A 72,089-nucleotide genomic window follows, 5' to 3' on the forward strand; every position below is an offset into this window, starting at 1 on the left:
TTATTAAACTGTCTTTACCTCAACCCACAAGTTTTCTCACTTTTACTCTACCAACTTTCCCACCCATCCTGCTACGGCAGGAGTGAGTGAGCGGCTGTGTGGTGCTTAGTTGCCAGATGGGGTTAAACCATGACAGATGGTTATGTGTTCCAGACTGTTCTTGACAGAGGCATTGCAGGCCAACCAACTCACCTATAATGGATGGAAGTACAGGTTCTATGTGGCACATCACCTAGCCAACCAAGCAGAAGGACCTGTTTTTTGAGGCAGAAGTGATACCACTCACATCCATAACAGTATCAAATGAAATTCACTGAAAGCCTGCTCTTTTCCAGTCTTCCCTTTCCTTAACTGTTAATCATAGTGGGCTGTAATATTGGTAAGGAAACTTGAAGTTCAGGTGTGGTTAGAATTTCAGAGTGAGTGAGAATATTGAAAGCTCCCTAGGCATGCATAGTTTTGACTCTAGATAGGCAAAAGGCCATTGTTGACGGAGCTTCACTTTATGTCTTGGTTTGAACATGAAACTCAATTTGTAAAAGCTCTGAACAAAAACTTCTCCATCCTCCTGTAAAGCATAGCGTGTGGAGTGAATATGGAGTTTTCCAGTCTTATCTGCTAAAACCATGACACACACAACTAGTGGTAGAAGTCTATCTTCTGACATCGGCTATGATAGGTATGATGACATACAATGACTGCAACGGCCATTATGTTGTGTCACAGGAGGATACTATATGAACTGATATCGGTAGATAAAGATACATGTTTTCAATATAGAACTCCAGTGCTTAAAAAATATAAGCTGAAACAAATGTAATTACCATTAAAAGATACATTCCAATTTATAAATCAAACAAAATGGCAAACAAAACAAAATGACAATCAAACAAAACAATGCAAAGCAGCAACTTTGCAATAGATGCTGTGTGCCCCAACACCAAGCTTCTTTGGCTTTCTCATAGTGTGAATGTTGTAGCTTCCAAAAGCCACTCTCTTCTGTTTGAGTTGAGAAGTGAGTCACATTCAATGCCAAAATGCCACTCCATATTTCTGCTTATTTTTGTTGAAATCGCTAACAACTAGCTTTGAGCCTTTCTCTACTTCCAGATCCATGAGGTACAAATCTTAGAGGTACAAAGCTTTGGGATGCCCCTCAGAATGTGAGGAGTGCCTCAAGCAGATGTGAAGGGGAAAGAATATAAAAGCTTTTTGTGGTGTGTTCAGTCTGCCAACAATGTTTTAAAAAAACTGAAAACACAGCTGGGATTTTAATAGTTATAATCTCACTGTTTTTACCAGGGAGTAGAGCTCATGTGGAGTATTATCTAAAACCTCTTGGACTATTCACTTTTTACCTTGCTTGGGTCTACTGTGCTGACCATAACTTTGTATTCTTTGTGTTTCTAAGCAATGGACACCACTGAATTCTCTCATCCTCTGTGTGCCAGTTTTGCGAAAGCCTGTGATCTGTCTGTTTCAGTGTGATGTACCTCTTGGATCATTAAAATAAGCAACCAGTAAATCTGAGCTAGAAGAATCCTTACCATTAGATTTCAATGCTGGTTACGTGTTTGATTTGTCCAACAGAAGTAGCTGTTCATGACTTCTGTATGCTTTGTGTATCAACAAAGGTGATAAAGGATGGCACTCCCACCACCATTGATTTAATGAACTATTAGCTGATTAGCTATTGCATGGGCATACCACAAAGACAGTTCTATCTGATTTTACTATTGCAGCATCTTATTTGCTACCCTATGGTTCGGTCATCTGCACTATCTTTTTAAATCTCTTCAAATCCATACTTAGAAAATAATTTTTCTTTAACTCCATTAAATATTTAGTTCCATTACACTATAAATAAATTTAGAAGAACTTATTTTTTCACCCCATGCCTCCTATCTATTGTAGAATGCAATGTCAGGAACGGAAACATCCTAACACCAGGATGACAGTAGAAATGGTATTTTTCACTGGGATCACAGAGATTTCAGGGAAAATTGATTCATCCAATACGAGATAGCTTAGATAAATTTCCTTGGTTTCTGTGTAGAAAATCATGCTGACTGGTATTAGTGATTACCAAATCTTCAAAAAGTATTGCACAGTAAAACAAAACCCCAAAAGACTGAATCTTTACATCGAAAGAATTATATTATAATGAGATTATATATATCATCAAATATGTAAAGTTTAAATTATAGTGTCATTATAATGATGACAACGCTACATATCTTGACAAAACATGAAGCCACCTGTTCTAAGGATGGAAATATTGGCTTATAAAGTCAGTGGGAATTCTGTCATTGCAGTGTGACGAGAATTATACAAAAAGTGTTATAGTTGTCAGAGAGAGAGTCAGGAAATCTACAACGTCTGTTGCTGCTTTTAGTGATTTGCGTTTTATGAATGATGTGAATTATCAGCACTGCACTATTGTCTTTTTAAACTTTGATTTGGGAGCAGGAATACAAACTTCTCAGAAGTCTTGTATGGAAAGTCTTCTCTAAATGTACTAAATAAATGATGCTCTAAATCACTTGCCAAAACAGTGTGATTCCACCAAAGTGATACAATTTATTGCCAAACTTCTCATTATGATATACTATTAAAACATTTCTATAAAGACACATTAGCAGAACAACTTGACTTGTTTAAAAATATATGCGGTATGTTGACACCTTTTGGAAAGTACACACAAAAATCTCCAAACAACAGCACTCCAAAGAGTGACAATTTAAGGCACAGGATTATTTTGTAACCTTTGTTACATGAATCTCTGGTTAGACCATATATTTGTAAAACATAATTTCATATATTTCAGTAACTAGCTTCACAGCTCAGAGAGACAGAATTCATCTGAATGCTTCTTTTTTTTAACATTGCTAGGTCATAGTGCAGCATAATAAACATTGTTAACAAGAATGTTATCCATGGAGCAAAATATATAGAAGAGACTTTCAATATTTCTGCATTTCATCTTTTTACAACAAGGTAGGCCATAGTTACTTGTTCAATAAATAACGACTGTGGAATTCCCAACTTGCCTTTCTTTGACAGATCATGCCACATAAAAAATTTAGAGACAAAGTTTTCAGCCAGGGAAGCAAGAACTGAACTGGCCTCACCAGAGGTGAACTGATTTACCAACTGATCATTCCAATTTATTCACACGGTAAAAAAGAAGCTGATACATACAGCCTGATCGTCAGCAGCTCTAAATCTATGTTGCTGTGATGGAACTTAGTGGTGCTTGACTGATAAAAGTGTGCTGAAGAAGCAACCAAACACTTGCACTCACAGGACACGTACTGAAATGTGAAAGTACATAGAAAGGGAGGGAGAGAGCGAGACAGATGATAAATTCTTATAACCTGCTTTTTGTATATACCATGATAGATATTGGCAGCAATTGCCTCGGAAAAAAATAAGGAATTATAATCCACTATATTCTAGCTAAAACTATGTTCTTAATATAGAAATTGGGGACATGAAGCTTTTTTTCATCACATTTCAAATTGAGGAACTATGCCAAACAAAACCTTGCTGTAGAGGCAATTATACTAGAAAACATCTTCCAGAGGCATAAGAGCTTCAGAAATTATGCAAGCTATTTCAGGGAAAGATCGTTTCACTATCAGAATTGTCCAATTTATCCTTCATCTGTTCAACTATGGTGACACAACAAATAGACAATGTTTAAGACCTTTGAAAGTAAATGGAGAGTTAAGCCCTCTGTATATAGTGTCTTTCCACTTCTTCTGTTGTTAAAAATGGCATAATGTTCCTCTCTGTTTTGCAAAAACTCCTACAGCCCACAGCCCTCTCAAAAGCATGCAGGATCCTGCTGACTTTCACAGACTGCTGTATTTGTAAACACTATGGTGTCTATTGATCCTCTCTTGTTTAGCATAAAAGCATACAAGAACATCAATATCTTATATCCTGTGATTTTCAAAATTGCATACTGTTGTGTGTGCAACACTTAACTGATGAAAACTCCCATCTGCTCATGATGATTTACAAATGTTTTCTTGAGGTAGCCCGTACACAAGTAGATTAGGAATGCTCTAACAAGCATGCAAAAAAAAAGTCCATAGTGTGGTTCTTCTTCTGACTGCAACACAGCGATGACCTCTGTACAACAGCAACAAGAAATAAAAGATTATTTCAAAGCCAGCACCTGACAAGCATCTTGCCAACTTTGCTGTTGGTACTTTAGCATTATACTATCAGACTGGAGGTTAGATTTTGGCACGTTGCACTTTACCTGTCCTAATATTTGGGATCAGTCATGGTTCTGTTATATATCTATGCCAGTGGCTAAAATACTTGTTGCAATTATAATATCTGGAACAGCATTAATATGCTCTACTTCATCAAAATAGTGTGTTCATACGTACTCAGTTCACAAAAATTTGTATTTACATTATTGAATTATAAAATTAGCATCCCTGCTGGTGACAGCATTAAGTCTCATGACCCTCATTAACAAGACTAGCTCTGGGTGATGAAGCTTTCCAATTAGGGACACTGATTTGAATCAGGGCCCAAGATGACTGCAGATAGGCAGCTGCTTGTGGGTTGATGTCAAAAGAACCAGTACTCTGAATCTGGTCTCTAAAGGCATATGTTAAGTACCTATCTAGGTTTGTATATGACATTTGCTATCATATCACTGCAATTTGCACTAGCCTAACAGGCAGTTTTAGCAAAGATGACAAAGATAGGAAAAAGATGTGGGCACAAATTTTTGCACATTGTTCCACTCTTTTTGGGTGTTTGGGTAAATCTCAAATTTGACATCTGACACAGGATCACCTAGAATCCATTCAAAATCTGAGTAGGTAGAGTGAAAGAAACACTAATTCCCATAGACAAAGTAAAATTTATGAAATAAAGCCTCCATTGGATCCAGTCTTAAGCAATTCAGGTACCTCCCTGAAGGTGATTTAGCTCATTTACAAATGGTTTATGCTGATAGCAAATAGAAATAAGGTACACATTAGGATCATAGAAGTGGCTAAGCACTCATTGATGTCACAGATGTCACAGAACCTTTGCAACTTATACCACTGAAGATTTCAAGCCAAAATTTCAGGACTGGAATCATCCAAGGCAAAATAGAGATAGGCCAGAAGACTATACACCAGCATGTAGCATTATACATCCATGAGAGGTCTCAGAGTTTTCACTTTTTAGTCTTCATCTGAGTTGGCTTTCAGGATGTCTCCAGATGTCTTCAAGGTGATGTAGATCAGATTCATACACAATAGGCATCTAGTGCAATTAACTACTATCCTTTAACAGAAAACTGGGGACAAAAAGATAAATGAAGTTCCTGACACAAACAGGTATATACAAACACAGTAGACAAACTACCTCAATACTTTAAACCATCATCATCCTGAGTCATTGTGGCACTTAAACCATGTGGCAAAACACAGGATAGCATCTGAGAGACCATTATCCTGATCAGCTACTGGAAGTGACACATAAATTAACAGGGTAATCTAACAGAGTATTTGGAAGGTGTCTTCCAAAGCAGCATTAAAATTGACAAATAATTTACACTTCTGTCTAAGTGAGGCTATTTAAAATAGAGCAGCTTAATGAAGAATGTGAAAGGAGTTGCTTGTGACCACACAAACTAAAATTCTGAGCTAATTCTGGATGTTCTTTCATTCCAGTGCTACTGAGTAGAGGAAATGAAGGTGAAGGAAGAAAGGGGCCTTCCTGGCATTCTTGATTAAATTTCAAGGTGCCAGGACTTTCCTCTCCCAGGAAAGTTTTCCAACAGAGTCAATATCCCACAATTACTCAGTGACATAAATATTCAAAAGCAGGAAAATATTTTTCTTTAACTTTCACTTATAAAAGGCACTGATCCATTTCAATCAGAGTACACTTAACTTGCAAGAGGCTAACCATTGGCTTCTCCTATATTAATTTCATACATCATAAACATTGAATTTCATTACTGAAGCAGCAAATGCAGCCTATTTCTTTAAATGTATTTATGGCATAATGGTATAATAAAACATTTCTATGTAAAAAAAAAAAAACAACAGGGATTTACCATTTGAAAAGATTCTTGGTTTAACCCTCCAAAAATAATGTTGATTTTTTGTAACAGTCTGCATGAAAAAATAACAAGGAGGCATATTTCCCCTTCACTATGCACCCTTTCATTATGAATGAGAACTTAAAAATCTAAGTACAGCAGAAAAGCTCCAGTGTTTCTGATATCATGGGACCCTACTCCCTTTACATCTGAAACCATTCTAGAGCAGATCCCATGAACCAATAGGTTGCTCTCTATTTTTACAGAAGCCCTTTGTTCAAGTTAATCTCTCTCATCTTCTCTTTTCAAGTAAGTCCTGGCTCACAACTGTGTTTCTTCTTGTTCCAGAGAATGTGGAGGGACATGGCAAGATGCTGGAAGAGACGCTAGCTTCTGAAGCTTAGGGTGTTGCAGAGGCTTTGGCCTGTGAAAAGAACGTCGACTTTGTACACGTCTGGCTGCAGCAGATCTGTAATTTCCTTGTATATCAAGCAACATTTTCTTCTCTTGGGGCTCCGTCATATAAGAATCTTCCAGCCCTTCAAACATAAGTAGAGAATTCTCTTCTTGTGAATTTCCTGACTTGTAGCTAGCTTCAGAACAATAACCTGAGTTCACTGTCTCTTTGTTATTCGTATCTGTACCTGCTTCCCAGAAGAGATCAGGTACATCTGGGTCACAAGAAGCTATATACTCAGAGACAGAAGAAAGAGATATATTTCCTCTGTTTTCCAATGAAGAATAGTTTTGTGTCCAAGGCATTTGAAGACAAGATGGAAAGAAGTGGAGAGGAGTCACTGAAACACTTTGGTTTTGATTCAGTTGGTCATCTGAAGAAGAGTATTCTGTCATTTCAACATCTTGGTCCATATCACCTAGAGAGCACAATTAAATAGAAACATTTGTAATACACATTTTCTATACTAGTATGCTGGCTATTGGGCTTTGCTTTTGGCTATTTTTATGAAAGTTTTATGAAAGTGTGAGGTTTAACATGGCTTTTTTGCTGGGGAACTGTACCCTCTCCCAATTTCTATCTTGGACAACCTGAAGTGAGTTTATTAAATTTCTTATCCTTGCTGAGTATTAGGCAAAACTTAATTCAGTGTTTGTGATGAACAACTGCCTGTTTAAGATATTTAGGAGATGGAGCCATCATCTGGTCATTAATGTGTACCTTTATCTTGAAATATTTAGTCTTGATGCTCAGCAAGGAAATCTTTTGAAAGAAATTGTGCTCTTTCAATCAAGTAGCAGAGAGTATCACCAGGGAGTCAATTTCTTATTGACTGGAGCCTATGATCAGTTTTCTGTATACTTTAGACTACGTAGAGAAACTTCACATTTCCACCCTTGGTTTCCAGTTTACGTGTTTTTTTAAAACCTTTTAATTGAAATTTCAGTATCATTCTCCTATTAGCAGAATTTTATTAAGGAGATAATTCAGAGGACTCTCTCAGAGAGTAATCAAGGTCAAAGCTTATTAGTGTGGAAAATCTAACTTCCCAAAACACTTCTTAAGAAACACAGCAGTCAAAACCCAGTGATTTTGATATATCAAAGATTTCTGCACAAGAACTTATACATACCAGTTCCTAATAATAAATTCAATTATAAATAAGGCAATAGAATGGAGGAAAAGAACAAAGGTTAGCAAGAAAATAGTCAGCAAGTCATATGCCAATATTTTATGACAACATTCTCAGTGGGAAAAAAAAAGTGAAGATGAACTTCAGTGTGGATAAGTGTCAAGGAGAAGTTTTCCTTCTGGAATGCAGTTCATTATTCAAGTATTTAATCAGGATATTAGAATTTAATTCACAGTTCTTTAATTAGTCCAATGTTCATTTTAAAACACCATTTATAAAATAATCAAATATGCATTAATAAGGAATTGAGTACTAGAGTGAAACACAGATCTATAGGCCACTCCAGTAAAGAAAATTATGTGCTTCCTGTAATTACACTTGAACTAACACATCTTCTGCAGAGACAGAAGCCGGAACAGAAGAAAAATGGAACTTCCTTTTCCATTTCTTTTCAGAAGGTCATGAAGTTCTTTTCAAATCAAATTACCAGCATTCAGTCTTATCCTGATGTCTTTGTCTGACCAAAATTTCATCAGCTAACTACAGAAGTACTTTTAACTTACTACATTCCTTTATTTGTTGATGCACAGAATACACTAGGTCATACATTTGTGATCGTGGATTCCACAAAAGGAAATTCATGATGAAACTGATTATTGCATTTCATTGCATAATCCCCACAGTGCCCTATGTTCTATTCAATTATGATGTCTGAACTGTGACCTGACCCACCTCATTTACAGCACTGACTGTGTTGATTATAGAAATGAAGGCTGCTTTTTATGGTGTGGAAATTCCACAAAGTGAGAATTAAAGGCCAACTAGGGTATTCATTTAAACCCGGAGTCAATTTAATTTTAAGACTCTAACACATTAGAAGCAACAAGTTATTTTCTGCATCAGAAAGCTAAGGATTTTTCTGGTTTCACAATAAGGCATGGATTAAGATAAATTCACAGTTTGAGGATAAAGCTCTAACCAAAACCGGAATTCTGCTTCTCCGCAGTCTGGCTGTTGTGCAATTATCTCTACCTGTGCAAGGGAACTCTGATGCATTCTAGTAAACATGCTTCATTTTTAAACTCTTTCTTATGTAATTTGAAGATGACATCAGCAGTGTCATTGAGTACTTGTATTGTAGCAGTGGGACCATTTTCCCTTCCCGGGCACTAGACAAATGTTCAGAAATGACTCAAGGCTTCTTAGGAACAGAGTCAAAAATCATATTCTAATCATGCTAAGAATGAGAGATTTAGTCCAGCTTATTTTTGGTCTAGCCCTGTTGTTCTTATTGTACATCCGAATGCAATAGAGTCCAATTGGTTAAGTGACTCATCTGACCTCTTATGAGCAAACCATATCCTGTGGCATCAGCAACTGGATTGTCTTTCTGGGGCTTCAGATTACTTTGCTTACATCTGCAGACAGCAGTGATAATGTTACACCAAAAGACCTATCACTTTTTAAGGGGGTTGAATCAGAATTACCTGATTCCTGTTAGGGAATTCAGGTACAAATTTTATCGTCTGGAACTGACTAATCAAGAAACCTGAAGCCTCTTGAAAATGGGTGCAAAATATTCTGGTATTTGGAATAATATTTTCTTGGCCTTTAAAGTACTCAAGCCAAAACAAAGAGCAGGACCTTTATCTGCTGTAAAAATAGCAAGGCATTGGACCCCAAATAGTTGGATAACTCTTCTGCAGAAGGAAAATAGGAAGATGTTTTGTTATTCAAGCTGGAGAAAAATAGAAGATGTTCAGTTGTACAAAGAAATCAGGAAGGAAAGAGATGCTCTGGGAGAAGAAAAATCAGAAAAGTAAGTTTACTTGTCAGTAGTCAGGGTTGATAGGAAGGCTGATTAAAAATAAAGGTGATAATATCTTTTAAAATATTACATATGTGTCGATTCTGGGAGAAAAGATCTGGGTTGGTCCTCTGGGCCATCTGCTAGCAGGAAGGAATCTATTGATTTATTGCTGAGCCGGAATGGAGTGAGTCGTCTGAAGTTGTTTGGAGAATATGGGATCTGCACTCGGGCCCTTTGTGATGGTACCACAGTATCTTCACTAGATAACCATGGTGAGAACTTCATGTAGATGCTTTGATCATCATCAGTTGAAAATACTGGGTTATCAATTCCTAAAAAAAGTTCATGAGTGACAAATACAATTATTCAAAGTAATTTCTTGGGAATACAGCAAGGTTCTTTGTAAAAGGAGAATGGCTATAGTGGAAAAAACAGGCTGATACACACCAGTATAGGTGTGACTAGGCCAATACACAGACCATTACACACACATAAGTTGCTTTTTCTACCTTGGTTATTGCTATTGGATTTCTATTAAAGAGAAAAATTGGATATTATATCTAATATCCAGTTATGTTTGGGATGTCTGGAGGCAAAAAATAAAATCAATAAAAGAAGAAATCAGTTGGCAAATTTTAAGCAAAATAAAGCACACTATAAAATAGTTGCAGAAAATTCAAATCCAACCCATAAAAAAGAAACAAAAGATGGAAAAAAAAAATGCAAAAGCATAAACTGCAAAACTCCATAAAGGAATGATATGTGTGTGAGGGAACTACAGCAGGCCACAGAACAGTCAAAAGTAAGTTACAGGAGCCTTTTAATATAGATGTGAAGTTTGTAGTGTTTGAACATAAAAAGAAATTTTAAAAATTAGTCTAAGTCTCATCTTGCCACCTGCTTATTTCTGGATCAATTTCTGGATGACTTTATACATTCTCAAACATGGAATTTGTCACGGAACAGTGAAAAGGCTGTATCTGCATGTCTACCAAAAAAGCACAGACACAAGTATTTTTCTTTACTGTATGCAGCATGTTACCTGTGAAGCATACAGTGGCACGCTGAAAATTCAAACACAACAGTGCTAAAGAGAAATACTAAATTTTAAAACTTTTTAAATTATATCATATAATTTCTGTTATATATAGTGATACACTTGTAATCTGGTATTTTGGATCCTTTCAGGCTGGAAATCAAATCCAATGAATGCTCTAGGAATGCTGCAAATCTGCCCATTTCAGTGACTTTTATAAACCTGTAAGGATCCGAAGGAGTTGTGAATTTAAGAGGACAAATCCATCCTGAAAGAAGCAGCATGAAATTTATTACAACAAAGTGCTTCAAATGCAAGTAGCAGACAGTTCCAAAGGACTAGTATTGACTGGTCTTGTGAGGTAGGACAACTCTAAAATAACATTTTCTGTTGCTAGAAATAATTAGTGGGTTTAGATCTGGTTTAGGCAATCATGTTCACAGCTTCTATCTGTAGCAAATGTGATGCTCTCCGTACCTCCAGATATCCAAAACTTGTTATCTATTAACATTAATATTAAGCAAATATATTTTCTAATAGAACACATCAAATCAAAACAAAACAAAAAATACAGGCTAAATCAGCAGCATTTATAGTTTTTTTTAACATTTGAGAAAACAACAACTCTGTAGGTAATTAATATTTTTACCAGTAGGAGTATCTGTGAAATTTTGCTTCGTCACATTAGCCAGGAAATCAACTCCTTTGCCTAGATGCAAAGTTTCATAATCATTATTTTCTTCTGATTCCGAAAACTCCAAATCTGGAAAAAATGTAAAGTCCAATTTGATTAGGGATTTGTATCAGTTCTGATACAAAATGCTATTTCATGCTGGTTTGATGCTGGGAGAGTTATCAAAGATACATCTTTAACAAACATCTAGATACGGGCAAAATTTAATCAACAGGCGTAGCACAAAATGCAAATGTGAATGTATATAGAATTTGCAGCTTAGATACCAATTACATCAAGAAATTCAGCACAGGTTTCCAGCTTGCATTGTTATCTGGTGCTATGATAGAGAGAGATTTCATTCTGGCTAAGCTTTTGGCTAACAGGATAGTTTGCTCTCCTGGGACTGAAACAAAACAACCTATGACATGGCCCCACTGCTGCTGCTGTGTTTTGTGTCTTAAATGCTCACGTGTTGACAAATGTCCTATTACAATGACCAGTCATTTAATCATTTGACAGACGTCAGCATTAGTATCCTAACTGATTTCAAACATAGTGAGGTCACTGCTACTTCTATTGCAGCTTTATGACAGCTACTAAACCACTTGTTAAGACTGTCATCGAATGAAGCTTTTTTTTAAGTAGAAGATGACATCTATACACAGTGTACTTTAACTGCATTGAATGACCTCCTTATAGGTATTTGGAAACCTCTTACCATGCAAAAAGGTTATCAAATATGACACTTATTCAGCCAGTCTGTATTGCCTCTGTCAGTCAAAGGAAAACAATGCTTAGAAAATTATTCAAAGAATATATGTAAATAAAAATATCTTTGCTTGGAGCTATTGAGAAAAGATGAATCCCTCTCTACTTCAATTCAATTCTCTTTAAGATCAAGGGGTTGCATGCATAAACAGAGGAAAGAACACAGAATAGTTAGCTCCATGGTTTTTAAGCCACATTTCAGTTTTTAATTGATATGTATTATTTTATAATTACATAAAAAACATATTAGCATCCATCACATCTTGCTATGATTGATGTCAATGCCAAAAGATGGCTAAAACATGATGAAAGAATTTGGGGCTTTACATGCAAAACCAACTTGTGGTAGGAACGTTCCGTAGGCCGGTCAGCTTCAGATTACACTTTCAAGACTAACCTGTGTGTTAGATTTGTGCATAAAGGGTGAATCATTGATGAAACTGGCCTGTGACTATGTGTTCCTTTCAAAGCTACACTCCCCTTGAGTTCTAATGTGCTTGCTTGGCATCAGCTCTGAATTCAGACCCTTCTAATAAATGGACCTTAACTCAGATCAGAATGTCATCTCAACTACTGAATTTTATATGGCATGGTGTCCTGGGCAGACATATCCTGCTTTGATGAAAAAGAAAAATGTTAGTGAAAGTTGCTCTGTGCAGCTTGTCCAGAAGGAAACTGAAAGTTCATCTATGTTTTAGCCACTGCATTGTTTTGTTTACAAAATTTAAATATTATATTTAAAAAAATGTGAGTTAAAAGGCCAATTAAAATTTGGGTTGTCATCCGGCTGCCTAGAAACACAACTTCTAAATCATCAAGACACTGTACCAGCTTCTATGTTGCATATCACAAAATTTTTCAGTGATGCTTTACTGACCATGTAATAGGTAAAATGCAGTTAATAAAACTGGTCTAAGAGTCTTTTTACCTTTTTCCTTCAAAGTAAAATCTTGTACTGGATTTTCTGAAGGTATTTTTCCATTTGGTATGATACTGCTGTTTCTCTGAAAGAAAACAAACAAGTTACCACAAACACTACCATCATCAGATAGTAATGGCAGTGACACCCTTGGAAATCATGAGTTTAGCAGCATAACCCTGAAATCCATTGTAATCTTTGCTTGAAACTCAATATGGACGTCATTAGTTTCCCCACTACGCTCGTACTCACTACAGGAAAAGAAAGGAACTTTGGGTCTTTGTATGCTGTATGTTCCCTCTTAGTTTCATGCAAATTTTCTGGAATGCTCTATGGTATAGTGCTACCCTGCTACATCTACCCTGCAACATCTCCCCACAGTGTTGTAGTATTGCTCAAGGTCTGTTGGTTTTCAAGTGATCAAAAATTCTCACCCAGAAGAAGAGTCACAAAGCACAGAGAAAAGCAGAGTGTCAGAAGATGCCCTTTGAGTTATCTCATAGTTTAATCTCTTCTTGCTTAGGCCCTTTAAGTTCAACACGTTCTAAGGGACAGATATAAATGCAGGACATAGGATCCTTCAGAGTTCTCCCTGCCCTCCCTACCCCTTAGTTTGTATAATAGGTAGCTACATCTAGGTCCTTGTGAAAGTATTTTACCCTTTTTTGGCCCCGGTCTCGCTTGTGGATTTTATTGAGCTTCTTGGAATGGTTTATTCCTAGTTTGGTACTCTTGAAAGATTCTAAGCGCTTCCTCATTGTCCTATGGAAAATCTCCTTGTCTTGTTTCTCATCTTCACTGTGCATGATCTCATGACGACTGTACAGGTGTTTGTGCTGTGGCCAGGAAGGGAAGACAATATTCATTTATTTAGAAATACAGCTGGAAGCCCTGAATCAATGCATTCAGTGTCATGCAAATGTAAACAACTCCATAAAAAAGAATGAACTAAAGGCTAGTCTGAAGGAATTAATGAAACTCCTATTTTTCTTTCTCTTTCTTCACCGTGAAAGTCCAGGAATTTTAAGTATGTAAGAGTGATTGTCATTCCAAGTAAGTCTCTCCCTGTAAGTGTCTGAATCACTTCAGTTGATACACATTTAATCCTGCTTCAGATCCTATATTGGACCCAGTTTTGCATCGCACTGGGCCCAGTGAAATCAAAGGCACTAGTTCTGTTAAAGAGGTATGTTCATAAATGAGAAAGAATATAGACAGCCTATCTTCCTCAAGGGTGCAGATTTTGCAGATGAGTTCTTTCCTTTTGAGTTTTGCTCCCAAGTTTTGTATCCTAACGTCTCCTAATTTTAGACTGGAAAACAGTCCAATGCCAGCTTTCTGCTCTCACCTCCTGCCTGGGTTTATACAGGTACTGTTGTAGGGTGTGATGAGCCACTGTGTCTTCTGTGTCCCGGATACTTTTCCTCCTCTGCTCTAAAGCCTGCATGTCAAGGCAAACTGGTCCAGCTTTTTCCCTCCTGAAGAAGAATACAACACACAAACAGCAGTTTTAAAAAAAAAAAGAAAGGTCAAAATCAACTAGATGAAAATGACTCAGCAAATACCTAATGGGAAATGTGAAAAAATTATTGTTTTTTGTCTTTCAGGTAGGTGTAGCATTAATTTATCAGTTTACATGACATGGGCTGTTTGGTGAAAGAGTCATGGTAGAGTTAAGGAAGAAGAATTTTTTTTCCTTGAGTCTCTCCTGACTTTTTCTGGAGCAGACATGGAAATGATATCTAGCCCTGTCTATAGCAGTTGATGAACAAAAGGCACATGAAATAAATCTAATGTGGATGTCCACTTCATTTGACCAGTCTTTACTGCAAAAATTTGTTTGTGTGTAAAATGCAACAATATAACTGTAAGTATACCCATTTTATGTGGGAGAGAAGAGTAATTGAAGTTCAAAAAAGTAGTGAATGAAGCCCTTGTAATTTGCATTTTTCAAAATTTATAACAGTTTCCATTTCCTCAAATATAATATAAAACAAACAAACAAACAAACAAACAAAAAAAAACGCCCACAACTAGTCCGTATTACTTACAGTAAATAAGAGACCGAGCTTTCCACAGTACTTGGGCATGGGGTGTTGAAATCCACATTTACCATGTTGTCTGTACTTGGGGAACGTATAAATGCCAAGGAACCTCTACGTTCTCCCTGGCCACAGAAAGAAACAAGACATATCACAGCTGTAAACACCTAGGGCAGAATGTGTATCAGAAAATGCAGATAATTTGTGAGGCTGCTGTAGCAAATGGCACAAGAAGTAGGGGAGAAGTGTTTAGGTAATGAATACAAACCACTTTTTGGTTATGGTTTCTTTATGTTGAGTGACACTATCCCAACGAACAAAGCTAGGAGAAAAACTATTCCACTTTTGTAAATTGATTTTAAGAAGGTGAGTGGTTTCTTAGGCCTCAATCTGTTTGCAAATTATAACCTTGCACTTTTGCAATCTAACTATTTTCTCTTCACAGGCTCTATCAGGGATGGACCTTTTACTTTGTACCGCATTGCAAACAAGTACATATGGATATCTCTGCAGATTTTCATGACTCGACACATCACTGCACTATGACTAGTGTTTTCAAAGAGACAATACTAAGTTTTCTGTTCTCTATCAGACTCGAAGCAGCGAATGTTAAGTGGTGGTAGAAATCTACAAGGTTATTTGAAAGAGGTTGTAGCATAAAGAGATGAGATACTGAAGAGATGAGATTTGCTCTCAACTCTAAAATTAGTGTCACAGAAGCTCAGATTTACGTCTTCACAGTTTTCCCTACTGCTTGCATAATCTCTTGTTTAGGTAGCTGTTGAGTGACATCATGGTTACATAGGCTGAAGCCATCTATGGTTTTGAATCACTGCAGAGAGAAACCACATAGCAGGTCTCTACATTTTAAACTGTAATAAAGAATACACCAAGAAAAAACATCTTCTTTGCAGAGTATTGAAAGAGATTTTATCTACATTTCTCGAACTTTAACTGTATTGTGTCCCCTTTACATTTTCATATTCATAGAGGAAATCAAACAAATGTTTCCTTTTGCTGTGGTAGCCCACATACATGTTACAGTAGTACGTAACATGATCAGATCAGTCGCATTAAAAAGTACATGCTGGCCTCTGTAGGCAGAAAACTTAAGAGAAAAAAAAAGTAAATGCTGGGTGAGCATCATCCCATCAATTTTCTTAAGTGCATCTGACTTTCTTTTCAAATCAAGTTTAATGTTTCATGTATGCATCATACCATATCATCAGTGGAGGAATTTTAGCCAGAAGAAGTTATTAACTGTTTGTACTTTAAGTTGCTTCTATTCACTTGCTCTGGATTATTTTCATTTTGCCTGGCTTAGGCTCTCCCCTCTCAACTGTAAGGAATTTATTTAGGTTTAGACTGAATTCTCTTAAGCTCTTGTTTATTGTACAGATGCAACATAAGAGCAGAGCTGAAAAAAGAAAGATTTATAAAATAATGTTTTAACTCCTCGGTTTCCTGCAAGTGAGAAGAGAGTGAGTAGCTGGGGGAGGCAGATCTTTACTCCTCCTGGAAGAAACAGCTTCAATTTCAATGTCAGATTGTAATTCACAGATATTTAGTTCACAGATATATTTCAGAAGTCAAGGAAAAGTTGTTACAGTAGTATATCACTGAAGCACATATATTAAAGTGAGAAAGGTGGAATGACTTTGGAATTCACAACTCATGACTAATCCAGCATATTAATGTAACTAATTTCCACTGGAAGGAACAATGTTGCAAATCTTTTGTAGGACCTGGAGAACTTTTAATTTCTACATCTATTATGAATAGATCAGTAGACATTTGCCAATGGAATCTGTCTGCAGGACAAAATATACACAAATAGTATTTGGACTAGAGTAGCAAAAGTCAGTTTCCTTGGGTTTTGAACTGTACTAAGGTATCATGAAAAAGGTAACTCTCCTAAGAAATTAATGATCTAACCTAATCTGACATTAATATATGCCATTCAAGATATTATTGGGTAAAGATTCTGGGGCTAAATCTGCATGGCTTAGTGATCTATAGAGCCCTTAGCATCTGTTAAAGAGAAAAAATACTGTAATGAATCTACTGAACAGATTCAGCAGTGAATCTGAATGTGAGTCTCATGCTTATCAACATTAAAGTAATTATCTAACTTTCTTCCTCTGAGTTGTGACCCAGAAAGCACTGTGAGAAAGAAAATTAGTTCTTGAGCTCAAATGGTCTGAAAACTGAATGGGCAATTTACAAAATCTCAAAAGGAAGTATTTACTTAGCTTGTGAACCACTCCCCATTTTTCACACTAACATAATTTCTGAATTTCCTCTTATTTTCTGAATTCAATTTTTGAAATTCTGTGTTTCACTGGAAGAAGTCTGCCTAGCTGTAGCTCATTTTCAAAAAAAGAAAAGAGATTATTATTAGTAGTAATATCAGGCATAGAAATTAACTGATAATATCATGCAGCTGTGAAAATGAGTTCACCTGGAGTTTACGGGTATAGATAGATTATCACTTCGAAGATCACTGTTTAACATATTTCATTTAAAACTTTGCGCTACCCTATATGAATACTGCACATTTGTGGTGATTTGAACTAAGGTGGGCAGTTTCATACTGAAGAAGATTAGGAATTCTTACACAATCTGTCAGTATTGCTCCAGTCTGGGAATGGTACTCCTGCAGAGGGCCAGTAACTTTCTTCCATTCTGTAACTTTAAAAATTTATTCTCTTGCAAGTCTCAAGTTTCTCTAACTTCACAATTATGTGATTGTGTTTGATATCTGTAGTATATTACTTTAATTTTTGAAGTGTGGGTGTTATGATTCCATTGAATTAAAGTTAACCTTCCCAATTTTTTTGTATTACTCTGATCTGGCAGAATGAGATTATAGTAGTCCACTACTTTGGTCATATATCCACACCATTTGAAAGTGAGCTTCTTCAAATCAGATTTGTCATCACATAGAACCACTGTTCTGCAGAAGCCAGTCACTGTTGACACATTTAGAAAGACAGTAGTTTGCCTGATCCCTTTGGAATTACAGTATTTTTTCATGCAATGAATGTAGAAACAAAGTCAGTAAAATCCAACAGAAAAGTATGCTGACATAAATATAATATATTCATACTTGGGGATCAGGCATAATACTAAGAACTACAGCCACTCAAACAGGTGATACTGAGACTCAAAACACATTTAGAAAAAAAAAACAGAGCAGAAATGAAAATAGTTTTCTTTTAGACATCTCCTGCAATATATCGACTTTAGCTTATATTATAAATTAAAAAAAAAAAAAACAACACACAACAAAACCCAAACTATGCTATAATATGTCAACAAGCGTTCATAAGTACCTCAGCCACATAGCTAATTGCATCCTTCAAGTTGAGTTCATGGAAAACATTAAGGATCTGGTCTCTTGATTTTTGAGCAGACCTTCTCATCAGTACTTTACTGAGGAATTTCCTATCAAAATTGGACCACCTGATAATTTAAACAAACTGTGTTAATGGCAACAAGCAATTTTAGTTTCACAGCATTTTTAGTTTAGCATAAGTGATATTTTTGTGAGCTAAGCACTTTAAAAAAATGGTAGCAATGTGAGGGATTTGTGTTTTGAAGCTTTTCAGTTAGCATTTAAAGAAAGTGAAGGAAAAGCCTGCTACAGAGCTATGCAGCTGTCACAAAGCATGTAATAGGTTCACTTACCAAACACTGCTACAACAGCAAGAGTGCTATGGTTACAGTATCTCATTTCAGAGTCACTACGACATTTTATACTCTGGGAGATCATGCTACTTTATTTTTCCAGTTCTGATTATGCACTGTTATATTTAATAGCTTCATTCTAAAAGTTTAATTTTCTTTCCTTCTTTCGAAGGGAATCTGCTTTTCCCCAGTTGTATCGTAGGACAGCCAGCCTAGAAAATCAGTTCATGACAACAGTACCCTTCCAAAAGCACTTACAGAGGGCCATTGATGTACTCTGGGGGATAGATTTGATGTGTATTTTCTGTGATTTACACTGCCAAGCTTATCTGATAGTAGGATATCTGCCATCTCTATTTAACCTCCAGAAGATACCATCTACCTTCCTCAAGACTTTCTTGACGCAACTTTGGAGACTACTATTCAAAGTGATTCTATCCATCTTGCTCAATGGCTATTTTGAGTTTATGACTTTTTATTCAGATTGTTGAAACCTTTTTTTATTAAAAATTATTCACAGAATTGATAACTATTCCTCTTCTCTAGCCAGAACATCTGACAAGTAGTCTCTGATTCAAGCTATCACACCTGAGCACATCACTGAGGATGCTAGGGGCTGCCATTTCTTTGAGGAAGCAGCACTTTTAGGTACATATAGTCCAAAAGACGCAGACTTAAGGTGGTCTCATTCAAAATACATTAGTCATCAAACCACACATTCAACCATGAATCTACATTAAGCTACTCCTTCTTTTGTTACTCACGGAGATTACTTTCTAACATCTAAGAAGTCAAACTCTAATCTGCCACTTTAAAAATATTTATCTCCATCTTCAAGACAGTATTTCAAAACTGGGGATGTATTGCCTGTAGCCTGCCGAAATTCATTCCCAAAAAGTAAACTAAAAATTTACACTGAAAGAAAGAGGATGTTCTATTTGGGATGCCTCATGAAAATTCTTCACTGCATAAATGAACTAAGAGCAAAAGGAAATGAAGGAAACTGTCCCTGTAACTGGGCACAGAAAGATGAGCAATTCTGCTTGAGCTTGAACACAATCTAGCTCCAGCCTAGAAGTTGTATAGTTATATGAGCATAAAGCTAAACCTAAGTTAATATACTCAGCTTCTCAGCAAGGGTTAGAGGAGTGCTCTGCAGAAAGCTGATGCAGCCACATGACTTTTGGATTGGAATTGACATGTTGAGTCATCATAGAATCATAGAATCATAGGGTTGGAAGGGACCTCTGGAGATCATCTAGTCCAACCCCCCTGCCAGAGCAGGGACACCTTAGAGAAGGTTGCACAGGAACACGTCCAGGCGGGTTTTGAATGTCTCCAGAGATGGAGACTCCACCACCTCCCTGGGCAGCCTGTTCCAGTGCTCTACCACCCTCAAGGTAAAGAAGTTCCTCCTCATGTTTAAGTGGAACTTCCTAAACTCAAGTTTGTGCCTGTTACCTCTTGTCTTGTCACTGGGCACCACCAAAAAGAGCCTGGCCCCATCCTCCTGGCACCCACCCTTTAAGTATTTATAAGCATGGATCAGGTTCCCCCTCAACCGTCTTTTTTCCAGACTAAAGAGACCCAATTCCCTCAGTCTTTCTTCATAAGGGAGGTGTTCCAGTCCCCTAATCATCTTGGTAGCCTTATCCTGCACCCTCTCCAGCAGTTCCCTGTCTGGGGAGCCCAGAACTGGACACAGTACTCCAGGTGCAGCCTCACCAAGGCAGAGTAGAGGGGGAGGATGACCTCCCTTGACCTGCTGGCCACAGTCTTCTTGATGCACCCCAGGATGCCATTGGCCTTCTTGGCCACAAGGGCACATTGGACATTAGCTGGTCAGAACTGTGACTGTACCTATGAAATGACCTCACTCCAGGGAAAGAACTGCCTAACCTTAACACTTTTAAAGATGTCCACATTTAATATCCTTTTTTCATGTTTATTCATCTAGATTATGGAAGTCAGCTCATCAAAATGGTACTCTTCACATGTACTTTAAAGAAAATGATGTCTGTAACTTTCAGCTGAGTGATTTGTCATGATGAATCAAGTATAAACAGAGGAGGATGGAAATGGTCCATAATTTTCATTATTGGTTTTAAAGTATCCACATAATTTCAAAGCACCCTCTGCCATCACTTTCAGAGGTGTTGAATACATCATTTGCAGAAATAGGATAAAAAACTAGCACAGTAGAAGTTGATTTTTTTTAGTGTCTCCACACACAAATGAAATAAAATGAAATGAAGTATTACAGAGAAGGACCAACATTAACATTTTAGGCTAAATTTTGTGCAAACGGCCAGTTCTCAAATCTTGAGAGAAGCTGATTCCTGGATGCTAACTGAGCATTTGTAAAGGCCTAATCTGAACTGTGGAAGAAAAATAAAAGATTCCACTTGTAAGGAACAAAAATAAACTGTTTTCACATTTGTTATGTTTCTAGTATTTTCAGTATACAACCTTTTAAACTACATTTGACATCCTTGCTGTCCCTAAACTCACAGGCTCAAAAAGTCGTAATTTACAGGTAAGATTTCCTAGCAGTAATTCAACATTCCAAGTTAGTTACTACTTACTTGTCTCTCAAATAATTATGTCCTATTTGTCCAGAAATGTCTTCTATAGCAGAAAGAATGTGATCAAAGGCCTAGGAAAGTGAAAGTGGAATTAATATCTTTACAGAAATAAAAGGCATAATTAGAAAATAGCTCAATTTTTGTCAGGTTAGACCAAGTGACTATGCAGAATAATTTTATTGCTGCTAAGCAGGTTTTTTTCACCATTTACAGAAATACTAACTACTATATGCGTTTCTTCAAAGGTCGTGAGCTTTCTAACCAGTTCTTTACAAATTCACTAACTATTCTTGAATTACAAGGGTCTCAGCAAGAAGGTACTTAAGCCCACAATTTAACATTCAATTTTAAGACTCTTTTTCTCGACTCATTTTACCATCCCCATTTCTGCCCTGTGAAGTACATCAGCCACTATTAGTGTTGGTGATTAAGTCAGTTGAAAAATTTCCCTTATGTTTCTCTTTAAATGTTTCAGGAATCCATACTTTCCTCAGAGTAGAATTAGGCACCATTCTTTTGACATCTTTCTTGTAAAATATCTTACTCTGCCATGAAGTTTCTCATTCAGTTTTGGCTCTCTGTGTTCGGTTTTCTTCACTTTCAGCCACTGTACCAAAGGCTTGATAGTCAGTCCCTAAGGATTGAAGCATGATGATAAATACTTAGGAATTATGTTAGACTTTTCTCCAGCTGGTCATTGTTGAAGAGAAATAGAGCATTTTTGTATGGTATATGGTGGTTCTCATACTTCTTCAGTTGATTTCTGTCCCCTTTAGAAGATAGGGTAACATAGTACCCTCAGTTGCTGTTACAAAGGTTTGAAAAGACACCATCCAGTGGAAAAATGTATCTCCTATAAGAAAAATATGGCAGTGGAAGGGTTAAAGTGTTTCCCATACCATTGAATGTGGTATTTTCTGTGCATATCAGGAGTTTGTGACCACAATTAAACTGTCTATAATAAATTTGAGAAAAAATTCCAAGCTGGTATATACTGACATATCTCTATTTAAATTAATGTTGTTGTTTTCATCCAGAAAGTGCTATTTTGTTTGGATTCTAAATACTTTCTTGTCCCACTGCTTACTGTTATATTTTAAAACAAGGTCTTTGGCTCAGGTGGATCAACTTAATGACTGTATTTGCCCATAAAAAGGACTGTTCCCTATAGTTACTCACATGCAATGAAAGATGTTAACTTGATATTAACTTGAGTGCTATTAATACCAAGCAGCTAAGACTGAACATTTTTTAGCACAGAGGAAATTGTGTTTTGTCCCTTGTGGTGCCATATGAAAACATAAAATAGGATCTTTGTTACTAAAATTACAAATTCAATTATGCTTTGAGAACTGCTTTAAGCAGTCGGTACTTTTGGGGGACTCCTTCTCCTTGCAAGAAGCATGCTTAAGAAGTTGAATTACCTGGAAAATAACAGTAAAAAACACAACAATGATAGTTGTGCTGACAAACAGGTTTTTTTCCTTCACTTTGTCTCCATCCAGAAGTACAACAAGAGCAAAAGCAACCGCTCCACGTAGTCCACCGTATGACATCACCACTTGGTCTATTATCTCCAACTGGACCATTCTGTAGCGGTTAAGAATCCATGTCTGTAAAACTACACCTATAAAAAACAAATGCCAGCATGTCTAGAAATACCCTTATAAAATGTCAATATCCCAACTGTAACAGAAACTGTATAACAGAAACTGTGTAACAGAAACTGTGTAACAGAAATGGTACCACCAATCTGCTTTCATAACAAATTATTTACACCATCTACTTCTTCCTCTGTATTGCTACACTGCCAAGGAGGTCAGGGCCACTTGGTACCATCCCCTTTATGTTTAGCCAAAGGAATTAGATGAAGCTTCTTGTCTAAGCCAGCACCTATTCTGAGAGTGCTGCTCTCTGACATAGGCACTACAGGTGAAATTCTGCTGTGTGCTGACCTTTGAAATTTGAAAGAATAGAATAGAATAGAATAGAATAGAATAGAATAGAATAGAATAGAATAGAATAGAATAGAATAGAATAGAATAGAATAGAATAGAATAGAATAGAATAGAATAGAATTTCTAGCACCATAGTCAGTGATAAGCACAGGGTCTTTTAGCAGAAAGAGAAATGGGTTGAAACAGTGTTGATTTAGGGATTAAGTGCAGTACTCTTTACAAATCACTAAAAACAAGATTTATGTCATTGTCTTTTGAAGGGTTGTATAGTCCTCACGTGAGATGCTTCCTGCTGTAGGAGACCTAAAGCTCTAGAAATCAAGGTGTCTCCCAGATAAGAAAAACAACTTCACCACTCCTGAGAGTGGCACAGCACGTGTGTCCCACTGCAGCAGGCCAGGACTGTTAACCAGTAGTACAAAAGAGATAGTTCTCTTTTTGGAGAACTTCGAACTTGTGTTAAGGGCAGAGTGTCTTTTGTATATCACTGTCAGCAAGGCCTCTCATGGAGGGAACATTGAAAATTAATTCATGCCACCAATCTGACTCCTCCAAGGGTATGAGCTGCAATTATATAAGGCCCAATATCATCAGGTCTAAGCTCAGTTGCTTTAATGGATGCATATTGTTATTGCTGAATATGTACTATTTAATTATTGATCACACTTATTACAGGATAGTTAGCCACTCATACAAGAAGTGACGAAGTCAAAATACTGAAACTTGTTTAAACACCTCATGCACATCAGCAATTACTGAGCGGTGGCTAAATGAACAATGGTTACAAACAATTTAGAAAGGAGGACATGATGCTAGGCCCTTCATTCAGCCCAGGGATCTCTAGACAGAATAAGAATATAGTCTAGGAAAACTGCTGGCTAGATAGATGTGTTACCTTTCACTTGAATTTAACTCAAGACAAACAGGCAAATAAACCTGTTTAATTTAGTCCCAGATGTAAGTACACCAACACACTATGTGTTACTCTCTAGAAGGACTTCATTCTGTGCCTTTTTTGCGATTTTAGACCCTTTGCTATTTGACAAAACAGTGATTAAATAGCAGACCTACGTGGTTGGGCAAATCATCATTGGTATTTTGAAATGTTTGCAAATTTATATAAGCCCAAGTATATTGACAGCAGATAATCCCTACCTGCCACAGTCTTATTTACTCAGTTTTTCACCAGCGCCTGAGAATTATTTCTTAAGATAGAGAATCTGCAGTGTAATTATGTATAGTCTTACATCACTGTGTGTCTCAAACCTGAAGTCAACCATAAAATTAGCTTAAGACAATCTCTTTATTACCAAATTGAAAGAGCTGAAGGAAAGATATGCCTGGAAGGACTCACATCTTTTGTTAGGCTGCAAGTTAAAAAACAAAGTCCATTTCACTGGGAGATTTTGCCAATACCACGTGCTGGGTCAACAAAGGTTAGCCACTGGGTGATTTATGTTAACTGCTGGGCTAGTCATATCCTCACTCATCATCAAAAGTGAAATCCTACTATATTTTCAGCATATGATGAAACTTACTGTAGAGATCTACCCTCCTAAACCAAAACCCACAATAAATTCAACTAAAATAAAAAGAGTATTTTAAAAAGAACAAGTCTAGAGCTCCAAATATTTTTTTAACTTTTTTTTTTCTCCAAAGGAATATGTGATTACATCAACAATACAATGCAAGGACGGGAAGACAATCATCTCCTTACCAATAACTCTATATACTGAGATGAAGACCAGAGTCAGCAGAATAAAAGCTGTATTCCAAGTCCAGATATCTGGATCTACAGCTGAAATTCCCAGGAACATGAAGATAATAGTTTCTGCTCCACTGGCCATCATTTTCATGGTATATCTTACAGTTGTAGAAGATTGTTCAGATATGTTAGCCTTCACATATTTCTGACAGCAGATGCCACAGAAAGTTATTCTAGAAAAAAAAAAAAAAAAAGAAGCAATTGTTCAGAAAATATTTGTAGTAGTATTAGTAGTATTTAATATTATTTCCATCTGTCTGTCACATAGTGATAAAAACCCACCATTAATTCCTAAGAAAAAATACACTCTGGAGTCATTGTGGAGTCTAATCTAGGTAAAAAGCATATCTCAAACATTCATCCTGAGGTGACCCCAAGAGTTTTGAAGACAGCATTTCATTAGATCATGACAAACCTTAATTCTCTTCAGATTACCATACTGCTTTACATGCAAAATTTTAAATCTTGTTTACATTAGACATGATCTTAAACTAGTGATCTGTTTGGAGTAAGATTTTCAGATCTTGAATATACTCACTGTAGCATCTACAAACAAAACTGAGAAGAAATGTATTCCAGGAATTAATGGATACTAAAAGAAGAAAGATCACAGAGCCCAAACAGGCAAGATTAGGCAAACCTTAACAGGCCAGTCAAGACAGTGAGAGCAGCAAATAATGGACATTGACATAATGCCTTAGAAAAATATTGGTTTAATTACACATTATAGGGAAAGATGTCAATACAAATGGACAACTGTTAGTTATTGAAGTATTATTAATCACAGAGGGAAGAGTCAAGTCTGTATTTTGCAAAGGAAGTTCTCATGTTGTACAGCAGATACTGGAAAACTCGCATTGCTTTTCAAGACTGAATGACAGTACATGCAAACTATAATCTACTGCAGTGTAAAGAGTAATATTCAGCATAAACTTCATGAGTGTCATATTCTATAGCTGGCCTATATAATTTAGGTCTTTCTTTTCAATGTTTTTAAAAATTATATTCCCTTCTCAGCCCCTTCACAGGCAGTAATAAAAAGAGACTTACGCAAGGATAGGAGAAAGAGAAAGCATCTCTGCTGTGAGGTAGGACAGGTAGGAAATGATAAACACAAATCCAGGTTCAATGATTCTCACGTGCTTGGTGAAACGACTGACCAATGAGAGCAGGAATGCAAAGAAAATGCCAACCAGTGTCCCACCCAAGCTCACCACAAAGAATGACACTGAAAAACAAAACCAAACACAACTTAAATTGTAGAAATACAATGGTTTGAACTAGTTCTCTTCTATTGTACAGAGAGCAAATCAGAGAAAATTTTGGAGGACACATCAAAAATCTTTTTCTAAAATCCAACAAGATTAATTGCTTTGGAGCACTTAGTATGTGACTGCAGCATTCTGTAGAAAAAAAACAAGATTACTTTCTGTTAAGACTCCCCATTTTAGGCTTATTCAAGACCCACTACATTTCTTTAAACAATTTTTTTCCCATGTTTTGTAAACAAATGCTCTTCCAAAAGCATGATATAGAACATGCAAAAGTCACTGTTAAAACATTGATTCATAAGATAATGTAGTATCATGTCATACTTGGAATGGTAAATAGTGTTATGGTTTGAGAAAACCCACAACATTTTGTCATTGTTTAGACAATTATTCTATCACCCAATGATTTCTCCCCAACTGGGAAGGGCAATCAGGAAGAAACAAGAAAACCCAGGGGTTGAAATATAAATAGATTTAATAGAATAAGACTAGATAATTAACATTAATAACACTAAAGAACCAGTATTGATCCCGATACGAATATAAAATATGCAAGGATTATACTCAGCCAATTATATCAGTAGGAAGTTGTGAACTCCCTGCAGAGGACAGCAAATGTTGGACACTGCGAGTGCTATGACTTTGGGAGGAAGGAAAGCCCTCAGGGGTCCAGCACTGGGGCAAGAAGTTGTCTGGATCCCAGCCATTAAGGGAGAGAGAGAGCACTTCGCAGCAAACTTTCTAATTTGTGTTGAATATGACATTCGTGGTAGGAAACAATCCTGTTGGCCAGCTTGGGTCAAGTGCCCAGATCTCGTTCCTTCTCATCCCTGCACCTGGAGAGCTCGAAAAACATTGAGACCTTGAAACCCATACACCATAGCTAGCTACAAAGTAAATATTTTCACAAATTCAGACACTAGAGTCTTCTAAAAGTGCAGTCTTACCAAGTATTAGAAGAGAAATTAGTCCTGTTTTGCTCCAACCAGGACAAATAGTGACTAAATTTTTAGGTAAACAACATTTCTTGATTGTCACTGGCAAACATTATTTGATGGCAATCAGTGATAAGGAGTGAGCATGCCCATACGCAATCTAAACTTTCCTGGAAGGCAGGTAGAACACAGGCTGAAACTAAGGACATGTTATAAAATACAAAGAAAATATGTATAGCTGTAAAGTTTGGTGGTCTTAACAACTGAACTCCACATCTGTTGAGGCTCCTAAGAAGAAAACAAATCTGATTAAGTTCCCCAAATATTCAGGAATATTCACTTATTTATTTTCTTAGGATGTTCATCTATACCACAGGAGTGTAGGAATATGAGTGACAAGGGAAAGGGCTGAAAAATTACAGTTACTGATAACATAATAATAACATTTTGTTTAAAAGTCTGCATATGTACATCAATGATGTGATATGAAATTCAATTCTACGCACCTATGCCTTTGACACATTCAATCCCCGTCACATTCTGTGGACCTATTGTAACAAAAGATTCAAACACATTGTACAGCACCTGAAAAGAAAAGTAGACTAACTTAATATTTGCTCCTGAGTTAAGCCAATTAAAATAATATCATTATGGGCCCCAACATTATGAATTCTGAAATTATATATGACTGAGGGAAATTCTGTGTGGAGGGAGAAGATTTTGCAGATTTTTTAGTTTTTCAAATGGAAAAAATGCAGTGGAGCAAGAAGAAACAAATATTATTAAGAAAAAAAACTTTGCATTTCTTATTTCAATATGATTTCTATCTATAAGAAGCATTGTTATATCTAGATGTGTTTTCTAAAGCAATTCTCACTCTAAAATATAGGTATTTGGCAGAGTTATTTAATTGACTGTATAAGATAAAGAAGATAAGATAATAAGATGCTAATAATAAGATACTGGATTGAAATAGGTTGAACATACATAAAATAAGTTGAACATAGAAGAGGATAAACTATAATAATTGTACTGAAGCTTTAAAAATAATTGACTAACAGTGATAGTGCTGAAAGTAAAGAATTCATCCTATCCATACCCCTGCCTAAGGAGGTTTGTACAAGCATCATTCTTGACACGTGCCTGTCTAATCTATTTTTAATTCCTCCAGTGATGGAGGAGAGCTTTACTATGGTTCTCTCAGTTTTCATTGTTGCAGCTAAACTAGTTAATTTTTATCATGTTTACCCCAGTCATGGCATACAGGTTACTTTGTTCTGTAACCATAATCTTTTACATATTTACATTTAAAGAATGCTACATCATCCACTTTTTTCTGTCCTCCAGTCTTTCCTTTTCCAAGGTAAGAACTCCAGGTGCTTCAAACTTTCTCATAGGCTCTGCTTTCCGACTCTTGATCATGCTTACTCTTCTCTTCTGAATTTTCTTCATCAATCAAACTTTCCTTTATTTGTAGAGTGAGTGTTTGTATTCATTTCACAGTAAAAAAAAACTCATTTCCTTCTGAAAGCCAGTGATGTTGATACTTGAGTTCATCAATGTTTTATTTTAATATTTGTTCCTGGTAATACCCCAAAACTACTAATGAGACTGATATCTAAAGGCAATTATTTTTCTCTGGAGGCCCTAAATGGCATTTTCAACCTCATGTGAACAGTTAGGCTGCTGCCAGTGACCTTGCAATGCCTTGCTGCCTTGATTACAAAAAATTTAGTCACTGAGCCTTGCGGACATGTCTTACCCTCCTTTGGAAATATGTAGAAGCAGGAATAGGAAATGATCCAAGAAGCAAATTGAAGCTCTATAGCAACTTAGTTGCATATCATCTTTCTGCCATAGGACTTCCTGGTCCATGCCCACTAGCGCTGTACTATAAAACTATTGACTATTTTATTCTCAGAAAGATTTTGTGTGAAAAGAAAAGGTGTTTCGATCAAAATTAAAACATCTGTAGAAATTTGGGATTGTTTAAGTCTATTAAAGTTTATTAAGTTTTCCTTTTCTTTCTAAATAAGAAACCCCAGAAATTAACATGTTACCAAAAAACCTCAAACGAAATCAGAAATTTTCTGAAGTTTTTTCCCAAAATAGCTTTTTGGTTTTTATTTGTTTGATAAACATCTAATTGAAGTAAAAGAGAGGGAACAGGCATAAGTAATTTGGCAAGTATTCTCTCACTGTCTATGTATCTAAGGTATGCATATAAATTATGGGCATGATGGAAATATGCAGGAAAGAGTATGTGCATTAAAAAACAACAGCAAAGGAAAGCTTAAAGTCCCTGAAACTAATTTCAGTAAATCATGAAAGCTGTACTTGAACAGCAAAGGCAAATAAAACATACACACTGGAAACTTTATCCATGCTTATGCTCATCCAACTCAGGACTGCATGTTTTTATGAGATTTATGGGCTCGAAAGCTCAAACATTTAATCTTTGGTTGTAAGCAAGTCAGAGAACACCATGAGCTATGCTACACTAGCCCATGAGTAGATAGACACAGATGACACAGTATTTCATTTAAGTGGAAAATACATTTCAGAGGATACCCTCTAGAGTTTGGGTGACTTTGGGATATATAATTTACTTACCACAGTTACAGCATCATTCAGAAGTGATTCTCCAAAAACAATGATGAATAGAATTTCGTTGACATGGACTTCTTCAAATACTGCCAGAACAGCTACAGGATCAACAGCAGCAATTAAGCTGCCAAACAGGAGGAAGTCCAGCAGTCCAATATTCAGCTGGCCTTCAAAAACAAAGCAAACAAAGTATAAGCAGAGTCAGCTCTGTATTATCTATAGTAATGACAGACTGTGATATTACAGATAATGCAAAATCCTTGAAAATAGGGATTGTAAGACATCAACCGGAAAGCATGACACAGAGACTACTTAACAAATTCTGCATTGTGTCATCTTGTATCTTTTGTTGGAACCAGCATTGGCCCATGTGGATCAAAGTTGATTCTGGGAGCAATACAGTCCTGTTCTTATGGCAAGGCACTTGAGATAAGTATTTGCAGATCTAAACCGGCAAATCTAAACTTGTACTTGTGTGTGGTATAGTTTATCTAACGAGTAAATTATCTCAGGATAACTGAGATGGTAGGAGGAATATACCAGTACTCCTGAAGTAAATGTTCCAAAATAGTTCTGCTACAGTGGGGCTTAACTGCACTCAGTGCACTTAAACAGCACTTCTGGCCTCCTTTTTCAAGTAGACATTCATTGACAGGTGAGGTTAAGCCACTTATTCCCAAATTATGATTCATGAGGCCACTGTTAAATTGTCCACAAGTGGACCATAAAAATAGATGGACTAAAATGTACCTCAACATGTTTGTGCTATATCCCCTTAGGAATTTTGGCAGGGATTTCAAAAGTTTTGGAACTACAAAACTCTGGTGACAAAGTAACCTGGTATTTATTTAAATTTTTTATCTTTTTCTAGTTATTAAGGTTTTTTTTTTTTTTCAGTTATGCAAACAAACTGAGACAAGCATCACTATCATTTTAAAAGTAACAGAAAAGGGAGAGCCACAAAGATTGCTTTGCTCAGCTTCCTAAATAGTTTGCAAAATTTACCCTCTTCATGCAGCCAAGGGTGGTATTCTAGTCATTTTTTTCTGGGGAACTGATTTTTGAAAGGGTAGACGACAAAGTTCCCTTTGTGTTCATTAATGGATGGAGGAGGAAGCAAGGTTCACTAAAAGGTGATGAAGCCCAAAATTGTATGAGGAAGAGCAAAGAAGGAATATGTTGAGAGTTCATTCACCAGAACACAGTGCCCATGCCCAAAATTAATGGACAGTTGTATCAGGCATGGTTTCTAGAGGTGAGGGAGAAATCCATCTAATTAAATGATCTGGAAGCATGAGTCAGACAATAACAGTCAGCAGCTGTAGCCAAAGGATCAATATTGCCTGTAAGGTAATTCCAGAACAACATGGCCACTCCTCTAGCAAGAACTCTTATGAGATAATTTTTCAAATCCAGAATGTTTAGTGCTTGGAAGGTAATTGAAACAAAAACTAGATTCCAAGTATTTTTGATACAAAATGGCATGGGCATATTTACTTAAGACAACATCCTGTTGTACACGACAATGGCCAATAATCTGGGTGAGCTGCAGAAGTACATATTCTCTTAGCTGCTGTCTGCCAATCAGAGGATCTACTATGTTTTCCATACAGTTTATAGGGACCTTGCTAAGGCCCTGAAAACAGAAATTCATAGTTTGCACAGACATATAACTACTTTATATTTTCAAAAAGAGAAATAGTCTTCTTCACTTTTGGACATATTGGGCTGTGAATGAGGACTGAATCTGTCCATTTTAGTGTGAAAGAGGGAGTGAAGCAGAGAGCTGAAGTCTGTGCCAAAAATTGAGAACAGCCTTGAACCTGAATCTAAATAATGGTTCCATCAAATGTTGTCCTTCTCTGCCATGCTTAAAGAAGGAACAAGCCCAATGACAATAACTATCAGATACCAGGGTACAATAGAACGTAAACTTTTAAAATAAATTGGCTCACTGAGATTGCTTATCTTTTTTATATGTTACCAATTATAATCATTGGTACATTCTTCGAAGACTTGCAAAGCTAGTGAGCAAATATTTATGGAAAGGTTAGGACACATCTATAATTCCCACAAATCTGTGCCAAGAGACATGGGGTTTCTAAATCAGACTTTTATATAGACTAATAATGCAAGTTACTTCCAAGTGATATATGACCATCACTTCCTCCAGCTCACTAGAGTCTGGAATGACTAGCTGCCAGCAGCAATAGTTGAACAAGGTTGAGTTCACGAGGACCAGTTTAAGACTTCTACACGTACTCAGCTTGTTGTCGCTATGACCTAGATTGTACAGGAAAAAATTTAGTCACAACCACAATTATTCCACAGAGAAGTGTGGCATGTGTTAGTTCTCAAGCAGATGGTGAACAGTTAGGAGCAATCAGCCAGGAATACTTAGGATTAGATACTTCTTCCTGTTCTGTGAAAGCAGACTGGTATGGCTGTTAGTTAATAGCTAAGGTGCTCATCTTTTAATTTCACTTCTAAAGAAGGATTTCTTTGTTATTGTCAACTTCTATTTTTCTCTTCTGCAAATTATAATATCTATAAGGATATTGAATGCAAAGAGCTGAGTTTATGTTTATGTAGGAAATCAATGTAATCCAATTTGGATTATGCACTCTCATATTGATAGACTACTACAGGCCCATTCAATAGTAAAGTTGGAAGTAATTTGGTTTTAGTTCATCTTAGTCTGTAGTGGATATACATTCCCACATTTTAATGATATTACTTTTAGCATTATTCACTCCAATTGTAGAAAAAGTGGGGTAGAAACAATAATATGCCACAGAACTTCAACCAAAGGCTGCTATGAATTCTTCTCATAAGAAGTTATTGAGTAACTCAGCATTCTCCTATCTTCAGCAAGTAATAACAGCAAAGCTTTTCACAAAGTGTGGTGCTCAGATCTTGCTGACATCTTGGAGGTCAACACAATGTATTTAGTGGATTAGTAAGTATGTGTCATGTAGATATTTTAAAGTCCTACTTAGCTTTGCTGGAGAATGACATAGTTTGAATTGGGGACAGGCTTCTCTTGCCTTTTCCATAGCTGAAATTAGAACTCGAGTGAGTTATAGTGTGTCTAGATGGTAAAGACAAGTCCCCACAGTTAATGCTCATTCTAAACTTTTAAATTCACCAGGCATGTCAGCTTATTGTTTGCCTTTGTTAACATCCATCTTTTTAGCTTGTAGAGCTTTAGCTGTGACCTGTGGTAGGGGCTGATTCTCCTGTTTAACTGTAAGCTCAGAGTTCTAGTATACACTGTCACTGAAAGATTTCCATAATGATTAAGGAGAGTATATAGCCATCTTATCCAGCTTTTACAGTTACTCGAGAATTGTTTACAAATTGGGAGGAGAGCAAGAGATAAATGGATTTTTCACTTAAAATAAAATCTTCAGGAAACCACTTGACATTTCCATTTCACATGTCATAAAGAGGTCAAGGCTTTTCCTTTAAAGATTTTTATCAACACATTTTTTAAAGTAGTTATCATTCATTATATTTCCCAGAACATAATATTAATAAAATATTTTGGTCAAATTTTTTACTTACAAATCATTCCAATCAGCTTGGATATTTAAAGAAAGAAATCCTTGTCCAATCTGTTGCAATAGCAATATCCTTTTTGTTCCTGAAAACCGGTATTTAACTATAAATGCGAAATTGTGGATGCAATATATTGTGCCTACAGGCTGAAAGCACGTAAAACTTCTTAACTACATATAAAAGTCAACAGTGTCTGCATCTGAGCTGTCACCCATGTTACTTATAAAATGTGAGTTATAGTAAGGTAAATATCTAAGATATAAGCTGAATCTATGTCCTGGTTTAAGCTGGGATAGAGTTAATTTTCTTACTAGCACCTGGTACAGTGCTGTGTTTTAGATTTAGGATGAGGATAACGTTGATAACACATTAATACTTTAGTTGTTGCTCAGCAGTGAAGGACTTTTCAGCTTCTCATACTGGTGTGCCAACAAAAGGCAGGGGACACTGAAGAAGCTTGGAGGGAACACAGCCGGGACAACTGACCCCAACTGACCAAAGGGATATCCCATACTATGTGACATCATGCTCAGCATATAAAGTGGGGATATGAGGAAGGAAAGGGAGGATGTTTGGAGTGATGGCTTTTGTCTTCCCAAGTAACCATTACGCGTGATGGACCCCTGCTTTCCTGGAGATGGCTGAATACCTGCCTGCCGATGGGAAATAGTGAATGAATTCCTTCTTTTGCTTTGCTTGTGTGTGCGGCTTGTGCTTCACTTATTAAACTGTCTTTATCTCAACCCACAAGTTTTCTCACTTTTACTCTTCTGACTCTCCCACCCACCCTGCCGTGGCGGGAGTGAGTGAGTGAGTGAGTGAGTGAGTGGCTGTGTGGCGCTTAGTTGCCAGCTGGGGTTAAACCATGGCTGTCCATCATAGATGACTATATTACAAACATCTGCAGTTATGTAAGATGAGTTTCATATGAACAAGTCTGTGGCCTAGTTCTTTCATACCGGGATTTTCAAATAAGGACAACACAGGTTTCCCTCAAAATGGGTGGAACAGGTATCCCAATCTTATGCTCAGTTTCAAAGAACCCAGCCCCAGATTCTGCTACTTCCCTGTGCTGGACAGTGTTATATTCTGGTATAATGAGCTAATAGTTTCATTCTTCACCACAAAAATGTTCTCTGCAACATCTGCAGGTTCTGACATTTCAGGCAATCTTTTTATCTGGACTGAAAAGGAAGTCTGTGGTAAATTTCTCTGAGTCAATTTTGCACCACTGTGTTTGGAAAACAGCCCCATGACTAGCTGCTGAGCCTTTCATACAACACAACATACCCCTTGCAGTCTGGTAGCTACTCACTCAATCCAGGGTTTCAGCACCAATCGCCAAGAACAAATGGGCAGAGTGCACAGGCACAGCAGCACACTATATCTCTGCTGCTCTCAGCAGCTCAGATGTGCCCTGTAGGTACTTTCTAGAACTCACTAACCTAATTTTGTCTAGAAGGGCTCTTCAGCTTCTTCAGTACAGACACTAAAAAAGCATATAGGATGCCCATTTCAAAACACATGCAATCCACATACAATGTGAATTACTGTTCTTCAAGTGGCAGTATATAACTTATGCATATGCCACACCTGCTGAGGAGATTAGAATTGTGGTTCTGTGCCTCTTCTAGCAGCCCCATGTCCTTATATTGTAGTATAATTAAGACAGAGTGTGTCTTACACGTGCTACTTGGCTCTGTAAGTCTTGTTACAATTTCCAGCCTCAGAAGACAAAATAGAGATTTCTCATGCCTACATACCCACTCAACAACCATTGCTTACTTAACATTAAAACTGACTGAAGAATGACAGTACCATTTCACAGTAACTTTGAAGGTTTCTATCACAGCAGAAGGAAACAAGCCTTTCAGAGTGTATTTTTGTCCAGATGTCCGTTAGCAGGATGAATCCTGAGCTTTGTCCTGAGAGTGTATACACACATTTAGAGCAGGGAAATATGAGACACAGGTTCAAAACTCTTTTGTGTTTCCTTCAGAGAAGATTTCTCAGATAATTCATAAATTCAATAAAAGTATTACAAATTGCTCCCATTAAAATTGGATTTTTCTGCTGAAAAGAGTTGTTAAGTTGTAAAGTATCACCCATTATCACCCATCTAACAGCTGGCATGCATTAGCATTCACAATTGTGCCTTCACAGATCAAACTTACCCATTATTCCTGTCTGATAGACACCATAGAGAGACAAGCCAGTTGTGGCAGCATTCCAGACTGTCCCAATGACAGCATACAAAAGGATGGAGCCAAGATTTCCAAAGAACAATCTATTTGGCATAAAATATCCAGCATCCAAAACAATGGGGGGCAGCAGATAAAAGAAAAATACAGTTGGTGTAAGGGTGAAGGAGGCAATGTGGTCTGCTGCCCATACAATGCCACCAAGGAAGAGACCAAGAACAATGAGTAGAGCACTCTCTGGAACCACCCGAGTGACTTTGTGGGACAACTGGAAAACTGCAAAGAAAGAGGAAAACAGTTAGTCAGAATTGGACTGGAGAAACAATTTGAGCAACAACTCTTGTTAGGTTTTTGACTTCACACAAACTTCCTGCTTGCATTGTAATTAGAACCAAAAGCATGCATGGAACCCAGCCACTTACAAAATAAAAGAAAAAGGTTGATTTTCAGATCTTATCCAGCATATTTCAACTTATATGAAACCAATATTTCATGACATTTATTTCTTTTATTGGATTATCTTCTCCATACAAGATCTGTTTAGGGAAAGACAGTGTTCTGTGCAAAGCAGTAAGTGCAAGACTGAAAAGAAATGGTAGAAGTGCTGGAAATGTGTGACTTTATGGTTTATTTCCGTACCTAATATTACACATCTGACCTCCCAACATCTGTCTTTAAAAATAGTCAGTGTACTAGCAGGTTTATTGAAGGATGGGAGAAGAATGCTGAAAGAAGAACTAGTTTCAAGACAACTATTTTTAAATGTATGAATAGTAGTATATGACAATGTAGCCTGCAGCAGGAGCGGAATCACAGGAGAGGCCTCTTGGGCCTTTTCCTCAAAATCTTCCTAGTAAGCATTTCAGTTAATGCAGAGATTTTCTGGACGAATGGGGGCTTTAATGGTGCCTATTTCAGACATAGATATATTCATGGGAAATGGTTCAGCAACAGGCTACTTTGTATAAACAGTGTCGTAAATCTGTGTCTTACAGAAATACGTCAAATTTATTAATAAAGGTGAACAGTATATGGTATCTATTATAGAAAAACGTGTAATGGTATAGTGTGGTAAGACTATTAAACTAGCCAATAATTAGAGGGAGAGAAAATTAGAGACCCATGAGTGAATCTAAAAAGACAGAAAGATGGCAAGGAGAAGACATTAAAAATAGACTGTTCAAGATGACAGAAATGCAAGTAAAACTGCAAATATATGTGGCAACATATATTTATAGCACACTTGTTGGGTATAAGAAAAAAGAAAAAAAAACAGAGAGAAGAACAAAGAGAAGTCTAGTCTACAAAGCAAGTTGGAACTTGAAAAAGGAGGAGATGGCAAGGGTGTTTGATAATAAGAAAGCACAGGTGTGATAATTGACTTTCTCAGGATCTCTGTGAGCTTTTTCTTTATTTTATCTTAAATATTGGTATGTCCCAGATGGTCTGAACCCTGGCACTTTGTGATACTGACTCAATAAATGGGATTTTACTTATATAGTGTTGAAAACATGAGTTTTACTTTAGGAAGAAAACTCCACTAAAAGCCACCGAGTTTCTCCTGTTTGAGCATCAGCCTAGAACTGTGTTGAAGCTTTTACAATGCTAATGCAAGTTAGCTCAAAACTAGTTTGGACAAGAAGCCATCATTAAGAATTCCAGCCTTTTAAGGTATAGAGAAAGAATCTTTCTCATGCAGAGATCTTAGACCAGGTTACTTTATAGAAAGACCATTGATTTCCTCAGCCAAGTCCTAGTCAAGTCCTAGTCAAATATTTACTAGTTACTTTTTAGAGTGTTTTAAGAGCCCCATTTCTGAACTGTCTGTCTTCATCTTGACTGCATCTATACAGGCAATGTTAGAAACATCACCCATCATTATAGTAGCACCACAATAAGATGTTTCCTACTAGTTGTATAACCTCCATGGCCTCATCAGAATAGAAAACACAAAAAAAATTACAACAGCCTGCCTGTACCAACAATGAGCATGAATGTAGATGTTCCTAGGTGTTTGTAGACAAGACTTGAATACTAAGCCATGTTAGAACATAGCTTCAGAGTGGGATTAATACAACAGTCACTCATGAAAGCAAACTGCTTGGCTAAACCATGCCAGTTTTCTGTATCATCAGTGTCATGTAATCAATAGCTGAATAGCACTTCACAGAAACAAAGACTGTGTTTTTTCCCACTTAGTTTCCTTTCTTTATAATAAAATCCCTTGGTTTTGCATTAAAAGAAAATAATGAAAGAAAAACAAACTAGCTATTATCCCATGTGTATAAATTGTAGCATTTAACTTCTCAGAAGTCTTTCCTGCTAATCATTCTTGATTCCTTGAATTTCCAGTCAGTGAATTATCAACTAATTTATCACCTCACAGAGTAGGGATTATCTCCTTATCCCTGAAAATGAATGTTGCTGAGCTAGTCTTACGGACCCAAGTCTGTTTTTCCTACTTTTATGTTTGCAGATAAGCTATGACTACATTCTTATTAAAGTTAAAAATTTTAAATAAACATGTGAAGACTTTTTAGAACTAGACATTTGGAAAAAACTGATGTCCAGCTAAAAATTCATATTTTGTAGAATTCTCACCTTTACAACCAAAACTAGTTTCTCCCAGTGAGTGCTGAGAAACCAACCTGATTTTGGTTATAACACTGTTTCCTCCTAGAAGTCGCATGGTCCCAATGAATCAGCTACGGCACATCTATCTGTGTTCCCTTTAAATCCAATTGACTTATTACCTGTACCAGATTTTTATACTATCAAGCAATAAATTCTTGTACTCTGTTAGTTTAGTAATATAGGCTGTGGACAGCGTGAAACAGGGCTCTACAGAATTCTCTTGTCTTTTTTGCATTTGACCCAAACAAAGTCTGAACACTAGACCATATTTGTTTTGAGGTAACTGCCTAGACAACTCTGCAGGCAGGTACTACACAATATGATTATCAGAATCCTAGTGCCTGTAAACATAGAAACACGTGAAAAGAAAATACCACAACTGATGAAGTCCAATGAAGTAGCTTTAGACTAAGATGTAATTGGAATTTAGATCGATTTTTGAGTTCATATTTGCACTTACAGTGATTGATTTTTTTTTCTTGCTAGGTGCATAAAATATATTCAATCAAGATTGTGCATTATGAGTAGTTACTACATTTATAGAATTTGATAGAGATAGATTAATTCCAAATTCATTCCTTAATGTTTTTTTTTTTTTTTTTACAATTCATTATCCTGAAGTTATATCCCTAATACATTCTGAGTGTGTTGCAAAGTGACATAATGATAGTATATTCATTTCATAAAGTTTGTCTGTATTTCCTTAGGAGAGATCCAGAAATAGTCCCACAAAATGAATTATGTCCCCAAGACAAGGTAGAATTGGAAGCTTTAATTACATCTAAATGTCTAGCATGACCAGGTATTTCACCTGACTAAGGATTAAAATACAATCCAGCAATAATAGACAAGGAGTTTAGTTTGATTCTATTGTGACAGAAGTTACAAATATCAGGAAGGATAGCATGTAGTGCTGCTCAGATAAATGACTCTGTAAGGGACCCAGAGATGAAATTAAGTCCATTTTCACTGCTGTTAATAGTGGAAAGTACATTAATACATTTTAATGAGGAAAGAGCAAAGAAAAATTGTAGCCAGTCCACGGCATAAAAGAAATAATAGTGCACAGGGCAATATTGTGGTCTCTAAATTTTAACATTTATAACTTAGAATTCATCTACATATGTCTAGGCATAGTATTAGTGAAAAAGTTAAACACATGCCTTCTATCCAGTACATGCTAAACCTGGCTTGAAAGTGGATTGGACTGGTTAATGGGCAAATTGTGTTTAAATTCAAGCTGAGCATCACTGAGTTAGAAGCTTTCTACAAAGTTAAGAAACAATTGCATAGTATAAACCTCCTGTGAAATTTTTTTCTGACACTTCCTTTGAGATCCAAGAAAAGGGACTGTGACATTTAATGTATCTGATGAGAAAGACAAAACAAATTGTCCCTCTATGATTTGATGGCTCAAAGAAAGAAATATACTCTAAGTAAGTTATTTTTTATCATCTTTTAAAAACACAATAACTTAGATTAAATCCTGCAGTTGAATTTACAGCATTCAGTGAACTACCTGTTGCTTTCTAAGGCCATCTGAGAATGTTTTGCAAGAAATGATTCAACAGAATAACTTTTTTCTCATTCACTAAATGAAATGAAGACAGAAAGGACTGGTTAAATAGTAAGAATAATAAATCACATGAATAATAAAGAAGAGATAATGTACAATTCATGCTCAAGTCACTTAATACTTGTAGACACATAAAAAAAAGTTTTGTGAAGTAGGGTTTTCCCATATTTCCTTCCAAATTATCTCTAACAGCACCTGTTTTTAATGAACACATTTTTGCTTATCAAGCAAAACATTTCAATGACTTAGTTCTAGAATTTTGTGCTTTGTTTCCAGCTGAAATGAACAATTCAAGACAGATTTATCACCTTTTGAAAATACAATGCTGCAAAAATAAAAATCTGACACTACTTATTTAGTATACTGTTAAATTTCAGGATTGATATGGTCATTTCAACACTAAAGTGACTTTAACTTTGTTAATTTCCATTAACTTTGTTGGTGTAAAATCAAGGCCCTGAAGACACTGAAAATAATTTTTAATATCACTGTCCCAGTAAATCATAAAACCTACTGCATGTTCGCAGTATGCAATATGTCAACAGAAAAGACAAGAACTGACTTATAATAATGCTAGTAATTCTCTACTGAAGTTTCTTTTCCATATATCTTTGGATAAAATCCAAGGAATCACAAAATAATTTAGATTATTAAAAGATTTTCAACCACTGTTTTCATACTTATCATTTCCATAGTTCCCATGGAAACACAGACATTAATTTGCAAACATTTCTCAGCTCCTCCAGCTAGTGACAGGTTTGAGGTCTACCATATGCATTTTTGGTAGAGGGTCAAGTATGCACTGATAGTATGCTATTAGTCTATTTTTTGGTGTTGAGTTTTTTATTTTAATTTATAAAGATTAAGTTATCCTATTAAATCAAGCCATGAGTACTTCTAATTTGAGATCCAAGACTTGATTCTCTGTAACAGGTGAGAACCCTTGCCATTGTCAACGTGAGAGCAAAATGCTGCAAACTTTTCTTGGTGATTCTTTACATTTACTTTACAGAGATGCAAATAATAGTGTCTCCAAGGCAGTATATAATCAGGTTCCTGTAATGGCACAACGTAGAAGCTACTTAGGAGAAGACATGATTATTCTGCCAAAATGGAAAATCTTTTTTCTAAACATCTTCCAGCAGTTGGACTCTGACTGGCAAGCACGACATTTTCATTTCTTTTCTTATCTACCTGTTCATGTTGTCCTTAACATTATAGAGGGAGAATTCGGTTTAAAAACTGTTTAGTTCTACCCTTTTTTTTTTCAGTAATGTCTTCTGCAGATATAGGTTATTGCTAAAAAACCCCAAAATCATAAATCTGAAATATATTCCAACAGCACACATGCAAAAATCTGCTTTACATAGCCTGTATTATAGCTCAAAATATAATCAAATACCAGTTTATGACCTAAATTAATCAAGTGTAGCTGGGCAGTAATGCAGTCAAAAAGCCTTTGGAAATTCCTGTTATGTTGGTCTATATGGTCTACCTGACTAGAGAATGGCCACATTGTCTAAAACATAATATGGACCATACATTTTCAAGAAGGGATCATTTTCTTTCCACCATCCCTAAAAGGAATGCATCCCTGGCCACTCTCTTCCTCCATACCTCCACTTATTAGTTGCAGCCAGTTAGTGGATCACAGTTCAGACTAACCAGCTGCATCTGCGATACCAAGAAAGAAGCAGCAGTGCTGTAGAAATGTGTGATACAGCCTATGTAAGCTCCTACGCAGAGATTGCAGTATTCATGGTGTAGAAACTGTGTGAAGGTGCTGAGGCAGAGAGAACCATGTATTTTCTACCCTTTTCTCCCTGTTTTTTATCTGCAAAGTCCTTTAAAAGGTCATTTTTGATTCTTAGTGTTTGACAATTTTTTTCTCTCTTAGCTGTATACGTAGGAGATCCAGATACCATGAACTCCTCAATATCGATAAAGCTGAACAATCACAGTTTTAAAATTACTTCTAACTCTTGGTTTACTAACAGTCTCTCATAAACACAGACCTTTATCATCTGCCCTCTCATGATACTGAGGGCAATGTATATTTCATAAATTTGTTCAAGAGCATGCTCTTCTGATAAGTCCACTTTCTACCTACTCCACTCTTCTACTAAGAGAAGGTTTTTGATGCAATTTCCTGCATCAATTAAGTTTCCCATATTTATATTGCTCTTATCTTTTGTTATGGCTCCTTTTACTTCTCAACAGTCCTGCCCACCTACTAGCCCTCTAATAAACTTCCTGGCCTTGCTATACTTGATTACTCTGTACTCATATGTCTTTAATTTTCTGCTCCATCCTTGTAACTTTTATTATTTTCACATGATGTGTCAGTTTTGCATCCCTGTGCATTGACCTCAGCTGTACTGTATCTCCTTTTTAAGATCTCCTTCATGACTTGACTACGTAAGTTTTCTACCCTTGCCACATTACCAAACATAGCATTTCTTGCATGCATAGCCAGAGGCATGCCTTCCAACTAATTACAGTTGCTTATGTAGCCTGCACAGACGATCTAAGAATTTTAACTATGACCATAAAAACTAGAAGAGCTGTTTGGTTTTGTAGCCAGACTCTCCTTATCACACCACCACACCACCACATGTGAAGGCACACTAGCACCCTTCATCGCATATTTAGAGACTTCCTTCTGATTTCTAGCCTGAACTTGTTCACAGCTATTTTATATCCATTTTCATTTGTGACAGTGATGTCAATTTTCATAAATAGTTCTTTTTCATGAACGTCAAATCCTTCATTTCCTGTTATATAAGCAAAGAGAGAAACATATTCTCTTTTTCTTGTCTTCGGTTTGTCAAACTAAACCACTTATTTTCAGTCTTCACTTCAGCTCTCTCTATTTCAATCTGAGTTCACCTTTGTGGACTCACTGTCATCAGAAATATAGACTGCATTCTGCATGAGTCACAGTAGAAGCAGGTCCAACAGCATTAATAATTTCCTATTACAATCTATAGTTCAGCTACATCCTGGATTCATTATCACATTAGTGACTCACAGTCATCCTGTATTCACTTCATACAGATGTGTACCTCTCTTGTCCTTTTCATTCACAGCCTCATGTAGAAATTCTTGTCATTGTTCCTTGAGTGAAACTGCTCTTGGTATTACTGTATTTCATCCCTTCACCTAGTCCTGAAGATTATATGTTTTTTTTTCTAGTAGAATAGCCAGATCTACATGAATACTGAAATGCATTCCTAGGGAAATGTGCCATCAGAGACCTTCAGTAGGATACCTCACCTCGTTGTGCAGTGGCAATTTAAAAAACAAACAAACAAAAGCTCTGCATAAGACCAGTCCAAAAACTAAATTCTAGTGACTTCCATGAATAACCTTCGTATAGTTTCATACTTTATCTTGTCCTTGTCTTACCCGCCCGGTAACTGTTCTACCCCTTGACTTATTAATAGATGAATTTAGGCCTAAATCAAGGAAAAAAAAAAAGGCTTCCATTGCATTTTAAGAGTGATTTGGTTGAAGCAAGGATTCAAAGCATTAGGGAACTGCTTTTCTAGTCTGTCCAGGAAGTGTTTGAGCAGACTCGACATGGCTGAAGCTGATCATTATTACTTGTATTTGCCTTTTTAATCTTTATTAACAAAGTGCGCTCAGGGTTTTTTTTTTTCCTGGTCAGGAGACTGATAGCATATTTTATAGTGATTTAGATTCTGTTCCATGGACCTTGCAACAGTGGTATTCTCCAAGTCTTATGAATTGATTTTGCCATGTTGAATTTTTTATATACAAGTGGTACAAAACCCTTAATGAAAAAGCTTTTACTAATTTCTTCTAAGCAATATTACTTAGACAAATCTTAAATTATTTTATTAATCAGTATGCTTTTACCAAATCTAACAAAAATGTAAAGATTTATTGAAAAAACTCAGAGATATTTTTATCTGAAGAAATCAGAGATATAATATACATGTATTGTGTAACAAGCAGTGAAAGCCATTTTTGATATAGGTGCTTGGGGAGTGTCTTAAAATATACTACATGAATATGACTATTAATACTATTCATACTTAATCTTGGACATATATTTCCTAAACAAGGCAGAAAGCCCTTCGTATTTAACTTGTTTAAATGGACTGGTTTGAGTTTGGTTCTATCCAGCTCAAGAAAGCTTTCTTTATTTGTCACATACGTGATGATCACCATTCACAAAGTGTACAGCATTGTAATGAGCTCATTAAACAGGAGATTTTAGGTCGCTGTTCTTTGTAGGTGAACAATTAACAAAATATGTTAGCAATTAAAACTGCAACCAACATACAGGTCAAGGTTCCCAGTTGATAGGTCATAACATAACAAGATAGCCCCAAGTCAAATTCAAAGAAGTGTGTGAGTAAGCAACTATTACCTCTACAAGCACTTAGAAAATAATGAAGTTTAAACAGTCAGGTACAGTTTATCATAATTATGCCAAATAGTTCTTTTTGAAGGAGCAGTCCCACTGCACTGCAAGTGTGGTAGCATTTGGGCCTTATGGAACTGAATGGCACTGAAAAGAAAATGGGAACAGTCAAAAATAATATTTCAAAATGAGAGCAAAGTACACATTAGAAACTCCTTGAAGTATAGCAGAGGATATAAAGCAGGACAGCAAAAGTATCATAAAACTGCTTCATTTCCTATGCAAAGATATTAGAATTAAGTTTGAAAGACAATCTTCTTGCTCAAGTTAATGTTCCTCACAAACTGAACTCAGTTAAGGGTTACTATGAGTTTTTTGTGTTTAAGATGCTGTCAGTACATGATAATCCATACTGAATATAAATATAAAGAAGCACATCTGAAGTGTATTATGTACTAGAGTTACTCTGTATGCAAAATAGCAGTAGTATGCTTTGGTCATAACCTCTTCCAATTACATGCTAAAAAGGTCAGCAATAACTGTAATAAGAATTAGCAGTAATTTTCTCATCACTAAGGTTATTTTGATTAAAACAATTGCCTGAGATCTAAAAATCCAGCTGATTTTAAAGTATAAATGAAGAAAGGATTTTGGGGCATGAAAACAAGGTAGAATTTACTTTCTATTAATGGTATACATTACAACTGCTCCAGCTTTAAAATTATCTTCAAAAATTCACTGACATTTATTGACACATAGTGAAAGGAAGTTTTTATTTTTAAAATGTCAAACTGTTTTCCAGTAACTTTGGGAGAACTGAGTTAAATAAAGAAATGTCAAGAAAAGCTGAGTTAACTCATATCACACTATGAATTTTAGAGAGTTTTTTCCTTTTGACTTTCACTTTAATATGATAAATGAATTAAAACAAAGGTCTGCCTTTGGAATGTTTTGGCTTTTGCTCATATGGATAAAGAACTTCAAAGAAATTGATTACTAGTAATATATGGAAACTGTTGTTCTGATGTCATGATAAATTGTGTAAATAATTACCAAAGCCTGAACACAAAACAGAACAAGTTCTTGTTCTGTACAAAGAAGAAAAAGGAGAAGAAATAATTTAATGAATCCCAATAGTAGGTTGAAACTCTGAAAATTTCCTTCTACTATAGGGACTTCCTGTTCTTCCCCAGTACTGCTTCTTGCAGGGCACAGTAAGGATTGCTGCCTGTTAGAAAGGGCATGAGGGACATAATTAAAGCCTAAGGGCTAGGGGGAATAGGTATGAAGGCTGCTCCAAGTCATGGGGTAGGAAAACACTTTTTTTTCAAGCCTTGGTACACTGCCTTGCTTCCTGCCCCCTACATTCCACCTCGACAAGGTTTTAATTAGTACAACTGGAATAGCATGGAATTACAGTGGAACTATTCCTGATTACAGCAGTAAATTAAATAAGCATTAGGGTATTCAAATTTAGCAGTGATGCCCACAGACAAAAACAAAAAAATAAAAAATCACAACATCAAGTAGCTTAAAAATGAAAACAAACTTAATTTGAGAGAAATTAAGAAAACGTATCTGGCTAGTTTCCACTGAAAGTGAATACTGCTGTGCACCCTGCAAGGCTTCAAAATTTTGCCAGTCTGATGTTGGAGGAAAAGCTACAGCAGCTTGACAAGAGAAGAGCTTCATGATGGATTACAACTCTTGTATGTAATTTCAGAAACTCAAGTATGTTGTTTACATGTTCTAGGAATTTGGTAAACTCAGATTTTCTGGATGAGATTATTTTTAACTAACAAGTTAGAAACACTTTTAAGAGAAACACTCCCTATTGCCATAAGGTGTCCAGAATGACAACAAATAAAGGATAGAGTTTTTTCCTAAGATTTTTACAGGGCTGTGGAAGGTCCTCGGTAAAGGATTTGGGATTCCAAAGCTTTGCCAGGAAATGCAGAAGAAAGTAGAAACTTTCTTTTCTATAAGAATGCTGCTGAAATCACTTGTCACTCACCTGTTTCTCCAAATACAATTCCCAACGTTCAGTTTTCATTAATGACAGAATGGCTCTTTTAATACCAGTAGTGCTAGTCAGAAAGAACATGGTAAGGAACCGAGCAAGGTGACACGTGGGAAAGGCAAGGATTCTCATGTTACAACACTTGCACACTACTTGGTCTATTTGTTCCACAAAAGGTTAAGAAAGCACCATTTTCACCAATGAAGCCTGGGAGTTTCTGGCTTAGGCAATAGACAGCATAAGACATTACATGCTTCCTTTCCTTACTGAATGGACTCATTCCTGCCCATAAAGGAAGCAATTTTGCTCAGAAAACCTGGTACATGGTTTATTTCCCCACAGTGGAGCTTAGTGGAGCTTAATTTATATCACTTTAATTTTTTCTTGCAAATGGCTCTGAGGTACTGCTATTATTCAATGCACTTTAACATGGCTTTTGATTTTTGTCCTTACAGTTTTTCTGATTAAGTAATATGTTAACTCTCATACCTTCATTATCTCATTTGAGAGGTGAAGTGCATGATGATAGCAGAAGGAAGAACAGTAGTTTAAGTAATGTCCTTGTACTGCAAAATGTAGTACATGGAAAATAGGTTTGATGTTTCAAAATGGGGTAGGAAGGTAATGATGAAACAGTTATTTTTCAGTTATGCATTTGTGTTTTGCAGTGCATACACAGGGAAAATGAGAAAGGTTAACATGCAAAAGGAAGTTCACAAGAGGATTAGTTTAAACTGATTTTCCACAGTAAAAGAAAAAGGAGGGGAAAAAAACAACTGGCTAAAGCTGTATTTGAAGTAGCTCACAAGTCAAACCTTTTAGTTACTGAAGATGACTGCTTGTTTCAAGAAAAAATAAGGGTAGCACTAGACACAAATCTCTTCCTAACTAAAAAACAGCATCCCAGAATGTCGCACACATAGACTAAATATGATACACAGTACAAAGTTATATCAACATAGGATTCTTTGCTTTATATAGGAAAATGTCCTTTATATAATCAGATCCTTGCTGACGTGGGATAAGGATTTTGCCTATATTCCTAAAAACATCTGTGCAAAAATTTGTTTTCAGGGAGCAGTAAGGATTCAGTATGAATCAAATGTTACACCTAGTATACGCACAATAGTGACTCTTTCTGTCTTCTGTTACCACATATATATGAGCTAAACTTCAGTAGAATCATAGAATCATAGAATAGCTTGGGTTGGAAGGGACCTTTAAAGGTCGTCTAGTCCAACCTTCCCTGCAATAAGCAGGGACATCTTCAACTAGATCAGGTTGCTCAGAGCCCTGTCCAACATTGACCTTGAATGTTTTCAGGGATGGGGCATCTACTACCTCTCTGGGCAACCTGTGCCAGTGTTTCACCACCCTTATCATAAAAATTGTCTTCCTTATACCTAGTCTGAATCTACCCTCTTTTAGTTTAAAGGCCCTTGTCTTATTGATACATGCCCTATTAAAAAGTCTGCCCCCATCTTTCTTATAAGGCCTCTTCAAGTATTAAAGGCCACAATAATGACTGCCCAGGGCCCTCTCTTCTCCAGGCTGAACAGTCCCAACTCTCTCAGACTGTCTTCATAGGAGAGATGTTTGAGCCCCCTGATCATTTTCATGGCCCTCCTCTGGACTCGCAACAAGAGGTCCATGTCCTTCTTATGTTGGAGGCCCCAGAGACACTCCAGGTGGTGTTTCACCAGAGCGGAGTAGAGGGCCAGAGGCACCTCCCTTGACCTGCTGGCCACACTTCTTTTGATGCAGCCCAGGGTGGAGTTGGCTTTCTGGGCTGTGAGCACACATTACTGGCTCATGTCCAGAAAAGGGAGTTAAATTATTTACACACAGATAAATCATGTGAGAGAAAGCTTATAACTGAAAAGAATATATATATATGTGGACTTAATTCTAACAGGATTAGTGTAGTGTCTTCATACACACATAAATGCCAGGAGAGGTTCTGGAAAAAAGAAAAGCTGGGGTGGAAAAGCATCAACCTGACAGAAAGACTTAGCTTAACTAACACTGCTATATACCAACTATAGAATAAAAAGTGCAGGTAGGTTAGTTCTGCTTTTGTTCTAAAACAGAAAGTTTTGTGAACAGCTAATCTTCATAGTTTTCTGCTAATTTTTTTTTCCATTAATTTCTTGAAATCCTGGACCTGAATGTACTGCTAGTCCTGATAGGGAGGAAAAAAACAGATGAACAAATGTCAAGACAGAAGCCAAGTTTCAGCTGAATTTTCATTAAATATGTGGATTCTCCACTTTCTGCCATGTTCAGTAGCATCTAAGCAATCATATGATATACAGGATATATTTTACTATTTTCATTTCAGTTATGAGTGTTTAGTTTGTCAGCAACCAAATCTGCTTGATGATTTATCTATACTTCCATCATATTCTTAATTGATAAGAAGTTCTCAAAGTATGGGGTTCTTTACCAGGCTTCTTTCAACCCCAGGTGCAGACACTGTGTTTTAGGCACTATAACATGAACACTACTGTTGGCTGTAGTACTACTTCACTTGACTATAATCATAAAACATTTATCAGATGAGGGCATGTAGACCAGATTTTACTGACTTTCAACACATTGGGATCCTCCGTCATGTGACAGAGAACACATGCTACACCAGGCAGTAAGAGGAAAATACAGCCATAGACCATTCATCCTTACTTTTGGGTAGGTCTTTCCTGATGTAAGAGCTTCAGTACCCATACACAGCTGAGTTTCCACCTACAGTGGCAGGTTTATCTTGGACTGGTTTTAATCTTTACTTCTAAATCACAATAAACAGAAGGAAACTTCATACTTCCTCCTGCTGATTTTACATCCTCATACTTTCAAACACCAAACAGCATTATTCAAGTGAAATGCCTTGAAAACTATGGTTTTTAGTAAGGTCAACTATGTTGCATTTCTTAGGAAATGCTGAAGAATTAAGGTGCTTTATTGAGTGCTCAAAAAGAAGCGTTCTGTCTCAAAGCAAAAAGCTTAGCTTTTCTCTTAATTACCATTTTCTTCAGTACAAGTGGTCGAGACATGAAAACAAGATGTACTTCCATTTACTGAAATGCTAGGAAACATAAGGTCGCAAATAAAATTTATGTATTATGTACTAATGAAGTGCTGCTCCCCTTAACTCCATGACAGGCCTTTTTTTACACTCATATGAAGTGTAATAACCTTATCCTCAGATCAGAGAGTGTTTGAAAATTGATTGAATTAACTTGAGCAGGGGGGAGAGGGAAGGTGAATTACAAAGTGTTTATCTTTCACTGACCCCAATGCCATATCTATTACACTGTGAAGAAAAAAAATGTGTCATTTCTGAACTTGCTATGTTCTTTATTTCTAAGAAAAAATTTGGAAGAGTGGAGACCTTTTTTTTCTAAATATTATCAAGAAGAAGTAACAAGACCAATCTTCTCTTTCCAGACACTTTTACTGCATAAGCAATGTAAGTTTTCACCACTACAGAATGCAAGTTTCAGGCACTATTATGGACACTACACAACCACTTAGACACTACACAACTACCAGCCTGAATGAGCTACCACCTTCCTTGGTTTACAACCTATCTTTCGTTCTTGTCTTGAATCATAAGACTTTCCTGCATGAGAGATTGTGGAACACAGAAGTAAAAAGAAAAAAAAAAAGGTAGACACTAAAATAAAAAAGCACTTAAAACTCTGCAACTGTGGATAGCTGCATCATACTGTTTTTTTAAATCTGTGTGGTATAATCATGTACAGATCAGCAACAATGCAGCAACTGGCAGATATATAAAACCCAATAAAATTAAGTTTTAAATAGTTTCAAAAATGCAGATAAAATGAAGATTTATAGGATATCTTGGGAGCAGATAGAATGGTGGCTCCCTGATTTGAAGGAATACTTAGCATAACATTGAAGAGAACAAAGTGATGGTAACAGTGCCTTGTTAGTGGGGAAAAAAACTAGAGCCTTACTATGCATGATCTTTTTACACCTCTGTAAGGTAACGTTCTCTAAGATACACTGTACTTCACAGGACAACATGTAGAGCCATTACAGGAGTCCCCCTGAGGACAGATTGCCCAAGAGAAAAAGCTATCCTCTTGAAGCTCTATAGACCAAAGTCTAAAAAATTTTTATATTGTTAATTCATGGTAAGAGATTATGACTGATGAACATATTGATAGAAGTTGTCAGGCAGTAGTTTATGACAAAATTCTTTCAATGAATGGAAGATATGTTAACAGAAAACCTCTGATGATAGTTAAATAGTTATCTTCTTTATGATAATAAAGGAACAGAAATTAAGAAAATAAGAAATGTATTAATACATTCATTTGTTAGAAACCGAATGTAAATATGTACATACTTTCTGCTCTTTTTCTTTTTCCCTCACAATCTAATTACATCATTTTTGTGCAACATACATAATAACACTCTCATCAGTAGCATTCATCCTGCCATTTCACTCACAGTACTTTTTATCCTACTTTTTTCGTTATTGATCGGTGCACTGGTCAACACAAAACTGTTCAATTTTTTTTAAAATGTAGACTATCTTACTCAGCTTGTTACACTGGAAGTATTGTGCATACAACTGAAATTAGTTGTTTGCCTGTAAAAATATCTATGATTGCTTTTCCACTTCGCGTCTATGGTAGCAAGTATCAAAGAAACATGAGAATAAACACAGTATTTGTGCAATATTTCTACGGAGAAAAAGAATGCACTATCCTCCACTAATGATCATCCATGGCAACTAATCTGAACAGATAACTTGTCTTAAAATATCCTCATCTACTCTCCAATAATGTACCTTGACAAAATACCGGTTCAGTAGTCAAAATGACCTCCTATCCAGAATCAGAGCCTGCACAGTTTTTTGTGAAGTGAAATGAAGACAGGAGACAAATGAGTACCATATAAGGAAGCGATAGGAGACCACCATGCCATAACTATAGTGGATTTGGAAATTTCTTGTTCCTTCCTGTAGGAGAGGAAGGAACTGTAATGATGGAATATCCACACACATAGTTTTGCCTGAGTTTCTTTTATTCTTCCCTGGTTGAGCAGGGAAGTTGGACCAGATGATCTCCAGAGGTCCCTTCCAGCCTTAACCATTCTGTGATTCTATGGTTCTGTGAACTCTATAGAAGACACAGTGTCCAGCAAAATATAGGACTGATATCTGTGTTACAGGACATTATGTGTGTATTGCCATGTTCTTTCTCCCTAGCCATCAGCTAGTTACATCACAGGAGTAGTGTATCACTGACTTAAGCCTTAAACACAGTTACTTATCACTGACTGACCCAATTTGAAAGATTACTTTTCTCTAGTTCACTACTGTCCCAAAGTCATCCCTAGAACTAAGTAGGATGGAATAGCTGAGGACGAGAGCTATTTCAGTGGAAAATCTGGCAACTTAATTCAAATCAAGTCCTATAGCAGTTTAAACACTAGACTATGCATAGGAACAGAAGAACAAACATTCAAACACTGTTTTGTTCACTCTGGCATGAATATTGTAATCACTTAAATCACTAAGTAGCATTTATTGAATGAATTTGTTAAGCATATATCTAAGCAGTCAAGACCTGAAAATTTACATCTAAATGTTCATCAGTACTGCTGTTCCACTGGAGTAGGAGGATTGTAGTAACTCCATATTACAACTATATTTAGTTTTATGTATGATAACATAACAACTATACCTCCAGTACAACTATTAGTAATGATGTACTTACATTAACATAAAGCCATCTTATGTCAACCTATGTCATCTAGTCCCTGGAATACTATTATGCCACTAAACCAACGTAACAATATTCATTTTACTAAAGGAGTTAGAACATTTTAACTATTACAAAATAGTTAACATAATATCAGTTTTGTGTTTAGACAAGTCCCTTCATCAGTTTACAACCTGTTTGCACCTGGGAGATTTTCATTATGAAATCCAAGTAGTTCAAGACCTTTACAGGTTTCTGAATATTTAATATTTTCCTCAAAGCCTAATTTTTGGAAGTGAATGAATCCATAAATCTTTTCCACTTTTTTTCCACTTTTAAAAAAAACTGTAATTGAAGCACAGAAAATTGTAACCAAATGTTCTGAAAATCAGTATACAATCTACTTGGAGATTTTCTTTCTTGGTGTCTGACTGCTGCTGTTTTAACATTTGGGGTTGACAAAAGGCCGAGGCATTTTTTTCTTTCAATGGATAAAAGCAGAAGAACTCACCTAAGCACATATTAGTGAATCCAGAATGACTTCTGCTTTCAGTATTTGGAAGAAGAAAACCCTCCAAATCCATCAACTTAAAACACCTGCTTTTGCATAGGCCTTTCAAAATATCTTCCAGTTTTCTTCTTCCATGAATAAACATTAAATATGTGTGCCTTAATTAAAAGTTTTTCCACTTGAGGTCTTGCATTCCATCTCAGTCGGCTCCTCCTTGTCAGACTGTAGTTTCAGTATTTATGACTTTACAGTGCTTTACATAACAGCCAATTGGGTATCAAGTCACTCTTTTCATAGGGGTGAATACTCTGTAAACTGTTTTACAAAAGGAATTAAAGTATTACAACACAGTCAACCAGCCATAATCTGCAGTTTACTGAGACAGTTTTAATGGTCTGTAATTTTAAATGGGTGCCACTTGTTAGTAAGTTGAAGAATAATTAAAGCCCCTAGTTCTTTGGGACATTAGTTTAACTGTGCTACTGCAGAGAGATGAGAAATATCAGAGACAATTTCCTGAAAGAGTAAAAGTAATATTCAGATTAGAACTATTCTCCTATGACTTTGGACTCAACACTTCATCTTGGAACAGAATGAACCATACAGAAAGTATGGAATAACTCAGTAATCCGTTACCCCATTACTTCAGAGCAATTAAAATGTGGTAAATAGGGGGAAAAGAAGTCTTGTATTTGAATTCAAAAATTTTCTTTAAGCAAACTCGTGGTGAAACTCACAGACTTTTGATAGATTTCTGGTGGTATGAGTCAAAAGAACTGGAAAGGAACTTTATTACTGCCAGATTGGATCAATAATTCAGGATTTCCGATACCAGCTGCTAAGCATCTCTAACACAAAAAGCGCCACAAAAACAAAAACAAAGGGGACCTCACAAAGCCTTTCACTTGAAGAACCTGAGTGCACCTGAAAAGGTTTGCTTCTTGCACTTATTACTTACAGGCCTATGGTCTGCTGCATTACCACGTGAGAGATTTACAATCACTTCGGGGGTTTGTAGATCACTCTTAGTAATAAGTGGCTTTAGCTCTGAAGACAGTAAATCAATGGTTTCAACAATCCTAAGAGTACAGTATTAAAAGATTCCATTGTTCTACAGAGAACGCTGAGCACTTTGCACACAGGTGCCTGAAAGTAATTGATGGCAGAGATCCTTTCTTAGGTATGCATGCCTGAACTGTATTCAATTCAGGGCCATTCTCAAAATGCCATTGTTTTCTTATGTAATTCACACAAGTTGCCATTGTACATTTCCTATTCGTCAAGGGATGTAATCTGAATCTTGTCAAATTACACTGTCCTGGTATCTTCTTCCCTACTCTAAATAATTAAGACTTGATACTTGCAAGACATAGAGGGGGAAGGGGAAAAAGAGAGCTATGTGTTTCAGAGAAGCAGGAAGGATGGGAAAAGGATGAGTAATGTACAAGAGTAAAATGGAAATAACATGTGGAAATAGGCATCCATTTACAATTCATAAATTTAATAAAGACATGCCTTACACAGTTGCTCCTAGGACTGGAAATACTAAGCTGTTATTCTGTGTTGGAAATGTTTTTTTCAGCTGCTTAAAATGTTGCATACAAAATGTAATTCCTTAGAAGTCAGAGATTTTACAGTACTTAACATTCTCAGCCCATAGGTATTCTAAACTGCACTTTACAAGAGGAAATACAGTATCTTACTAAAATGAAGACACTCAAGTTATGTAACACACTTGCCAGCACAGATTTATAGCATTTCTGTGTAATTGTTTTTTAAGATAGATAATAAAAGGCTATATCCAGTAAGGAAATGCATATGCCTCCCTTATAAGTATGCCAACCTGTTCCAGCTTCTTACGAGTTCACAATAAAAGTAAAAGACACATTTTTTCCTTGTTGTCTTGTTCAGGATACGGGGGAAGCCAAGTCCAGACTATCTAGTCACAATGCAAAGTCCTTTTTCATATTATCACTTGTGAATGAAAGCAGCTTTTAAAAAGCACTACGATCATGACAAGGCTGGTAGTTTAAGCTTTGCAGGGTCTGGTAGTATCTTCAGAATTTGAGTCTCTGACTCCATTTTCAGTTAAATATTTCCAACAAAGCTCCGCTAACCATCCTTCAACATTTCTTCCTAAAGATGTTATTTACTGAAGAATTGCCAACAGAAGAGCTATTCTCACATTTTTGCTTTTATTAAAACAGTACCCTAAATCACTTTCTCTAAGTAATTGACACTTTTCACTCGTGATAAAATGCCAGGAGGAGAAATCTGGGAGTCAAATGGGCTTTTGTTTTGACAGTTTGCTTTGGAGGGAGGGGTATTGATTTCTTCAAAGAAAATATTGCCTCAGGAGTCTAAATTGGATGAGTTGTTAGACCTGCATTTCACAGTGCCTTCCCTAGCCCATCCCTAACATGCTTAAAATTCTCCACAGCAATTGTGTTAACAAAATACTCCGAAGAGCTCCTTCCTCAGAGTAGTTTGAGACAATATGAAGGGACCTAGGCGTGCAGACACTGGATCATTTGTAGGAACCCATATCTCTGTAAGTTTAGAGATACAGTGTGCTTTGCAGTTCATGGCCTCCTGGAGTCTCAAGAGCTGATGGACTCAACGAGTCCATCTAACACAGTATCTTTTTGAGATATCACTAGGCCAGACTTCTCCTAAGTGTTTGTTTGTTGTTATTGAATCACTTCTTCCCCCTCCTCCAAAGCACTGTGACATTCCTGAAGATGGATTTACCAACTGCCCTGGATTCAAATTTCACTCTCACTTTTAAATTTCTAATATAAAAGCCTTTAGAATTTGTGTGCAACTACACAGACATTAAAAAAACCCAACCTTTTGTGACATTCTTAGACTCACCATAAACTATACAACAAAAACAGTTGGCAAGAGGTTTGACTTACAGATAATGAAAAGGCTATGTGCCCTTCCTCATTCCTGTTCACAGTCACTCACTCTCCCACTGTTTCCTACAGTTGCTTATCTGCTCCACATTGAACAAGTTCAAGGGGCTAAACGGACAGAAGGACTGCTTTGTAGGGTTTTTAAATTTTATTTAAATGAACTATCTTTCTGAAAAGTGTTATAGTACACAAAAGGGATTTAAACCTTTTAGGAATTTTACAAGTTCCCCAACATAATCTCCAATGAAAATAGAAATACAATCTCTCATCTCCTAGGGTTTTGAACAAGTGTAGAAGCATGCAGTGAATATCCCCTAAGTAAAAAGCATACTTTTGTTTTTGTTTTGCAATAAACAAAATATCAGAAATATCCTCAGAAAAAAAAAATTGTATACAATATTCAGAGTTCAAACTATTTCTCTTTTGCTCATTTTTAGCTCCTAAGCTGATTATTACTTTCCTTCAATTTGTTTCCAAAGTTGTTTTCTGATCTCCCTCCTAATTCTGGATTTTCCTGTAGCAGACTTCCCTGCCACTGTTTGTATCTTCTACATGTCTGTTTATTAAAAGGTTATTTTCAAGATGTGATCTATTAAAGACATATAAAGAAGGAGAGCATATGAGGAAGTGAACCTAGAAAGCATGTGCAAGGCTGGTCAATGTGCATGTGTCTGATCTTAAATCAGAACTATACTGTGCAAGTACGTTGATTAAAAATGGTACACCCTTTAACAACTTTATCAACTGCAGGAAATGCCCTGGTCTATAACTATATATACACACATGTATGTATGTGTTTGGACTATTTCATCGGTATTGCTTGTTTCATCTGGTGAACTGAGGTACCAGGAAGTGGACACCCGAAGTCCACTAGGAGGGTTCTCAGCTGTACCTCATATACCTTCTTCATGTAGATAAGAAGGTTTTCTGGCTTAGCTTTACACACGTAAGTAGTCTGTTGGCCTTTTCCCATAAGGATACTCATCTGTAGTGATAAGAGAGCCTATCAAAAGAGGAAATAAAGATCATTAGCCAAAGAGGAATACAGTGTACCTTAAAATGAAGAGTTGGAACATTTCAAATTAAGAGGGCCAAATCAAATCAACAGTACACTGAGATGCATCAAAAGTTTCATAGTAGACACAGACTAATTATTTACTATACTGCATGAAAGTCAACTGTATGAGGACTCTTATTCCACAGTTTCATTTGTAGCAATACTTAGAATTGCCCAAGAGATATAAGTATTTTTCACATTAAAAAAAAAAAAATACCAGCTCCCTTCCCACAAACCGAAAACACTTCATATATTTGGGATGCTTATGAGATTTCACATACAATAGTTCATGCTGCATAATACTTTGTCAGCACCGATTTACATTCTGAATGTAGACAACATGAACATCGTCCCAGAAAATCCACAAGAATCTCCTACTGAATACACATCTCCCCAAGCCACGTAACATCATGAACTGAAACTTAAAAAAAAAAAAAACAAACAAACAAAAAAAAACCCAACAAAATGCACAACAAAACAACAAAACAAAACAAAAAAACAAACAAAAACCCCACCCCCCTGAGGTTATTCTAATGCAAGAGAAGGCAAAGTATTGTCATACCCTTTTCATCCCCAGCTACAAATCGCAATTCCCAGAATGCCCTTTGCTAACCCAATTGCCTATCATCCACCAGCAAAATAGCTCTCCCAGCTTCTGTAGCCATGGAGAAGTGAACTTGCATGTATAAGAACAGCTCCTCCCCTGCTGAAAAATCCACAGCAAAACCAGAATTTTGACTCCACTACCTTTGCCCTCCTTCAGGTAGTAAAGCAAGAGACGCAAGAGCAGATATTCTCTTCCTCAGTTCTTTTATGTCTGCTTTTTGAATGTACAAAACTTCTTTGATTTAGCACAACATTTTTGCCATTTGAAGTCTTCTGATACATTGCTGGTCTACTTTCCAGAACCCCTGATACACCAAGGCAGATGGGAGGATGACAAGTTTGGTTTTTTCAGTTCCCTTTCTCATTGACTTATATGACCTTCATGCCTTCTTCATCAATAAGCTGATGAACAGTGAGTGTACATTCCTGCTTTTCTGTATTTTATTTGTGACTGGTGGGCAAAGCAGGAGCATTCATAGGCTCTCAGTGGAATACAGCAGTTGTCCATTGCTTCTTCAGAGACAATGTCCAGAGTAGTATAGGATTGGAATTACAAATGTGAAGAGAGAAAAGAACAAAGTTTGAGAGCTTTGGGGAAGAAAAATGATGGAATTGATGATAGATCCTATCTACTAGTAAGTAACATGCTCTGTGCAGCTGTGAAAGAAGTCCAAGAATTTAAAAACAGAACCAGCAACATTCAGGTCCTGAACTCCAACAACATTTTGTGCTTTATCAAGAGTTTATACTGAGGACTTAATAGTAAAATGGCTCATCTTAATCCAAGCTAATCCAGGCCGTTGCAATTTAAATATAGGACACTGTAACTGTCCTGTTAACTTCACTGGGTTTCTGACACAGCACTGACGAATGTTCAGCACTAATATTACTCTGTACAACTTTGGCACGTGTACAAAATGGCAAAAGCTTAATAGCACAGAGGGTAAATACTTTTTTTAAATTAGTATGTCAAAAAGAAGGTTCAAATGAGCAACCTGTGTATTATTAGCACAATTTTATAGGGACTCAATATTCTCACTGTTTTTTCCTGTATCTGTTTTCCCCAGCTTTCTACTTAATATAATCCACCAATAAAAGTAAATTAAAACAAAACTGTATTTTTATGTAATATAGATAATGCAGCAACCATCTGAACACAAACTATTTGCAAGGTTTAGTCCAACAGTGGTTCAGATAAAAATATTTAGTTATACATCTATGATTAAGCAAGTGATATCCAAGGTGCAAATATCACTGAAAAATACTTTACAATATCACCTGTACATAACTTACTCCTGATTGAAAAAATATTTTATTTGGATTCAGAAATAGCATTTTCCACCCAAGTCTTACTGTGTTTAGCTTATGTGCTAGACTGAATATACCTAAGCACAGCTTTTTATATCTTTAATTCTCTGTGACATGCAAAATCCATGGAATGTGATTCTGGTATCCTAAATTAGTATTAACAGTACAAGTACAGAAAAGTATTAGTAGGATTTTCAGCTGATCATACCTTCTGAGTTCAGACTGATTTTAGAGATGATTTTTTGAAAATTGAAAATGACATTTTCAGTGGCAGCCAAACTGGAGGTCTGGGTTTAGATCCAAAGGTAAAAGGACTGAAAATAATAGCATCAAGCAAATAAAATACATTCCAATTAAACAATGACTCTTCTAGTTCAGCACTGTTATTAATATAAGATTACTTTTGGAAAAGTTACAAAGTTCAGAACACAAGAGTTAGGGCATGCGTATAAATTCACTTAAACTACACTGAAGTTAGACTAAGTCCTTGCTTTTCACTGATTCCAATTTCTTGAAAAAAATTGTGTGCTCTAAAGCTTGTGTTTTTTCAGCTGCATCAGATGTTCTGATAATACTTACCTTTCTCTATAAACTATGCTCTTTCACTAACTCAGCAATACACTGCAAAGCAGAGAATGCTAAGTTCATATGTGTAGTTTGCCGTGTTTATTTCTGATGGTGCTAGCTAATATAGCTACTAATCATAATTGGTAGAACAGCATATCGTAAACTGGAATAGGTATTGTATAAGCAACAAGGCCCGATTTCTGTTTCATTTCTGTAAAAAGCTTTTCCCGGGAGCAACAATAATGCAAGATTTCAAGGAATTGCAAGAGTTTGCAAGGAATCAGATGCAGAAGCCACAGTCCTAGGCGCTGAAAATGAACGAGGTAACCTACTGGGGCAGCTGAACATCACACTGTTAAGCACCGTGCAATATTATGAAATCAGGACAGAGTACAGTAAAACCCCTGGAAACGGGTCAGTGGACTTATGATAAGCTTTCTTCGTTTACGCTGGGTGGGAGAAGGAGAAGGGGGAAGGCAAAGGGAGAGGACATGTATTAATATGTAACTCCAGACTCACCGATTTTGGCCAAGCTGGCCACAAGTATCCAGAGTGTAATGACATAAGGGTCCTTGACGTGACTCCATTGGAAAGAGACGATGGCAAAGCTTTGAGGCTGGCTGCTATTTATAGGGCTTCCCGAGCTTCTCTGTCCCAGCGCGGCTGGGAGAGCCATCAGCCCCAGGAGGAACCCCACTCCAGATACCTGCCTCATCTTCAAGCCACACAGCAAAACCCTGCTTCCCCTTCCCGGAGAAATCCCGCCTCTTCGGAGGTCGTTGGGGGCGAGGTCCTTGTTCCTTCGCAGAGGTGCGACCGAAGACTGCGGACCGCGGGACTCCGGTGCGTTCAGCGGGCCGGGGGAGAGAGTCCTATGCCTCCACCGTCGATACGGCTGCACCGGCTTGCTCAGGTGCCGCTTTACACGGGGTGGCCAAGGAGGGGTCAGGGACTCTGTGCATAGGCAGATGCTTCGATCTAGGGACCTGCTGCTTGCCCGCACCTGCCTTTATCAGGCTGTTCCCGAACGGCCGGAGGCGGAGCTTTCCTGCCGCTCCCGCGGAGGCTGCAGTGCGGAGACAGCGATGCCCTGACTTTCGGGATCAGCAGGGGAGCTCTGTTCTGCCGCGGGGATGTGTTCACTGTCCTGGCTCGGCTTTGGGCACAAGGGAGTTGGAAAGGAGTGGCCTTGAGCTTCTGGCGCTAGGGGCCAAGGCTGGGGCGCTCCCGCAGGCATGTCCAGGGTGCAGCCCGGGATCCGTGCTCAGATCGGAGCCGGATAAGCAGGAGATCCATAAGTCTCCGTTTGGATGCTTTGGATTCGCAGCCCAATGGGTCAGCCTCCCTCCCTCTAACCCAGTAACCTAGCCGGTTGCTACAGAGGAAATGCACTCTATTCTGCTTTTCAGCTTCAAATCGCGTTAGGATCTAGCTCACCGAAGATACAGCAGATTTCTCAAACCAGCTTTTTCTTCTGTCCGCCAGAGAGCACCTCTTCCCGCGAGGTGTTCGGGGAAACGACACCAGCAGGCAAGGTTTGGCTTTCCACTTAGATCTGCTTGCAGCTGTTTGTTAAGGTGTGCTATATTAAAAACGCTTCTTAGCTTCTTTTCCTCTTTTTTTTTTTTTTTTTTTTTTAATGCTTACAACGAGAAACTTGTAATGCTTGCAACGTTCTCACTTTCCCCCTAAAGCCTTCTTTCTTCCTGATAACATTTGCCTGATGTCCTGGACAGTCCACAACCTTGATGGTTGTGTATTGCAGGCAGGTGGACCCATGATAATCATCACCCTGCAGTAAAAAGGCAGCAAAGCAACATGTTCCCAGCAAACAGATCCGAGTGCACCTTTCTACACACCAGCAGGTCCTGTCCTCTGTTGAGTGTTCTGAAGCAATCCAGCTGGCCACATGTGCAGTCCACTGCTTCTGTGACTTTCTGTGGAACTACCTTTTTGTTTTACTTACATGACAGTTGGTTTTGTCAAGAGTTCAAAAACGAACATGGTAAAGCTCTCCTTTAAAATGTTTGGAAGATTAAGAAATTATTTTTATTATTTCAATCACCTGGGAGAAAAACTAAGTATTTTTTCAAAATCTAAGTGACCTGCACAGAGACTCTATAAATCAATTGACTGGGTAATTAGAAAAATAAATTTTCATGGAATGTCATTGTTATCAAGAGTGTCTATCATTATCATATAATAATCTTATTTAGTTAAGGAACTCAAGGAGCAAAGTTCTCTTGAGTTAATGCTCTGAAGATTCAGTTATTATTACCTGAAAGCAAGTGCAGGCCCTGCATTGGCCCTTTCTTCAAACAATAAAACATCTTGGTTTTTTATTTTCCCTGCTTTTCATTACATAAGGGAGAGGAAATTATGTAGGAATTTTTTAAACTAGGAGCCAACCTGATGATGGAATCAGCAACTCCTTTTAGGAAGCATGACAGAGAGGAAAATATTTTCTTTACATTTAGGAAATGTAGACAAACACCTGAAGAACAATTCATTGTCTGAACAACTGAAATCCTATCAATACTATATTTATCTTTTTTGGAGTGTGACTTGGGTAGCCAAATGTCCTTTAGAATTTGCTCCCAAGTTTTTTTAAGGTTCTACAAATGGCTCTGGCCAATGTGAGAATAACATTGTTGTGCAATGCTATTATAGAGAGAGAACCACAATTGGAAGTAAGTAGCTGTTGATCATCTGTGTAACCTGTTGCTGAACCTCGTGAATAGTAGGAGTTCTGAGTTGTTAATGTCAGTTCCATTTGCTGATAGATTAGGAGAACAATGAACTTCAGTAGAGACAAACTGTCAGCACTGGTTTTATTATCACAATTTATTCCAAGGACTATCACATCACAATTAAATATTTCAACTGCAGCTGATAAAAGGGCACCACAACTGCCACAGTGATATATGTGATTCTTCCCAAATCTAGTTGCACAAAAACTGGGTTAGAAATAAACCTTACTACTAGAAGTGTTGAAGCTAACCATGTTGTTAGGACAAATGTGTCATAGATCAAGAATACCTGCAGCTGTGCTAGAAAAATGAGAAAGCCTTCTCCAGATAAGCAAAGGCTTACACTTCACTTGGAGGAGCTGCAGCCAAACTCATGTCTCTGCCCTTAGGCAATGTTCTACACATGACAATAGTGAGCACAGCAACCAAGTTACATGACAATTCTGAGTTTGCTGGTGGAGGTAAACCAGTATTAGCAAACAAAAAATGTTGGAAGCACCACCTTAGCACAGTCAAGCTAATGTTAATATGTTCCCCAGTCGAAAATATAGTGCCCAGCAACCTATCTTAAGGGGATGTTGTGAGAATTTTAGAATTTGTAAAGGTTTTGTAAGGCCTTGGTCCAAACTGCTACAAAAGTACATAATTTTGCTTGTCACAAAATCTTCTTAAAACAAGGCTTACAACACTGTTAAAATCCAACACTGTGTTTTTTAGCAATAAGAAGTGAATGGTTCAAGATGTATCTGTGACATTTATCCTATCACCCAACCGCTTATAGATTTTTTTTAAGTAGGCTGGATAGCAAATGACTGTACATATCAGGGAATTCTTGTGCAATTTATTAATATGGTAGAATGACATAGAGGGGCCAGAATAAGGAACTGGCAATCATGAATCTCCTGCAGGTACATGAATACATGACAATATATACATGCTGAATATATGTGAATTCATGTACAGAATATATAGTTGTACAAGAATACATTTGCATTTATGTATATATTAATAGATTCAGTTTTCTTGAAGGTTCTTTATGGAAGCCCTTATGTAGGTTCCTATGTATCATTAACAAGAAGAATTAGCTTGACCATTATGTTTGCAATAAAGATATTATACCACACAACAGCTGTTATTTCCTGACTCTCCAGAAAGATCGCACAAGGAAGATTTCTGTCTACTGTAAAATAACGGCTTTGTGTCCTGAGTGATTTTTTTTTTTTTTTTTGCAACTGACAGAATTGCAACATTCTAGCTTCTGGAAATGTAGGAATAATTGCTTAGAGAAAAGAATTAGTAGCATCTTATACACCCTTCACATGATCTGTGGCTTGTAAAGATTACTTCTTGGGGATTTTTTTAAAATCGAGGAAAAAGACAATTTCAGTTAAAAAAACCCACAACAGATAAACTGAAATCTTTAAAATCATGTTAGTTTTCTCTAGAAAACACACACAGTATTTCAGTTGTACTAGCTTAGAGGTAGAAGTTACAATTAATTTTCAATATTAACATTTATAACAAATGTGTTTAAGCTGAGGTGAAACTAAGCACATTCCTTTGGAATCCAGAACTTTCATAAAGGAAAATAAATCTAAGTAGTGAAGAACTGGCAAACAAACTGTGAATAATCTCCTGATGCAACATAAATCATCATAAATCACTTATTATCATTCCTGTCTTTCCTCAGGGAAATGCACTTTTTTTATATCAATGTCTATTAAATGCATAAGCAGTTTAAGGTAAGATTTTGAAAGGAATATAGTTCCAGTGTATATTTTTATGCCATAATTCCGACCATATTCATAGTTAAATAGAACAGTAATTTTTGTGAATGGCATTGTACCAACATAACTGTATGATTTAGCAAAAAGTAATGTGGTTTATATGCGGATGGACGCCAATTTATAGTGAATTTACTTGATTCAACAGCTGATATTTTGCCACGTACTCTCAAAGTGAAATGATTGCAGCTGTGCAAATTTATGCTGCAAGGAGTTGGACAAATATTGCTGGACTGAGTAATGTTGCAGCACGATGAATATGAACCTCTGAAACCACTTTGAGAAGCAATGTATTAATTCAACCCACACACATTACTACCAGTTTAAGTGAACAAAATGAAGACTAGGGTGAGGATGAATGAATCAGAGAGGTAGGTGAAAATGAATTTGTCTGGGAATTAGGATGGCAGAGGAAAAAAAGACATGACTGAGTTTAAGGACAGTAAGTGGAGGGGATTTTTACCAGATCACTCATTTTTAGCCTCACATCTTCTTGAAAATGGCATACATTTCAGGCAGATTGTGAGACTTTTCTCTTTTGTTGTTGTTGTTGTTATTATTATTTTTAATGGACGCCCACATTTATATTAGATTAGCAGCTAATCTAGTAGGAGTGGGAGGATATAAGTGACGAACATTAACCCCACCAGCTAAGGATGGCCCCTTCTATAAGGGATTGTATCTGTGTGCGCTCTCAGTGTAAGGAGCAGTGAAAAGGGAATGAGACAGGGAAAGGAGTTGTTACATAGCACCAGATACCTAACGCATTTTATCTTATTATGTTCAGAAAAAAGATGTACTTTTATAAAATGCTATGTGTATTAAAAGTCCTTCTTTGAGTTCCAATTTCAATGAAAATTCCTCTGTTGTGTATTAGGACTCTTCTGGACTCACTACTAGTCAGAGATGACCGCAGTGATTTTCATCTGTGGCAGTCTGCATCTTCCATGCTTTCCCCCTTGTACTGTTGGCATTCCCATGTTTTCGTCATCCCACTCCTAATCTGGTTCTCTGTACTCCTGGTGTCTGCACTCCTTTTTTTTTCATGCATGTCTTCTGTCAATACTCACCAAAAATCCTAAATACTGACACCTAAGGAACACTCAAAATGTTATTTGTGTATGATGTTTCATCCCAGTCCTTAAACTCTCACATGACTCTCTCTATCCCTTCAAGTTCAGTTTTGTAATTTTTCAACACATATCCTTCTTCCAGGTACACACACCAGCCTGACCAGCACAAATGCATATACTAGACTCAAGACACGTCACTACTAGTTTTCCTAGTCATAAGGGAGATTGTATTTGCTGATCTTTAAAAATCAATTGTCATTTTGCTCTATGTTAGAAAGGCTTGGGGAAGACTGTGTCAGAACACATGACCACAGATTTCAGAGATCGAGTGGGTAAAAAGAAAGAAATAAAATTGCATCTTTGAACTCTTTCTGTGTGCAGGTATTCAGCTTTCTGTAGCTTAACCTAAGAGAGAAAGCAAAACAAACAGCTGAATTGCTTAAGGGGAAAACGATCTTTAAATAACAAAGGCAGCTAAATAGAATAGTTTTAATTTCTAGCACAATGGTTTTATGTTTATTTCTCGGTTCTTTGTCTAGGCTCAGATGCTTCTTGATCTTAAGTTTTGGCTGACCTATGGAGAGGGAATCTTTCCTTTTTCTGATTCTCCATATACCATGCCTCTCTGAAATCCATAGTTCATACCTCCCCTGCCTAGCTTAACATGTACATGTTCACATTAAAAAGTCCAGTTGGTTTCACCTAGAGCAGCTACAGAATTCAATGTGTCACCCCCAGAACGCCTCTTTTGACAGACACATAGGACTTGTTCAAAAGCACCTGTGATATCTGCAGGTGGAGACTCCCCTCATTGCCTCAAACTGAACAAGGGTGTCTCCTGTTCTCCCTCCCCTTCATAAATTACATGCTGAGATCTGCATAGCTGGCAGCAGCCACTCTCATGTAGTGATTCACGCTTGTTTCTATTGGTAGGCCATGGGGTCAACATGGATGGTTTAACCAGTATGTGAAAACCCAGCAACATGAGTAAATTTGTTTACCTGTTTCAATCTGAAACTTATTCCAGCAGAGGGAGTGACCCTGCAGTCTCCCCAAGCTTGAGGGTGCCCAGTAACCTGTGGGGACAGGGCTTTCCAGAGCTTTGCGGATCTGATGCTTCTTTAAATCTGCTCCTACCTTCAGGATGCCTCCTAACGTAAAAACACCCAATCTAAGCCTCTCCTCTGTCATTATGCATAAAGGAGCTTTTGTCTGAAATATTTTTAGAAGGCAGTTGAGATTTTGTGAGAGCAAAATTTTACCTTGTTTTTCTTTTTTTCTTTATCTAAATTGTGATAAAGAAAACCGTTAACCTTGGCTGATGTGCAACAATAATCATGGAATAATTAGCAGTTACTTTAAACTCGAATCAGGCAAACTAAAGAGTAAAATAATGAAATTAATCATGATACAAACAAAATCTGCCAACACAATTTATGGAATAAGGTGTTGATTACGGCAATTTGATCAACAAGACAGACATAAATTACAGTACTTCCTTGTTGTTGATGCATAATTTAAAACCTGCAGATATTTAAGAATGATGCATTAGAAGCGGTGGGGAGCTTTGTTGGATAATTCAGTCTATTAATATCAACATATTTAACCAAAACATACATATTTTTATGGCTCTTTCTTTAGGAATTTTTTGCATGATCAGAATGGTATTCCTGGTCAAAGCCACAGAGGAAGGGGGAAATTCAGAGCCAATGATAATATCAATAATCTGCCTAATACAGTGCAAAGACATAAACTTGAATTTCATATATTTCAGGTGAATGCCCTGATATCGATCATGGCTCAAAAGAAATTAAGAAGGTCCTGATTTAATTTTGTTCAGCACTGAAACAAAAACAATTGTTAAAACTTCAATTTTTGAGAAAGAATTGAAAACTGAAAAATGTCAACCAGTCTGGGCTTTTAAAAACATTTATTAATTTAGTACATAAATCTTTACACTAACTGTTCTAGATACTACAATCAATTTGAAGAAGTTTGCATGTGGTATTTCAAATGTCAATTTAAATGGAATGCAGCACATGTTTTGTAGTCAGTTGGGCAGTAGTGGAGTGGAATGGGAAAAGAGATGGTCCTTTGCTGCTGCTGTAAAAAGTGACAGAGATTCTTTGAAGTAGAAGAGCTCTCTACTTTGAATTCAGGGAATCTGAACTGAATTGCTGCTTATCTCACTGAAGTTCCAAAGGCCACGAGGTGCAGCATATACATGGCATACACTTCAACATTACCAAAACAGCAGCCATAAAGTAACTGACTAAGATCAGTAAATGAATGTGTAAACAGGAAGAGGGATATTTTCTAAACATGCAAAATCATTTGACACTATCATACACTGTTGTATTTAATAGTTAACTACATTAATCTGCTTTGTCAAATTTCTGGCATCTGGAACTTGATGAGTTGTTACTGAATTTTCAAAAATTCATTTTAGAATCAAATAAGATACTGAAAAAAGTAACTTTATCATGGTAACTTTAAAGTGAAAACAAGAAAGAAACTGATTAGATCATCACTTCCATGAAGCTGTACTGATAAAATTATGCGGTGGATCCAGGTTTTGTCAGACTAATGTATTTTAACCTGCTGTTTCCTACATAGTCACACTTTTGAAAATACAGCAATAATCCGCACAGTTGCAGAGAAGGATTATTAATTTTATCTGCTACATGAAACTAAGAATCCACACAGTGAACAAGTGATTTGTAAAACCTTCCTAAATTTTAACTGCTGTAGCCACCTTAGAGGCACTGTTCAGTATGATGACACAGGGACACACCGCATCTTTGGGAGCTGCTGGAGAATTTGTGTCTGGGACTAAGGATTCAGACGTATCACTCATCTGCTGGCTGCACGTTCTTACCGTTTTCCTTCTGTTTCCTTGCTGGACCTTTTGATAAGCCATTTCTGCTTTCAGTCCACTCCAGTCCTGAAGTGAGGTGATATTAAAATGAGGTACTTGTTCTGAAAAGTCCTCACCAGCCTAATCTCTGTTCAGGACATCATCAAACTTTATGTACTGTACCTTAGTCTTAAAAACTGCATGGAAATGTAAATAATACTGAAGAGACATATAGGAATATGAGTCTATGAGGGCTGCCCTGGTCACTAAATCCAGTGTCCTGGGATTACAGGCATCACATTGTGTATTTCCTGCATAAATTTACCTTACGTTGTCTTGACATTGTTATCTCAAATACTTTCTGCTGGTTAGAAATATTTATATAATTTCTAGCCTAAATTTCATCACAAAGTTCACAACCTATTTATTCTTGTGTGAGCATTGTCCTTTACCATTGTTTCTTCTTCTGATCTTTTTTACCCTATAAAAGTACTCATACCCTCTCCCAGTATTCCTTTTAACCTAAACGAGGTTAACCTAAGCTAGTCTGCATCTATATGACAGGCTCGCCTTTCGCTAACCACCCGAACAGAACTTCTTTGAAAAGAAGCTTGAATTAATCCTTCTTGAACAGAGCTCACCAGGACACACGCAAGTGAGGTTTTATTAAGCCTTGTAGGCTGGCAACAATGCTTCCTTATCAGCTCTGAAGCATATGGCTTGAAACACACCATTTGTTTTTAATGGCTACATCCCAGAACCCATCACAATACTCATCCTCAAATCAAGTGATATACCCAGCTCCTACTCTTTTCCACTAGTTTCCAATGAATGAGCTTCTAACTTACTGATGATTTCATTTTTTTGGCTATTGTATGATCTTTCATTTCGTAGCATGGATTTCATTATGTTAATATTACTTGAGTTCTCAGAGTCATCATGTCCTTCCTCTGTATGGATGGCAACTCCAAACTTTGCATCATCAGCAAATCAGGTGTGGATGCCAAAAGCATTGACGAAAATATTAAAGAAGATAGGCCTTAAAGTGTAACCTCCTTTTCCAGCCTGCTTCTCACCCCACTTTTTCTATAGTAGTTGTCTCCCCAGATCATTGCAGTCTACAAACAATAGCTTAGCACCTTGCCAAACAGAACACTGAGAATGTTATTCGTGCATGAAGTTGTAGTAAACATTTGCGTGACCTAAAATATGAACATCATCTCTGTACCTCTAACTCTGCTGCTTATACATGATAAACTTCTAGTTACATATGGTCTGAAGGAACATGCAATGCTGTTGCAGGATGTTATACACTAACAAATGAGGCAAATTTTCCCCCATGATTATTGGCTAAAAAAAATTTATAACCCTTCTGCTGAGTTAAAACAAAATCAGCTTTCACTGGGTTCACATTTTTCAAAAATTGTCAGCTCAATAGATTTAACTATTTGAATTTTTGATGTAAAAAATTTTTTTGATGTGTAGTCCACACATAGAGCCAGCAATTCTATTTAAAAACAGGCCTTCATAAAACTTGAATTTTTAAACCAAATCAGAGTTTGTGACAGTTTAGGCAAACCCCACAGTCAGGAAAAGTTGCTATGATCAGGTTGAAGAACTGTGACCAGGCTGAACTGCAATTTCCTATAAAATTTTCAGATATGTAAGAAAGTTTGGAGTTGGACTTGAGAATAAGCATTAAGCTTTGTTTTGCTTCTTCAATGAACTGAGCCTGCAGTTTCAAATGATGTAGTAAGCTTAGATAACATCTGATCATTAAGAAGCAGAAATTTTGAGAACTTATCTAACACTAAGGAACTGGATCATCTCATCTATGAGGAAAAGCTGAGAAAGCTCGGACTGTTTAGCCTGGAGAAGAGAAGGGGGAATCTCATCTGTGTATAAAATACCTGAAAGGAAGGTCCAAAGAGGTGCCAGGCTCTTTTCAGCGGTGCCCAGTGACAGGACAAGAGGCAGTGGGCACAAACTGAAACACGAGAGGTTCCCTCTGAACATCAGGATACAGTTTTTCTCTGTGAGGGTGGCTAAACATTGGCACAGGTTGCATAGAAAGGTGGTGGAGTCTCCATCCTTCGAGATATTCAAAAGCTGTCTGGACATGATCCTGGGCAACCAGTTGTAGGTCACCCTAGTTGACTAGGGAAGTTGGTTGGCCCAGATGACCTCCATAGGTCCCTTCCAACCTCAATCATCTGTGAGTCTGTGATCTCATAATCAGAATGCAAGAACCTCACAGCCTGTATCTGTTTCTGCTTCACTGTTGCAGATTGCCACTTACCTTAAACAGTCAACAGAACCATCCCTGACATCATTCTCATAGCCCAGCAAAAAATATCAGAATAGTTTTCTAAAGAGTTAGTAAACTGAACCAGTCTACTGAAGGTCCAACAAGTTCTACAGCTTGGGCAAGTGAAGAAATCAGGGCCATCTGTCCCAGAGCAGGTAACAGAGGAACAAGCAGACACAAGCCTTGTGTCGACATAAAAATCTTTCCCTTTTGGCAATGGTGAGCAGTTTAATTTAATTTAAACATCAGCAAACAGCCTAGGATGCTTTTAATTCATTGTGTTCCTAATCTTCCATATTTTCTATCATATTCTATAAAGAATTGGTTTTAATATTAAAAAAAAAAAAGTCTTTTATTAAGAAATATATAGGGTTTTCATTTAATTCATTGAAAGCCCAATTTTTTTGAAATGGAGAAGTCTACTATTGACTTTTTGCCAAAAAGTGTTCCTCTCAGGAGTATATTTGATAATGAATCATAAACAGTAGGCCTACTATGATTTAAAAGATAATAAATAAAGCACTACGATTTTGCCAAAGTAGCTCACAAATTACAGACATATTCCTAGAGTTTTCACTGCAAGAGTGTTTTTTATGATGCCACACTTGGGAAATCAACATCACACCTGGGCATCAATAAAATTCTGCTTTTCCCTGTGTCCTTTACCTCATAAATGTCTTGCTTCAGCTTTTCCTTCTGTAACCCATAGAGTTATTAGGTACTTGGCAAAGCAAGCATCAAACATTTACAGATTTACTGATCTTTATATTAATATTAATACAAGGTAGGAAAAAGTGCATAATTAAACTTTTCACTTTTACTTCTGCTTATTACTTATAATTCATTTAACTTTTACTGTGAAAAAAAGGAATCGCTGAGAAGTACATCTAATACTTTCCTTATTGAGATTCAGTAAAGTAATTTTTACTGAAATTTTTACTTTCTGAAAATGTTTTAAACTATGATCCCAACATTCCACATGCTTTACTTTTTTCTCCTCTTAAACAAATTGAAAACTTCCTTAATCTACTTTTACATCTACATTTTTACTTTTTTTTTTTTTTTTAATTGTCACCTAAATTGTGTTCTAGAGAAACAGGGAGAATGCCACTAGAACAGTGCAGTATTCTGTATCTGAAAGAAACCACACAAGCTACAAGTTATGATTTTTCTACTGCCTGGTACACTAACTATGACATTGGGTCAGGCAATAAAGTCTTTGTTTCTCCTAAATCAGTTTGCATCACCTTGCACCATAGTGTTCTGCTCTAGTGACCTCGCAAGAACTACCCTTATCCCACTCCTCCATGTCAGATCAGTGGTGAAAATAACCATGGCCATGTTGAAGTAATAAGTACATTCTAGAGCAAGCAAGTAAGCAGCCATACCAGACACAGGCTATATAATCTGCTATAGACTGGTGTCCAGTACAGATGTGAATACCAGCTACATAATACAGTTCTTATTCTTCAGTTAAAGCAGAGATCTTCTTGAACCTCAAGGAATAGTTATGATTCAAAGGAAAGAATTTGACTTTCTGGCCCTACTCGCATGGAGCTCTCAAACTGCTAAGAGACAGTATAATGTCACAATATGTATGTTGTGTCACTTTGACAGAGTCGTTATATATAACCATAGCAGAAATCAAAATGTAAACAGTGTGAAATAAAACATACCTGTGTTGTATATCAAATGATCTAATTGTGTTAATTAATTAATTTGGATATACTTACTTCATAAGGATATTGCATCCTTGAATACTATAGGCTGATCACCAGATTTAAAGATGAATCACATTGCTTGTCACATCATTTCCTTATTTATACTGGTATTTATAATCTTTAGATAAGATTGAATACTCTTCATTATCAATGGTGATAGAGCTACAAGAAATATCAGCAAACATTTCTGTTTCTCTTTTTTCTCTTGAGCAAATGCCTTTTCTTTCTCTCCTATGCTAAATTATGACAGAATAAATTTTGATCTCTTTACGTGTAAGTAGGTGTATCATAATTTAGCTGATTATATTAATATAAGACACTATTCAAAAAATCATATTTACTTTTCAGCTATATCAATGGGAGTATGTTTATAATGGTTTGTAGCCTGTGGGAGAGAGGAAAGAGCCCAAAATTATTTCAGTGGAAGTAAGTCATTGAAATTCTTTTGATATTCTCTAGACTATAATCTATGGAGAAAGAAATTAATCCCAGTTAGCTACTTCTGAGACACCTTCAAAACCTCCAGGCTGCTCAAAATTGTAATAGGAATTGGAAACCAAAATTCAAACAAAACTCCAGCAATAAATACACAGGTTTCTTTCAGGAAAAAATACCAGAAGCATACTTACCCTGTTCTTGAACTCCTTATTAGGCACCAGGTATTTATCACTGTCAGAGAACTAAGTGACTGGTTTGAATCAGGGTGACCTTTCTTATACTTTGATAATATCACATTTAGCTCTAGCAGTGGTGCTCATCAGTAATATTTAATGTGAAACTTCACAACCTAG

At 36.7% G+C, this 72,089-nt stretch overlaps 1 protein-coding gene across 1 annotated transcript; it reads right to left on the reverse strand.

The window, feature by feature from the left end:
* Positions 1-9,550: 9,550 nt before the first annotated feature.
* Positions 9,551-59,520, reverse strand: SLC9A3 (solute carrier family 9 member A3; the record flags this gene model as incomplete). Its single annotated transcript, XM_082499679.1, has 16 exons — positions 9,551-9,798; positions 11,152-11,265; positions 12,875-12,950; positions 13,525-13,701; positions 14,214-14,343; positions 14,917-15,032; positions 18,243-18,372; positions 21,183-21,253; positions 21,727-21,816; positions 22,607-22,809; positions 24,858-25,078; positions 25,956-26,133; positions 27,618-27,696; positions 29,725-29,885; positions 35,454-35,756; positions 59,325-59,520. 16 exons carry the CDS (start codon positions 59,518-59,520, stop codon positions 9,551-9,553), a joined length of 2,493 nt encoding a protein of 830 aa, XP_082355805.1.
* Positions 59,521-72,089: the final 12,569 nt, after the last annotated feature.

The sequence above is a fragment of the Vanellus vanellus genome, assembly GCF_965231255.1.
Source record: "Vanellus vanellus genome assembly, chromosome: 2".
In the NCBI taxonomy this organism is placed as follows: domain Eukaryota; kingdom Metazoa; phylum Chordata; class Aves; order Charadriiformes; family Charadriidae; genus Vanellus; species Vanellus vanellus.